Source organism: Dermacentor silvarum, chromosome 1 (genome assembly GCF_013339745.2).
Source record: "Dermacentor silvarum isolate Dsil-2018 chromosome 1, BIME_Dsil_1.4, whole genome shotgun sequence".
Lineage (NCBI taxonomy): Eukaryota > Metazoa > Arthropoda > Arachnida > Ixodida > Ixodidae > Dermacentor > Dermacentor silvarum.
Window position 1 is genome coordinate 33,011,318 of NC_051154.1, and position 60,948 is coordinate 33,072,265.

Below are 60,948 nucleotides of genomic sequence, written 5' to 3' on the forward strand. Positions count from 1 at the left end.
CACATTACGTTTTTAACCAATCATCATAGCGGCATTCTTGTTCGTTATGTACTGTCTGTGAAGTACGCGAAATCTTCATATCGAAGTGATGCCATTGGTGCCATTCAACAAGCCTTCCCTGGCATGATGCAGGGCCCCTTTAAGCTGCAGTTCTCTGCTGTTAGGGCAGTGTTCCTTCCAGGTGACATGCCACCATGGTGCATTGTCTTAATTTTTTAGTTGCTTTTGCACTTGCTCTCTACCATCACTTTTACACTAAAACCATGCAGCACTGGAAAAGCTAGAGCCTCCTGTAGTGAAACAAAAGAGAGTTTGTATCAGATTGCTGTGCGAAATTAATGTTCACATCTGTGACCAGGTCCTCTGCTGGTGATTAGAGTAAGTTCATGATGTTGATTAGCAGGAAATAATGGTATTTCAATGCTTTGAAGTTAAGCTAAAGTTGCAGTGTTAATCTAAAGACACTGCCCTTGTACAGGAAGTGCTCAACAGCGTTGCTGAATCTGAAGAAGATGTGGCCACATTTGTGGATGACATCCTTCAGTTGAGAGAGAAGTATGGAGCATTAAAGAAGGCTACTGTGGGTGAGGCCATTTGCATGGTTTTATAAACTTTGCTCAAATGTCCATCTGTATGCTCTGTTGTTAGTATTGTGCATTTGCCTGGCCAGCTTGAGGTAGCGGAGAATGTTCCTGTGCCAGTGGTTTGATCAGAAATGGATCACACACAGCCATGTCAAACTCTTGTATTGTATTTTTTTATGCATCTTACATGTTCCTTGCTTCAGACAGATTAGCAGCATTTAATTTCAAGATGTTGTGTCTAGTTGCATGAGCTGAACAAGTTACTGTTACAAGATTTTGTGACCATGACTGTTGAGGGGAATCGGCACTAAAAAATGATGCGCACACACAGGAAAAGGGGATGAACACAGGTGCGGCTTTCAACTGCTCATTAACAGGGAGGGTATGCACATGTATAATATACATCTTGCCATGCATGCAGCCAAAAATTTTGTAAAAATATCACATGATGCATGCACAGCAAAGGTGGGTGTACAAGAATTCATATTCTAAGGTGGGCAATGTAATAGGGGGCTCACTTAAGCAACAGTCTCCATTCTTTTTGATAAAACAGGTTTCCAGCGCATGTCTTGAAGTGGTGTTGCTGCTCCTGCCTAGAATAGTTGTCCCTGAGAAGCAAGCATCCATCTTTGTCTGCTTATTAGGTCATTTTGCCAATGGACACAACTTCATTGGTCAGACATTAGGAAGCGGCATTTGCATTCCTATGAACCAGCATTTGCAGTGCTTGTAGGAAGTGGCCATCTTTTGCCGGGGATTGTGGGAAATGGTGTAAAGGGCAAAAGTACAACCATGATAATGCTCAACCTGTTTTTCACATGTTTGCCACAAGTGTTTGCTTCCCATGTCGTCAGCTGCCCCATCATCAAATTGGCAGTCCAGCCAACGCTGCACCAGCAGCTGGCGACTGGGGTCAAGATTAGAGGGACACTAAAGGAAAATACCAAGTCAACGTGGACTGTTAAAATACCATTCCAGAAACCTCGCAGCATTTGTTTCGTGCTAAGGAAAGACTTAGTTTAGGAGGAAATAACATCTGAAGGGTCCGCATACCTTTAGCGCAACTCAAATCGCCCGCCCCTGAGCAGGTAGGGGTGACTTTGCATATGCCAACACCGCCCTTCACTGCCGTTGGTGAGTAACACGTCGCCGGACAGACTGCACTACGTTTTTTTGGGCAAAACGCAAACATGCGGCCATGGAGAAACCAAGCCAAGACAGGGTGTTAAATTCGCCGCTGCAGCTGCTCTTAGTCAAGTAGTGTGGATCACTCAGGCATCCCGCAACATCACATGGACGTGGCATTCTGTGCTACTTGTAGTTTGTGTTATTTTCACAAGCCAGCAAAACAAGCACAGTGCTACATGATAACAAAACTACTGAAACGCAAAAGCATAGGTGGCATGGAGTCAAGCGAAAACGAAACCTTTCGACTGTGAATGAGTTCTTTTTTCTGAAAATTGAATAGAACTGCACAAGTAGCATTTTCTTCCATCTTATAATGCGGTGCAAGGATCTGTTTATTACAAGTGGTTGAGTAATATTAACAGGCTTATAATGAGCGCTTACGTCTTTAGGCTATTACTTGAATGTCCCAGGAGAGTCTCAAACCGTGTTCTGCATTTACCTGAATTTCTCAATTACTAAAGCTCTGTTCGTGATAATATTGACACTTTAGACATTCTCGAGCATTAATCTATCACTTTAGCTTGACTTAATATTTGCCTTTAGTGTCCCTTTAAGTATGCTTGCTCTACATGGGTGAGCAATAGTAACATATTGTGATCTATACCGGTGTAATAATGCACATTTACTGTTTGCAATTGCACAATGAACAGATTCGCTGGGGGGAGAACATACTAAGCCAGTGAAGAGACCAGACATGAAAACAAAAGGAGTGACACAACACATTAAGCAAAAGGGTCATGCTGTATTATGTGCATCAGCTCCTCTGGCTGTTACGTGTTATGAACACGGACACGAAAAATGCCAAGAAGTGCGTCATGAATGCTGTTGCATTAAAGAAAAAGCAACTATTCCCAGAGCAGTTTGTTACGTTTGAGCAGTTTGTCCGAAGAACACCCAGCACTTCAGATACAGCAATATGAAAGACCGGCATTTGTTCACGGTGCACCGTGATGCAAGCAAATTCACTGCGCCAGCAGAGTAGCAGACGACACGCAGCAGGCGCCTCTGTCTTTAGCTCTCAACGTGCCTGCGCAAGCAGTTCTCCCAGTGGCCACATCAGGCGCTCAGCCGAGTGCGGCCAGGTGCTCGGATGTTCTCTCTAAGAGTGAACAGCCCTGTACGGGGTCATGTAGAGCTAAAACCTCACATACTAATGGGGCAAGAAAGGGAGACGGACGCAGTCATGCTGCTTGATGGACATGGCCAAAGTGCCCAGCAGAACATACAATTTGAATTTTATTGAGATCCATTCATTTCAAGAATTCATCAGATTTGCCCTTTGTTTAATTGTTGCATACTGTTTGGACAAACCACCATGGTGGCTCAGTGGATGTGGCATTCTACTGCTGTGCATCCAGTACAGGTTTAGTTCCCAGCCTTGATGGCCACATTATGATGGGAGTAAAATGCAAAATTGACAGTGAGTTTAGATTGAGGCATACATTAACGAAGTTTGAGTGATAAAATTATTCCACACACCTCCATTACAGCTGCAACTTTGGGAGTGTCAAACCCTGAAGTTCATTATTATTTGTGTTGTTTAGACCAAAGGCATCAGAGGTGCTTGGAGCTGTTGGGATGAAGGGGTGGGGTAACCATCACATTTATGCCACTAAGCTACCTGGCTGGATATCTGCAGTGACAGTCATCTTGAAGTTTTGAAGCGGAAAGCTTGCCTCTCATCTTCCCTTACTACCTAATTTTCAATTTGTTAAAAAAATTCCTCAAAGCTGGCAACTTTTAAAAAACTTGAAGCATAAAGTTTACATATCCATAACTCTGCACCATAGATAGATACCATAGTTCTATACAGCTGCATCTATTAGAGCATCTAAAGCGGACCAATGTGGTTTAATTATTTACAACTTATGTGAAATTGTTATAATGTTTATGAGGGTTTGCCAAAGTCCTACTCGCAACTTAGTGGTATATTTCAGAGAGACTTATAATACATCCATTTAGTCCGCTTTAAATGTGTTATTAGGTCCAGTTTATGGAATTGTGATATTCTATTTTATTGTTGACTTAGAGTTGTAAATGTGATGTTTTACGTGTTACGTTGAAGTTTAGGTCAGTTCAGTGAGAAGTGTTTAATTTAGTAATCATTTTTATTAAACCCACTGAACATTTTTTCCCACAAATGTTACTGAGTGAATGGCTTAGCATGTCTATTTCAGTGTTAAATAAATATTTTAGTATGGAGTAAAAATAAAATAATTTTGTTCTTTTCTTGAAGGGCCAAGTACCTCAGCATCTGCATCGGAGAGTGTCTCAACTACTTCAAAGTAGAAGTCTGTTTTTGGTGTACATTTACATTCAGTGGATGACTGTGGAAAACAAAAATGTGACCATAACCATCTAATAAATGTTGCTTCATTCTTTTTTTTTAATGCGCAGTTATGTGTTGTGCATGAGGTTTAACAAAGGGGCTGCCATATCAGTAGTTGACCGCTTTTTGTTATGCTGCATATATCTGTCACAGCAGATGGGGCTATTGGAGAGTATACAGCTTGATTTATTCATTGGTAAGCTAATTCACGGGATGAAGAAACATGACACATAGACAGGACAAGCATAGACTGCCAACTAAATTTATTCAACACTTCATGCCATAACACGTCATCTGAACAGTGCAGTGCACTTGCATAAACGGGCAACAAGAAATGATGATACAGCATACATACGTTACTAGCACGTGTCTGTTTCACGCTTCATGCAGTGAATTTCTTTATAAATTGTACAGCCACTAATGCAACATGACATTCTAGTTCTCTCTCAGTCTAACCTTGATTCAGCTAACTTTAATGTAATTAATTTTCTTCCTTCCCTTGGATGCTTTCATATAAGGTAATGTGTTATTTTGCTAGATTATTTTCCTAGATTTAGTGAATCAATTTTGCAGTGTAGTTTCAGCTGCAGTGACCTTTCCTGAAAGTATGGAAGACCCTATACTGCTGTGTAAAAGTAGGGGTCATATTATCGTTTGACCAGTTTCTGGGATACTTTCACTTTTGTGTGATATAACATCCAGCATGACACCTCTTTGGAGCAAAGGGTTTGCTGGCTCATGCAATGTATGCACACCGTAAGTGATATCCCTAAAAGTGATGAACCAAGAATATGGCTTAAGAATTGTGCAGGCAGCCTCACCTTTTGCATGACCGTGCTGCTGTCACAAGTGGCTACACTGCTGACGCTAAAAAGGCCCTGCACCACATTTTGAACATGGTAAATAAACTTTATCCTCTGTATCACTCTCAAGGCTGCATCAGTTACTTGTTCAGAGCAGAAATGAACGGGCCATGCGCGTGTTTCAACAGACAAGCAGTATGTGTAGTTCAAACAAAAATAAAACACTGCTATGGCTTTGTGTAATAAATGTGAACGCGTTACAACGGACATCAGGCTCAAAGCTGCAGAGAACATAGACACAAAAACAGTTCATTCACATATGTTCTTGCCATGGCACTTGGTAGCACAATCATGCAGTGATGTTCATTGCATGGACCACATAGAAATCGCCTCTCAACTGCAAATGCTTGCAGTTTTGGTTTTTAACTCACTTTTGATAGGCAGTACATACTATGTTACAAATCGGGATAACAGCTACATCAAGTCTGAAATTCTGCAGGGTATGCGTGTCACTCGCTCTTCGAGGCAGGACAAAAGTACAGACCTGAACAGGCTTGAAAACAGTGCAGTTTTGTGTCTGCGTTCCTGCTTCAGTTTTGATCGCTGTGTATTGATGGGATCAGTGTGTATGTAGCTAAAAGACTTGCGGTAAACAATCGCAGCTTCATTGTAGGTAAAAATAATGTGACTAGTAATTTTTGATACCAAATTTTTAACAAAATTGCTGAGCAGGTGAGCAAATGTGTTGTAAAATTACTTTAGTGATATCGCGCCTAAGCTGTGGATTGCGGCCAGTATAATCATCCTCCAAGTAATAAGTCAGAATTAGTATCGTATGTCTCGTCTTTTTTGTGTCTGTTTTAAGTCGCGCTTTTATTTAACTATGAACCAACTAGTCCTACAAGTGCTAGTTGTCCTCTGTCCTGGCAGCAAACTGGCTGCTCAGTGAGGCCGTCGCAATAAAATCTCTTCCATTGGGTTTAATTGTCCAGAGATTAAAAAGGTTAGGAGCATTAAAAAAAATTATCTTCACAACATATCCACACCTGGGATTAACCTTCGGCTGCTTCAAACAACTGCAAACAAAATGAAACAGACGTGGCCATCCTCGACGCTTCCTGTTCGTCGGTGGCTGAAATATGACGTACACTGCGCACTTTTTTGATTCTCGAGAACTACATATACTGTTACGATCTGAAAGGGACCGACAACTGCGCGGAACTTGTCATGGGATTTTGTGGAAATGAAAACACCATGATTTATTGTCATGGAATCGAACATGCTGTTCGCAGCTTAAGTAGTAATTGCAATTTTTAATAGGCACAGAAAGTCACAAGAGACTGTATGTCGAGACACTAGACATATTTTATAAGTGTTTGCGCTTTTTATTCTATGTGTACTACAATCAAAGGAAAGTTCACTTACAAGCAGCACTGCCTACGCGGCAACGAGTGGGACGACGGAACTGTGGCATCCGTCATTGCATTGCGGCGCACATTACGCTGTTCCGCACACTAGTTCGTATGCACAGAGTCTTGCATAAATAATAGCTCCAGGTATACGCAACTCTTCCTGTGAAACCGCTAGCTTTCTCACTCAAATTTTGCAGAGGTAGCATTTTACAGCGAGTTTAATACCACGTTTTAGGGGATTATTTTTTACCAGTTTTGTTAACTGCTAGGGCCACACGTACTTGTCCGATTCCCACCAATGCCGCCATACAATCGCTATGGCATTCACCTCTCACTGTTTGAGCATCAAAATGCATAAACATGATCGCGACTTAAGATCGAATAATTTTAATGAAGAATCTTGCACAACGTTCTCCACGCTACCATTACAGTATTGAACACTCTGACCAGTAAGCTTTGTTTATCTTAAAAAAAATCGCGCAAAAACTCCTCTGGGAGTTGTCTGAGTATGCGTAAGCATTGTGGCACTTGCTCATCTCCTAGCCCGGTGTCATGTTTTGACACTTTATCCGGCCAGTACAAACGACAGCGCTGCGGCGACACGAAATGCGTGGACGGCGGCGCAAGGTGCATTGATAACGCAAGCAAAATACTGCAGGTGGCGGCGCCAGGTGCGCTAATGACGTTCAGATCATAAGCCGTTATCGCTCTTTAGCGCCTTCTCCATCCGTGTTGAACCGTGATCAAAGGACTCCAGCGGCGGCACGGTGGCGCGGACCGTATTTTGAAAGCGATCTGCCAAGCGGACAGAGAGTGCCGACTGCTGTTAGCTCTGCGCGCGGTGTTTTCGCCGCCTCATTTGCGTTGAAGCGACAGGCAGCACGAATATGAAGTCGCTCGCCGTTGCTCTTGAAAGCGGTAGTTTTGCGCGAGGGACGGACAGACAGTTTTCTCGTTAGGTAAGCATAGAAATTCTTACGCATTAAGCAAGAAAAGAAAAAAAAAAGGGAAGGAAGTGCCATAAATTTGGTTGCCGGCCCCTTTAAAAGTCGGAGCAGTTTACGTAGCGGTAGTGAACGCGTGGTGCAGATGCACGCGGCTGACCGCAGCAGCACCGGAACTTGTCGTCTGCTACGTGAAACAAAATTGGCGGGTGAGCACCGTGCTAGGAACTAGGAACAAATTTACTTACTTACTTACTAGCTGGCGCTGCACTTCAAGTTGATTTTGAGACGGAATACATGCAAAATAGTTTGCCAGATCATTTACCTTATCTGCTGTTCCTTATTTTTACGTTGCACCAGTTACGAAACTGTCAACGGTGATTCGTTCAACTTGTTTTAGCGCGCCAAGATTGTGTTGTTGCATGTTGTGTCGTCTGTTGCAGGTATTTTGTGCCAAGTGACGACCTTCTGCTTGTGTCGTGTGTTGCTATGAGTGCCCGAAGTGGAAACGGAGCCCAAACGTGACTTATTGCAAATAATACAGTGAAATGCACCTTGTTATCCGTCATCTTCTCGGAGTGTTCAATATGTTTCGAGACGGGAAAGGCAGCGAGCAAGCCTTGCTAGGATGGAGTATGTTGGATCACGACGACAGTGTCACAGTCAATGACATCTACGATTTCGACGAGTATTCCAGCTCGTCACGGCGCTTACCCGAAGATGTGCATTCGGCTGTCGTTCATGCGCCTCAATCTGGAGATGTGCACCACTTCGGAAAGAGAAAGAGAGATTTGCAAACCTGTACGCTATCAGTGTCACGATTGTCGGAAGCAAGCGCGGAACCGACGGGCGAGCCTGCGACACCACAAAAGCTACCGAGCGACATGCGCAACTTAGTTCCAAACACCTTAGCAAGCACTTCATGGGACACTGGCGTCGAAATTAATACTTGGAGATCTTTTGTAAACGATAGGACGCAAACCAGCAGTATGTGCGGAAGATCGGCGCGCAGAAGGCGAAAGACGTGTAATTTTCAAGGTAACCAGTGCGTGATTGATGAAAGCAGCAGCGACGATTCCGTAGAAGATAGCAGTCATAACCAAGATAGGGCTACACGAGCCCGTATGGCCATCGACGAAATAACCGAAGACGAAATAAACAGCTCAGCCGACGTGAAACCAACACGACTACAACCGCTCTGGTTTCGTAACATGGGTACAGGATCGCCGATTTCAGGAAGCGCTGTTCAGTCAGTCTCCAATGTCTGTGATGCACAGTTCACTAGTATCGAAAGTCCTACGCCGAGGCAAATCGCTTCGAAAAATGGATTTGAAGAACGTCTTTTGGTCTCCAGGCAGAAGGAGAGCGCGGACTTGACGCTTTGGAAATTCTACAAGGAAAATGCTAACTTCCCAAAAACATTTTCTCGTGATGCTCCTGAAACGGTTACGGCAAGGATACTTACCTTAGAAAACGTTTATGGCATCGCCTACTGTGCCTGTGAGGTTGACAGCCTCACCCATGACATTTCAAACGTGTGCCTTACACTTCCATTGGAATTAGCCGAGCGTGAAAAGCTTGACCGTGGTGTCGTCGTACGTATTTATCCTCCATGGAGAGAGTACACGCTTTTAACTTATCCCGAAAAAATTATTTCGGGTGTGCAATGTTTCGAAGTTCTGGAAAGACATTAGCTGTACAGTATATAGATTCATGTATAACGATTTTAAGGAGACATGATTATTATTTGCGTCTTTGCAAAAGTGTCTGTAATACCAAAATCTCATTGACTTGATACATTTTGGCCCTGTTTAAGTTTGCTTCATTGTTACATAAGAGCTTTTATAGCACTGAGCCGGTCTCAATTTTAAAGTGAAGCTTTCTTTGCCTAGCCCTCCAGGGTTTGGTGTATATACACCCGACGACAACTTTCTGTGGCAGCACAGCCAAAGCTACGCGCTCGCACCTTTGGAGCTTCTGCTCTGGCGTTTACAGGACCATGGCAAACCAGACATGGACACAAGAAAGCCAAAACCAAGAACAGCAAGTAACGAAAATCCCTCAGCAAGATTGGTAATTATGAAATAAATCTTGAACAAATAAATCAAAATAATAATTTATACGACTTCTTTTATGCTATGTAGCTTCCAGTTGCTTGCATGTGTGGACTACATGCAGAAGCGTAGTAAAAAAATGTGTGCTTCGGCTCTGTAGCTTTGGCTGCGCTGCCACAGAAAGTTGTCGCCGGGTATAAGTAAAGCAAGTGCTGCCAGTGAGTGCACCCCTGTTTTGTGTCGTCAAACTTAAATCGCGAAATATAATGTATATATAGTGTTGGCTCATATGTATCTCTAAAGCGCACAGACCTACCTCTTAATGGAGTAGTGCACAATGTTAAATGGCTTATTAGACGTGCTTATATTTAGGCAACCCATTTCTTAGTCAACTAGCTTAGTGCCACTAGGTGCTCCGACCTATATAGCACAACATTTTGACTAAGTAGTTTGAGTGAGTGCCCTTGTGTTCTGTGTAATCACACAATGCATCAAGACAAAGATTATGTAATAACATTCGCTCATACATACCTCTAAAGCAGCGACGTCTCTTAATGGAATAGCACTATATTCAATAGCCTCCGATTTTCTTGCATTTGGTCTACCCCACTTTTAGGCCACTGGGCATGTGCCACTGCACCTATTCTTGGCCAATCCTCCGGAAAGGGTATGGGCCACTGTGACACAAGAGGTATAGAAGCCTTATGTGTCATACTTCTCTCTGGTACTCGCCTCTCATCAACATTTTTCCCTTCACAAGCATCAAGCATCATTTTCTTCCTTGTGACAAAGAGTGCCAATACCTACAGGCAACAAGGCCGTCCATGACCTCCACTAGTGCTACTACCTCACTAACTCAAACAAGCTTCATGTCAGCAATTTTTTCAATAGCAGTCTTAATTTGTATATGATGAATAGTTTGCTGGTCATGTACTTAAGCGTGGACCATGACCCCATTCTGCAGCACAATTAGTTTACACTGTCATGCCAATCTTACCTCATTTGCATATACAGGTAAACCTGCTTTTAACAAACCTCCATATAACGAATTCCTGGATATAACTGTTTTTCTATTCCCCGCCGTTACTCCATAGAAGCACATGTATTTGAGACTTCTACGTAACGAAGTGGCAGCGGGAGACCCCCTCGAAATAACGAATTTCCCCCGCTGACAACCTAGAGATTTCACCCCAAATTGTGTCATTTTTACACGAGCAGCAACCAGAAGCACCTTCTCCGCCGCGACGGAATGCGAAGCGGCGGTGTCGCGCTTGAATTCACGGCGACTGTGAAGCGAGAGCGAGCGTGCGCGAGGCGGGCCTGCATCCCTCGACCCGGCGATCTTGCCGCCGCGGGCGTGACCTTTCCCCTCCCTTCAAACCTGGGCATACCGAAATGCCGATGGCGATATGGTAGCGCAAATTTAGGGTCGTACTCGAATTTAACGCGCACTTTTTTCCGATAAAACGGGTCCAAAAATTGCCTGCGCGTTAGAATCGAGTACTACCCAAAATTTTCACTACCATATCGGCATTTCAATATGGCCGCCTCCTACGCACTTCGAGCATAGCTCCCATAGCTTCGACCATGTGCTGTAGTATGTGTGCTTAGGCATTAGTCTACCAATTTAGTTAAACAGGGAATGTTTACAAGTTTATACGGCCGATAAAACTACTGTCCTTACTTATACGAATTCGTATAGCTGTCTGCTAATTTGCTGTCGCAATCAATGCTTCGCCTTTTGGGCAAAACTGGGACTTTTTTGTTCATCGCAACTTCAGTGTGTTGGGAGTAAATTTTGAGCGATAGTTGTATTTCTGTATGAAAGCATGAAGTGCGCGGTACTGTAAAGGATTTTTTCCCTCTTTTGGACACGCAAAATGGGTGCGCGTTACAATCGACTAAATACGGTAAGCGTTTCTTTTTCGAATTTTCGTGCCGAACTTGCATATAACGAAATCCTCCTTATAACAAAGTTTTTTGGGAATTTGTCAATTTCGTTATATCCAGGTTTAACTATACCTATAAAGGAATTAAAAGTACTTGAAAGCCAGGGCTTTAAGGGGAAAAAAAGATTTCAGCTCACTGAGCACGAGTTGATGGGCTAGTTGGTTTGACATACTAAGGCAACAGCACCATAAAGACAAAGAACACAATAACATAAAAGTGATGCCACAAACATTGAACAACAGAGTTTTATTGCTAGTATCTATATCTGCGTAGTAAGCATGGAAAAAAAGCAGCATCACAAACAGAAATATATGTTATGATTGTCATAGTCTATTGCAGCATGTGGTCAATTTCTATAACTGCGCAGCACAGCAATGTTGGTTGGTACAGCCTTGGACTAACCTGCTGGCAATTGCCATGAAAAAGACGACATCCATGCCAGACCTTCTTGAAAGTATGGAAGCCTCGAGGCGGTGCATATACAGATAACTTGAACCTTTTCTTCTTTTCCTGAAACTTCAGTTTTGCAGCTGCCAGTTCTATTGTACACTTCAGGAAGTTGCACGCTCCACTCACTTTCTGAACGAGCAGTTCAGGGAAAAAATTGGAGGACGCTTAAGCTTCGCCTTTAAGAGTGGAACGAGACAGCTTTATCGGGCTCCGCTCGCATCACATTTTTCTTTGAGTAGGCTTCACTGCAACACACAATGTGGGAAAGCCAGCTTGCAATGACCAAGCTTACACTTAAAGTCGGCTTCACTTTTAAACACAAGTGCATTGCTGGGAAGACATATTACAGGAGCAATTTAAGCCGTCTTATATCAAAACGTGAAGGCCCTAGGACCTTTTTCCATTATATTATTGTTTGCTGTTGCCCCGAGGCGTGCGTGTCCAAAATTTAGAAACGCTCGGTTTTCAACATTCCCCTCAATGTTGCCTAGAACCAAAGTACGGCCAAACACCATCAGAATTGGAGGACGCTTAAGCTTCGCCTTTAAAAGTGGAAAACGATAGCATTCAAATATCTCTTGCTGCTTATCAGGCTTTTTCTCATATGTTCAAATTACAATCCGACGCTATCATGCCTGTAGGTTGTGGTTGTCGTACTTTACGATTTTTCTGACGAATTTTGCTATGAGAAATTAAATTTTTGTTCACTAATGCCTTGCGCCCACGCGGTGGGCCTGTGTGGTCGGGGTGGTTTGGCATGATTGTTTCCGCCAGACGCCGATGCTTAAAGCCGATGCCGGATTTTCTGCGACACTGGACCCTTAACACTCTCGTGTTAATATAAACAAAACGTACAGCTTCCTATTTCAGGGAATTTAGTCTCCCATTGCAGTGACTGTGGTTGCGTCCCAGAGTTTGAAAAGACAATGATCGTGAGTGGAAGCCAGAATAAACTTATGCGTGAAATTTTAGAAGCTGCAAAATCTTAAGGTTATTGGACACATGTGTCAGCACCCCTTCATAAGTACTTTTGGAAAAAACTTAAAAATTCCTGTGCAGTTACAAAACTGAATTGTAACAGACTACAACAGTCTGGAGATGCCATATCTTTTTTTTTCCATGCTCACCACATTGATATTCTGTACCTAGTACGTTGATTCATCAGCAATAAAACTCGGTTGTTAGTTCAGCAATTTTGGCATCAGTGTTACATTCTTGCATCCTTTGGCCTTCCTACACTGTTGTCTCAGTATTTCAGCTCGCTGAATATGTTTTCTGATTAATGACATTTTTTTATACTTCATGCAATGACATAAAAGTCCAAGCCACATTAATGCTTTATTTGTTTTGTATACAGAAACAAAGACTCAGGGTTCCACACCACGAAGGAGGAGTTGTGAAAACTACTCATAAAAGTTACCTTTTTAACCTTTAAGTTAACTTGCTATATACACAGCTTTTCTAAATGCATGCAGTAGCCTAAGTTACTATGTAATAACAACTGCCATAACACATTACGAAGACTATGTGATTATCATACGGAAGAACACTGCAGAGGTTTCGATGGCCATAGGACCCACATTGTAGATCATTTAATCATTATGAAATAATTTTAGGAAGGTACTTGCATAAAGATGTATCTACATAGCAAAAATTTTCCATTTTCAGGTTTTCACATACAGTAGCAAAAACTACATCACTTCTAATAATTAGACTTCACAATTAACTCTGTGATTTGAGCAGACACAGTGCAATATAACAGGATGTCAGAGACAGACAATGGCGCTTTGATTGTTAGTCAAGCATATGGGTTATTAGTCATCGCTGTTGTCTGTCCCTTCCTCACGCTGTGTCCATTCAAGTCGTGAACTAACCAGTCCAAATGCATACACTTCTGCAATTAATCCCGACTGTTCTGTTCTACTAGCACAGGTTGATGTCTATTGTTAAAGTTCTTTTGGTCTCAAAAGCCCTGCAATTGTGCAGCTAAACTTCAAAAGCTCTGCTGTGATGGTTAAATTTTCTAAAGGCATTTTTGCTTGTGCGTTTTAGCCTTTCATTAGTTAATAAGCTTACATACAAAAATAGATTGTTCCTACAGGAATGCTTCTGAAAGTAGTGCTGCATATTTATATGGTTAAAACATCATGCAAGTTACCCTTACAGCGAAATTTTCATGCAATCATAAGGTGCCGAGACAGACACTATTATTGAAGTGAACAGACGAGGATGAGGAACACTAGAGCCATGGCTAGGGACTGGTGGCTCGCGCTCTTGAGCTGCAACTTCCCCACATTGGCATTCAAAGGACCAAATTATGCTACGGCACACAGCTTAGATGTGTGGGGGCCTGCAGCACATGGTGTGCAGCTGATGGGACACGGAGCATTGACATGCGACGTGTACTCTGGGCCCAATCACAGGTTTGCAAGTAAGCAAGCGAGCCTATCTCAATGTCAGCAGCATTAGCAGCACATGAGAGTTTGAAGCTGAGCTATCTGCTTTTCGTTTATTATGGCAAATAGCACAGACGATGGAACTGGAGACACAAACAGCTAGTAGTGTCACCCCAGATTTCATTGATGTGGGCATGGGGTGGCAGCCAGCCAGAGTGCTGTGGGAGGCTGCTGCTCTCCACAAAGGGCATTTATGTACAGCCTCCCGCACTTTTAGCTATATTACACGAGAACACTATAATATGGTCGTACGTCGTCCTGAAGGGAACATCGCATTAGACAACTCTTGCACAGGAGAGTGCTCAGTGCACTTGAGAGTACTTCTGCCGGTCTCGTTGATTATCGTCGCTTAAAGGCGTTAAAATGACACATGATGGACGCTCGCGCGATATAGCTAAAAATGTGGGAGGCTGTACATCACATGTGCAGCCGTGTAAACCTTGGGATTGGTCTTGGCACTTTGTAATCAGTTTCTTCATACAGCGCTGACAGCTCAACTACTAATCTGTTAACCTGTCATTCCCCATGCAAGGAAGTGTGATTGCTGAAACTAACTCTGCCAAAGATGACAAATCTCATTCAGCGCCTAGGTCCTACTCGTAACAGGCAGCCTTCCGCATGAAAGGCTTGCCTACTGCAATGGCTGGCTGCTCCCCTTGTGGGCAGCTCTACCTGGCGTGAGTCACTTCTATGGGCTCTTCACAGAGCGTCGTTTCTGAGGTGTGTCCTAGCACGCTTTTTGGAAGCCAGCCTACTTGGAGCCTCGAGGAACGTGGAAGACCTTGGGCGATTTCAATGTAGCCTGCCCTGCTGCCGCCTCGTCTGGTGTACCAGCGTCTGGTGTACCACTACCTGTTGTGGCACTGTACCATTGCTAGATTTTGTCGGGGGGAAAAACAAAAAGGAGAACACAGCACAAAAAAGGCAGGGACACGAAAAAGCAGCATGCACACAGCGTTGACTTGCAACAGTTTATTTATGAAGTCATGAAGGAATAAATATATGTGGTACTACCATGCACAACATGTGAATAATCAGCAAAAACCTAGAGCATCATTTCCAATGCTGATAATGATAGCCACATGCTGACAATGCACACCGAATGTTTGCCATTCAAACCTTGTTAAGACATGCTATTTCCTGAGATGAAAGTACAATCGAAGGAGAACCGACACACGAGCTACCAAACTTCATGATGAAATCTGCCTCAATGATTTCACGTGTCAGCTGTGAACTATGTTTAGCCAGCACTTCGCTTTTTTTAAAGTAGGGCTTACACCCGTGATCACGGCATGCCGGTGCTTAAATGATCGTTTCAGGGAGCACCATAATCTGCACAACACGGTACAGGGCCATCTGGGCATTGATTGCTGTGATCACGGGTGTAAGCCCTACTTTGCAAAAAGCGAAGTGCTGGCGGAACATAATTCACAGCTAACACTTCGCTTTTTTTTTTTCAAAGTAGGGCTTACACACGTGATCACTGCAATGAATAACCAGATGGCCCGGTACCCTGCTGTACATTGAGGCAGATTTGATCATGAAGTTTGATAGCTCGTGCATCAGTTCTCCTTCGATTGCACTTTCATCTCAGGAAATAGCATATCTTAACAAGGTTTGAATGGCAAACATTCGGTGTGCATTGTCAGCATGTGGCTATCATTATCAGCATTGGAAATGATGCTCCAGGTTTTTGCTGATTATTCACATGTTGTGCATGGTAGTACCATATATATTTATTCCTTCACGTCTTCATAAATAAACTGTTGCAAGTCAGCGCTGTGTGCATGCTGCTCTTTCATGTCCCTGCCTATTTCGTGCTGTGTTCTTTTTGTCCAATGAATCACCAACACGCCCAAGCTTCCATGCCAAGTAGATTTTGTCACAGGACAATGCCACTGCCCTTTCAGAAGTGGGTGGTAATGTGGGATCCCAGCGGCAGAACAGATATTGTATAAAAATCAACAGAGGAGGACAACAAATGTACTAGCAAATGTTGTGGCCAGCTGGCTGGGGCACCAGGGCCACTCCACCACAAATGTAAAACTCCGCTTTGCACAACCACACACTGTATGGCATGTTGGTATACAGATCCAACTTGACTTTGGATGTGCCTTCGTGCAAGACAAAAAAAGAAAAAGTGCACGCACGCACACACACACACACGCTCATGTGCACGAATCATTCTTCTTCACTTTACCATAATTTTACATTTGTTTGCATTTTCAACAAAAATCTGTCATGAAATGACGCATGCCTTTATCTACCCCTACATTATTTTTGTTTTCTGGCAAGAAACGTTTACATGCTCCACCATGTTGTTATTCAGTAGTTGGCAAGCATTTCTATATACAGCCAAACATAAGTGGGCAGTTAGCTCTCTGCTTTGCTACACCCCAGGGAATGCGTCATACCTAGTGCAATAAACAATGTTGAAGAGCTGCACTACTCAGTAATTCTTGCAATTTGCCAACATGACTAGCACTTGCCCTCCCAGACCCTCTTCGATTTAACCTTTGCAGAAGAAAGGACCTGTGCCTGCACAGAGGCATGCAATTATTTGAGGTTTAATCATCTTGTACCTTAATCACACATTACAATACCAAATCACAGCACTCAACACACGAATATCTAATTTCTTGTAATATTCAGTTACGGCTGAAATGAGCTCTTACTATGATTATCAGAACTTGCCTACCTCGGATAGGAGGGAATCGTACGGTGGCTGCCTGCTAGCGATATTGTGCGCTGCTTTTTTTCCACGTGCAGGATTATCTACCACAGGGGGCATTTTGCTCTTCAACTAGAACACTTACTAAGCAAGCAGGCAGAGCAATTAAAATTGTTTTTGCATAATTACTTGCAGCAATCTAATCAATAGCCGCGTTTACATGAATGCGACAGTATCGCATCACATCGCATTTCTAGCACATCGCATTCATGTAAACAGCGGTAATGCGCTAGAAAGGTGCATCGCATTAATGCGCCAGGCGAGGGTAGATTTATGGGCACGAGTCGACTCACGCACGTGGCGCTCCCTTCTCGGGAGAGTTAATGAGCTACATGTAAACCGCGTCGCATCGCCTTTCCCAAATGCGCTTGGAAATGCGATGCTCTACTGTCGCACTCATGTAAACGCGGCTAATGATGCATCTTTTTTTGGGTTGGCACCAGATTGATCACCTTGGCTGGTGTAAGTATTCTTTTGGTATAGCTTATCATACTAGAGTCACTTGGGTATTGAACAGTTGCTATACATAGCTTCATATACTAAGATTCTTATTGTGAGAGACTGATGCTATTGTTGTTTCTGGTTTCTTTTCTTAATTATGTGATCACTTTTGAACATGCATAACCAGCCTGACGTATTGTCATGCTCCTTTCCTATAGTCAAGCAAATTGTGACATCATGCTTGACCATTCACAAGGAGCTGAATTGAATGCACTTGCAAAAAGAATTGCAAAGAATATGAATAAATCTTGGACCATTTTACCATATTTTTCTGTTTTGGAAATAGACAAAACTATTTGGGTATAAATATTTACGTCTGTACTTTTCAAACATTTGTATTTGACTCTAAAATTTTACAATGTAAAAACCTCTTGTGAAAAGTGATGGGAATACAACCAAACAATTAAACTTCCTTAGGAGGTATACCAGGCTCCGTACTGGTTAACACAGTCAATGATTGGCTGGCTTAAACATATGGATACTCCTTGTAGTGCAAAAGCTTTCAATTATTTCCCTGGCATTTTTCAGCTTATGCTTATTCAGTGCAGTTGTCTTACCAAGAAATAGTTGAATCTACAAACTCAGCATGGCCAGATGAGGTTGCAAGTTGCCATTAATAGTTTCTATGTTCTCAAAAGAACATTAAAAAGCCCTAGTCTCAGCTTCAGTTTTCCAAGTTCAAGAATGGTACTACTCTTGCCTTATTTAATTTCGTTTTTAAATCGTGTGTATTTAAAAGACTGTTTTACTGGCCATGTGCCTCGTGTGGGTGGTAATATACAAGCATGTTGTTATTGCTCTTTCCTTAACCCTTTCAGACGCCACTTTATCCTGTTCATTGAAAACTTACTTTCACCACATTTCTTGCACCTTCAGTATCATAAATGTGTACAGCTGCAGAAAAGATTAAGAATTTTCAATTCTTTAGTAGGTTTTGTCAAGTTTACAGAATGTGCACTCCATACGAAAACTCACTACAGGAACATAAAATATGCAAACATCAACTATTTCGTGTATTGAAAAGCTTGAAAAGCACTTATCCAACTGCGTGAAAATTATGTCTGGTGCATGACATTATGAAAAACAATGAAATAAGTGAACCCGCTACATACAACATACTGACACCAAGCAAAAACACCCACCCGTCTGCCTTCCCACTCATTTTACTAAAACATTTTGCACATGTTATCCACAATCTGATTATAAGGCACGCCGTACTGGGGGACTCCGGAATAATTTGGACCACCTGGGGTTCTTAAACGTGCACCTAATTCTAAGTAGACGGGTGTTTTCGAATTTCGCCCCCATTGAAATGCGGCCGCCAGGGCCAGGATTCGATCCCGTGACCTCGCGCTTAGCAGCCCAACACCATAGCCACTAAGCAAACACGGCAGGTTATCCAATTTTGCAGCTCAATTTCAATCATAAGCGTTCCGAGATATATGCAACACATTTTAGACATCATTACTTTCATCAGTGCTATTGCTGTTGATGGTGTACACAATTGTGTACACGTCTGAAGGGTTATAAAAAAGTAGTTAAATACACAAAGAAAAATTGTAGGCTAAAAGATAAGGCAAACATGCCAAGGAGGGTTGTTTTCATAGCTTATGTGTATCAACTACCTTACAAATCAAGATAGAGTATATGAAAATTATCAGGTATGCAAGCAACGTAAACAGGCTTGGACATTTCGAAACAAGCACAGTGCATAAAGCATATGGCTGTAATGATACCGGACATTCAATTAGTGTTGCATTGTCAGGAGCCTATTAAAATAGTAGAAAAAAAAAGAACACCCCAATGCTGGCACCAAGGTCGCTGACAAGAGAGTATGTTAGCTGCATTTGAGTGACACTTAAATCCTTCACATGCTTATTGGCACCAGTGTAGCCAATGAATAAATAAATAAATGAAGGCTCCTTCACCACAACAGTGCTGGCCATCGTAGAGCAACCCTGTGCCTCCCTGTAGACATGTTTCACTCCAGGAATTCATATTTCTGCTAGCATTCTGCAGACAGGGACTTAAAAGGTTAAATGCAGCTGCATGCAATTACCACATGTGCGTCTGCCTCACAATAGAAGCAGACAGTGCAGCAACGAACAAACTAGCGATGGAAGGGATTTCTGACATGCAGGGAAACTTTACACAATCACAAATACAGGAACAAATAGCCAACACAAGTAGAGGGAGAGGGCAGGCAACAAAGTGACACATGCCACACAGGGTAAGAGTATGCATCGTAGGGAGAATGCAGCAGCAAATGCACTGCTGTGTTAAATTGCTGCAAAAAACTCTGCAAAACCTTGGGAAAACATTCAATAATGGATGTTCTGAAGCCACCAGCATATAAGTTATTGTGCTAGGAGTGGTTCAAGGTACCTTTAAATGCCAGCAGAGCTGCAGGAGGTGTGCTCTGAAATAAAATAAATGTGTTGTACTGAAACTGTGCCCACAAGAAAGAGATCCATGATCAGGCACAATGTTGTGTTCATTCTCTGTGTACCAACATTGTGCATGGTGTCCTGCTGTCTTGATCTTTCTATACCAGGTGTTTCGGAAAAGACTCAATAATTATCAAACACAATGCATGGAACATCAGGATGCAATTTTTTCAGCAACACATCATTCACGACGGCACATGTTGGGATCAGTGCCAAAAGGTTGATTAATAAGCTTAGGTGCACATAGTAATTGCAACACTGAAGCCAGCCAGTGTGCAACGCATATGCATTTGCTAAAAATCTTGTTTTAGCACTTCGAGTTTACACAATATGTGTGGCAAAATGCAAGTTTCCCGCTATGAGGAGTGGTTGCCCATAAAATGCATAGATGGGCAATATACATATAGCTTTTAGAAAGCAGAAACCTCATTCAACTGCATTCATATTACTTTTCACGCTTCTTTGCAGCCACATCTCTTTTGTGTAAAGCTACTCTTCCACGCAATAATCAACCGAGTCAGCACCTATATGATACCTTTTTTTACATTCATCTCTCTCAAATTGCGGAGTCGCCATGAAACTATACTCCCTTCCACCATAACTTGGCAAACGTGGAAGGTTGCGGGCACTATAGGCCAATAGTATTGTGGTAGAACGCCATGCGACTTTATTCCAGTGTATCACTCTGCCCGCTGCCACGACGGGCCAAAGTGGGAGCGGTCATGTGCACACATTTCCAACAAACGTGTCCAAACAACATGTGCATCGCGTGTGCCTGTGTACTTGTCGACCCTTCCGCCTTTTTCGTCGGCCAAACTATTTTGTTATTAAATTGAAAAACCAGGCGGAGCCACATGTGTCAGACAAAAAAAAAAGTTGCATGCCAATGTGTAATTCATAATATGCCTGATGATGCATGATGAGAACGACAAAGAATTGTTTCAAAGACCCCAATTAAAAAAAAAAGGGGGCAAACTTTATGTCTAGAAGCATATGGCTTTTTCAGCGTGGAGTGCGGAGGTCTCGTAGCCTTCGCCGTTTGCCAAATTACAGTGAAACAGTACATTTCCTACTAAATTACCAGAGGCAACTTTGGTTCAGCTCACAGGTGAAAGAGGGGTAGTAAATTTGTCTAATTGTTGTGGCTTTGGCATCATTGCTCTTCTGGCTATATTTATTACACTTTACCTACCATTAGTAGCTTAAATTTATGATACAGTCGAACCTCAATATAACAAATTATCAGATAAATGAAGTAAATATAAAATTTGGTTGGTCACGCTCCTGCTAAAACAAAATTGAAAATGTGAGATTGAGGTTGAAACCGATACCAACATGGTATCGGTTACAGGTAAGCAAATTTTTGTTTGCACGTCTCAAAATATATACTCTGATAGCAAAAATGTCAAATACAGTCGCCTAACAATTTTTCAGACGTCAGATTTTTCGGATCTGCGCGACGATTCAGATTTACCAGCAGCATCACCACCCATACCACCAATGTATAACAGCAATAACCAAAATTTCGGATGCCGCATATGGTGTTTGGGGCATAAAATGCACGCTATGCCGCAGACATGGCAGCCATGAACAAGGTTGCCACCATGTTGACTAGAAACGAAATCGCAACTTTGCTTGCCGAGTGCTGATGAAGTGGCGCTGGTTAGGTCTAGCTGGCCCAGTGGCCAAAGCATTGCAGCCGGCGGGGTGCCTGATAAGCCATCATGGTAAGCTCACTGTCAGTATGTTTGCATTCGTAGGCCTTACTGATAATCGAGCGCAAGATGAGACATGTATGGGCCACATGCAGTCCCCCCCATGTCCAAAAGTCTGTCGGCGGCTGCGCGTGTTTATGTTCGCATTCGCAGACCTTATCGGTGATCGCGCGTTAGGTAAGACGGCCGCAGTAGCAGAGTACGAATTCACGTGTAGTCACCCGAGTGTCGGAAAAATCGGTCAGCGGTGTGCACATTTTGGCCAGCAGCTTGGCTTGGTTGGGCTGCAGTCAGCAAGCTAATGAGCCAATCCCAAATGGTAACACCAATCGCATGGTTGCGTATTGGAAGTGGTGGAGAGCAGGTGTAATTTATTGTTCTTCCCATGCCTCATATCGACACGGCAAAATGCCGATGAGTTATCAAAATCTACAGGAGACCCTTTGCTGGTTCGTCGTACGTACCGCACTTGTGTTTCTTTCGCATAGACCTAATCAGGTTTGTTTAGAGTGCAGCTCCTAGGTGGTAGTTCCTGTGGCGAGCGTTGGCGCCGTAACTGAGTGAACGAGCACAGCGAAAGATGAAAGCGAATGCAGACCACAGCGGGGGATGAAAGACACGAGGAGGAAAGCGGAGAAGACAGTGCAGCAGAACCATTAGGCAGAAAGCGGAGGAGGTCATGGTGAATACAAGAGAAGAAAAGCGTAGTGTGGCGACGCTGGCTACGAGATGGCGCCAGAGTAGTGCGCATTGTATGGGAGGTCTGTTAGCGGCAGTTGCTGTGAATTGCGGCCACGCGTCACCCACGCACTGGCTCTTGCGATCTCCACATTAGCGAGGCAGTCGCGCCACACTTCGCTCCATTTGCAACATGCCGCACGAGACACTGTCCGTGCCACCAAATATATCGCGAAATTAAAACGCATGTAGAGCTGTGCTCAAATTTCGCATTAGGGAGTACTGTAATCGCTCTTGAATTTTTTCCCGCCAATATCCGTATGTTTATAACGAATATCGAATACATCACGAAGGTATTTTGTGTCCGCTGCAACTTTGTTGTAAGGCACACACACACACACATGAAGACAATAAAGGCTCTGCACACATGCATAATCACTGCAAATTCTTTCATTTACAATACAATATTTTCTTGAATATGATCATTTTGTAAAGTCAAAGACATTTGAAGCCAAAAGGACAAAGGTTAGGCAACTCCATGTAGATCCAATCATTTCCATGCTGGCCATACAAGCAGCTCCTGCAAACACTAGTGCTACATTTTTTTCTAGTACTTTTTGTACCAAACTATGCCATGAAGAGTATCCGTTCTGTCAAGCTTGGCATACACCAATGGGAAATTTTGGACATATTCAAAGCAGCACTCCTACAAAACTGTTTTGGTTCTGCAACATGAAGCTACAGCTTTAACTTTAGATGAGCCTGTGCATCCCATTTGGACATACCAACTAAAGTGTTCCAACTTTCAGCACGAAAGCTTGTAGCTGCATTGGTGAGCCCTTTCTGTGAGCTGACAGGTTCAAGCAGAATGAACGCACTTGCCCACCAAGTATTTGAACAGAGTTTCTAAACAGCTACTTATCTACCATCACTTATTGTTAATACCTATGACAGAGTGGCACAAGAAATAACTGTTCAATGTCTTATAATGTAATAGCATTCACAAGGTGTCACACAGACATACTTAATGGCATTAAAACCTAATGCCACCTGTGACAGTGCATTCTCATAAACCATTCAGTCGTCGAATGCGCACTCTCAATCTTGGCAATTACGACTGCACACAACACACATTTCTTGAAGGAAACTAAAATTTTAGATAAAGTTTGCCTATTAAGAGTTTTTAGCGGTGCTTCTCGCACTTCTACCAGCAAATCTTTTTTTTCTCATACAGCATAGACCAAGTCACTGGAGTACAAAAGCTGCATATATGCAAAACATTCAGACGAAGCAAGCAACCGGGATCTTTGCATTCATTTAAATTTACGAAAGTTGAAAGGTTAACGTCCAAGCACCTGCAGTTCGCATGAAGAGAACAATATTAATAGTAATAAAAAGAACGACACAAAGGAAAGTAAGTTGCCGGCTAATTTTTCAGACCGCTCGGTTATTCGAAATTCCCCGCAGCACTGCCACCGAAGTTGGCCCCATTTGAGTGTTGCCCGTGCCACCCGCATGCCCTCACATTTGTTATCGAGGTGGTTCTTTAGCTTTCCAAGTGCCATACAACCACTGCGACGCATGTTCTTGATTCTGCACTAAACTACTTTGGACGAGAAGCGCTGGTTAGGCCTAGCCGGTGGAGGTGTCGGGGGGGGGGGGGGGGGGGGCATGCCGCTGCGGAACACTCGCTCTTATGTTCGTACCCGTAGACGATTACATAGAGATTGGGCACACGATCACGTGCACGGGCCGAACTGACAGCCGCGCGTGCGAAGCGAAGTTTGCCACAGCGACTACTGCAAATGCCTACCAAGTTTGTATGTGCGTGCATACTGATAGGAACGACGGAAGCTCCCAATTGCACACAAAACCTCATAAAAGCTCCAAACTAAATTTGCAGAATACCGCTTAAGCTGACAGCAGTAAAGGTCGCGAACGCGATATCGGCTATTTACGCCGACGACGGGCACAATGATACTGAAGCCACATTGCGTTCAGTCAACACTTCAGCATAAAGAAATTGGTTCAGTGAGGAGCGCGCCTCTGATAAGCGCCCAAGCAGTCTCGCCTAGGCAACAGCCGCGCAAGCCGCATTTTTTTTTCATGCTTGTTCGTTAGCTCCGAGTCCCCTCCTCCACATTGCCCTCTTTGCTCTCCCCTACCATCAGGCGGCACACCACGCTGACAATCGTGCTCGCTATCGCACTTGTCTGGGGGACTTTCCTGTGGAAGCCGCATTATAACCGGTAATATGTCTCGCACGGCTGCACTGTAAGCAGTATGCATACAAATTAGGTTCTATGGAGGAGGGGGGGGGGGGGGGTAAACAGGAGGTACGAAAGGTGGCATTATAGCCAGTTCTGCACTTTCTACGGTTAAATTAAGTGGTCTAAGCTGTATTGCAATTTGCATACTAACTGCATTCACAGCAGCTATAATTTCAATATTTAATGCTATGAAGAATGCGCATATAACAGCAACTTTAGATATAGAAAAAGGTCCTAGACGACACTACCCTCTTCAGTGTGGCATAGACATAAGCAGGGATTGCTCACACAGTTTTGTGCAGATGCCTTGAGGGAGACAGGAAATTTCAATTATGCTCTTAAAAATGCAAAAGCCCCTCTTTGTGGAATCGCTAAGCATAGAGCAACATGCTTCCACATACAGGGCTGTTGCTTCATTAAAGAACAAGCTCCACATTATGGAGCAGACTATAAAGCGCTTTCCCAACTCTCCAGCATGTGCATTGCCTTTAATAACTTTGCACAAACCTGTGGGAAAGAAATGCATCCCTGTTGAGCTTGAGAGTAAAAAAAGAAGGCAGGAGAACTTGACAGTCACTTCACAGTACTGCATCCTCTCTCTTTCCTTTTTACATCACAAAACCAGCTACATGGCTGAATCAAGAAAATGTGCACCTATAGGCTAAAAAGCTTATAACAAGCAGACACATTTGTGAACATAATTGAAAATGTATGGATCTGACAAGTCAGCCTTGAAAGCACGAAAGAAAAATCTAAATGGCATTCATGCACAATGAACTATACTCCGTTTCATACATCAGGTGCAACACTGTGGAGGCTAGGGATACTTTTTTTGTGGTGGCTGCGTTTGCACTGAGAAATAGGTCAGTGTTTTCTGACCCAATTTTTGTGAAAATGTTTTTTCATATAAGCTCAGTTCTGAATGAAAAAAGGAAAAAAGAATTTACCCTTAGAAACAAACAAACCATGTACTAACAGCTAACACATTGTTTTACTTCAATTTGCTTTTCATTGCTTTTTTTTATTTTCAGCACAGTCGCAGCAGCCTCATGTGCATGCTTGCACGAGCAAACGCCGCTGGCGTACAGCGAAGCATAGACGGAACACGCAGAGCAATAAATTTTGGTGACCATACTTGCATAACTTTCACAGCATTGCACCTCATCGAAATGGAGTATAGTATTCGACACGAAAATGCAGATAGTGAATAGAAGAACCAACATGCAATAACTGAACATTCGACTGCATGGCTGCAACTAAATAAAGCCACGATATGGAGTGAGCGAGTGAACCGTTTATTCACACACACAAGAAAAAAAAAAAAAAAAGAAATGCAGCAATTTCTGGAAAGCAGCATTGTCTACAAAAGAGAAGCAGAACGGATAACATAACTTGTAAGATGCTAGGGCCAGCAGGCAAAACAAGTGAACAGTTGCTATAGTAGGCACCAGAGTGAGTTTGAAAGCACAAAAGCAGAGGCAAGTAGATGCACGAAAAAAAAAAAAAAAAAAAACACGAGCAGGGGATATCCAACAAGGGACAGTTCAGTGCTGCCACCCACTGCTTTGACCGAGGCAGGCCACATCCTCCAGGCAACAGGTAATGGTACATGAATGAAAAGAAAATAAAACCTAGCCATAATGTACTGGACACAAGGCCAGACGTCAAGAGTGGAGACACAAGGCAGAAAACTGATCACATCAATTCCGGTGGAAACTGAAAGGTAGCCTATTATATGCTATTCAAATGGACAGTAAAGGTATCTGGTACAAAGTCCAATGTGGGTTGTTAGAGACTTGCCAACTTAGAGCAAATGATTAAAACAACATTTTGTCATGCTAAAGAAAACTAAAGCAGCGCACAAATGTGCTCTGGTCAAGTTGGTCCTAACCATTCAAGCTGCACCTGCTGATCCTTTTCATTCTTGTACCATCCTGGCTGGATTCATACTCTGGCAACTGCACACCCTCACCACGAGTTAGGGCTAACCGCGTTAAGATCGAAGTTGGTGACAGCAAAGCGCGCTGGCGGCTTTTTCTTGGGCTTCAGCCGACTACCATCCACCATGGGAACACCAACTGCCGTCAAGTCTGCTGCCACCACGCGCCGTACCAGCGACGGAGAGCTTTGTGGCGTGGCAGAGGGCGTTGTGTGGGCAGATTCACTGCCCGAACCGCTGTCGCGCCCCAGGCTCTGTAGGCTTGGTCCATGATGGCTCAGCACTTGGTGCCGCAAGGCATCCTCCGAGGCAAGTCGAGGCAGCTCACACTTGCTAACGCCACTCACCCGGATGGTTGGTGCCCCTGACAATACAAAAGTAGCTCATGTATTTTCCCATGCCACAAGACTTCCTAAACTGTGACTAATAAACAGTGCAGGGAGGGAAGAAAAGCCACCGTGCTTTGTAACGACGCATTTCAGTTTCCTCATTGATATGTTATGCACCGAGTAGTTGGTACCGGCAATAAGAGCAGGGCTGCAGCATCTTTCTAATGACAAGGAGTGAAAATAAAATTAAATGTCACTAAACACCCAGCCCCCGGACTCCATATTTCTCCCTCGAAAAATTTCAGAATGGAACATAGGTCCGCAACCTTCACAACAACCGCATGACCTGTGCAGCAATTTTTACACCTTCTGAAAAGCCACCCAGGCTTTTCACTTGCTTTGTTACAACTTGAATCATGAAAACCCAGACAGGGGAGAAAGAAAAAAAAAATCTACACTTCGCTGAGCAATAGTATTATGGGAGGTTCCCGAAATTAAATTCCCCTAATGCAAGGCCTCAGCACTAATAGTAGCAAAGCCACTACAAAGCAAAAGCTAATGTGAATGGTACAGCAGAGAGCCACAGAAGTAAGGTCTACTGATAGAAAGAAAATGTCGTGAAAGTTAAGTGAGCAAGTGCATGTTACTTTGCACGAAATTAAGCCTGTCATAGGTGGTGCGAACTTGCTTGTGTTTTCGCACTTGCTGCAAATGGGCCGTCAGACCCATCTTGCATGCGATTTTTCGATGTTCACTTGTATGTGAAAATGCACAAGTGGCAAGGACAGGAACTAATAACACGGATCGTAGACGTCACTGGCCTGCCTACTTAAGTTTTCATTGGATAAAGTAACGCACTCAAACACAAAAAACTTTCACAAAAACCGTTTTCAAGTTGTTTTGCTTTAGGTGTGTTCAATTCAGAAAAGGTGTATAGCACCATAAACGAAAAGGTGCAATGGGTGCCAGTTATGGTGTGCCAGGCTGCACCAACTCACTGCAAGGTTCAAGGGTGCACTGCATCGCAGCGGCACCTTGCCTTGCACCCCGTGGAATCGAGCATGGAGGTGCAGGGTGCACCGCTGCACCTCAGAGAATCGAAGGCCTAGGTGCACAGCACCGTTAATAGGTGCAGAGAAACTTGGCTGAATCGAATAAACCTTTTGTTTTCACCAAAGCAAACTGATGCCAAAAATAATTCAGTCCTCTGCTAGGTGCTTGCAAATGTGAAATTGGCAGCAGCCGCGCACAGTGCACGTGAAACGACAATGCGAACTTCACATTTGCGGAAAACGTAGCTGGGAGAAATGCAGTGTAAAATCGCACCATGTGAAACAGGCTTTATGCTTGCATTCAGCACCAATGAAACTATACAGGGTTTAATGGTCAATAAATGAAATATGTGATATACGGTTTACATGGCCTTCTTTTGGAATATCGCTAAAAGAACATAAGGTCAATTTGGCAAGTGGCAATCAGGTTTGCTGCAACAATAGAAAACCCTTGTGAAATCAAGCCTTAGTATTAGCCTCGCATTTAGGCGCCTGACTAAAACGAGCTTTTTATTTCAGCTTTTGTTTGAATAGTTTACTTCCCAAACAGGTTAATATTAAAGTCCATGCAGTCTACACACCAGCTGGAGTCTGTGAAGCGGGCAGAGTAGTTAAGCGGGAAAGTGGCATGTCACGAAGAAAGCCCGACTCGGTCTCAGGAGGAGAGCTGCACATGTCGTCCAGATTAGCCACCGTGTTGAGTCTGTCCATGTGGCTTTTCATCCAACCGGGCATCAGGGCCCTGCGGCCCGGAATCTGCTGGCCAGCCTCGGTGCTCATGTTTACCGTGCCGTTAAAGCTGCATCCAAAATGAACACCACGCGAACACGTTAAAAGACGGAAACAAGCGTCAAGAGATAACATTAGTTTTCATGCCAAGCGCGCACGGTTCGACACGCTCAACATATGGCGAAAATCGATCAAATCCACAGGCGCAAGCGGAATGACAGACGCTAAACAGTGCAAACAGAATGATGCGCAATATGCATATCACTAGTGTCACATCCGTCAACATGCCCTTGAGCAAGGTTAAGACACCAGCAAAACAAACAGCCTCGCAACCATTCTTGTAAGTTCTTCGTACATTATAAGGCAGCCCCCAACGCAAAAAAAAAAAAAACGAAAAATAGAGCAAGAGATACTGGCTTCTTAATAGAGGAATGGATTCCCTTTGACGCTGGTCGGATGCAGCACACATTGCAAGAGAACACTAGAACACAGTAGGCGCTGTCAAACAGCCACCGCGACGACGCTAAACGACGCACTCCGACAACCACAGCGAAGGTCAAATCTACTAAACGACGTAATCGAAGCACAATAGAGCACTGTCAAGATTGCACTGGTTAATTTTGCATGGAAGTTAAAGACACCTTGGCAACAGCCGTAACCATGTCAGCAATTCAGCCATATATACTGTACCTGTGCATGGCTAGAATTACAACTCCATGGCTAAAATTACAAATCCCACGAGTGTCAGTCAGGAATGTTCGTGCACCCGCTGAAAGAATACCCCTACTTCCCTACACAACGCCATGCAATGCAAATGATAAGAAACAATAAACCCAGAAAGCCCAATTTTCTTTTTACATCAATGGATGAAGATAACCAAGATTAGGGTTACGAAACTCGAACGTTCATCTATCCTGACCAGCCGCGCGACTGCACAAATATAGTAGCATACATGTACTCACCGAGGATTAAATGAAGTAATGCATGCTCAACTACCGATAAGGTTTCATAATTTGACGAGGACTTCTAATTAATTTTATGAAGAGCATAGCCAGGAAGTTCACGGAGAGATTTAGATGTCGATGCGCCTCCAAGGAACCCAGGTGCGCATGTGCGCCAGTCATTTACCAGATTCCGTGCTGCCAATAAAAGGCATGCAAAAATAAAACAACTTGCTTTAAATAATTTTATAAAATATTATTAGCAAGTAAGTGTAAATATCTTTTTGAACGCAGTGAAAATTAGCTGGAGAAGCGAGCCGTGCGTGCGCTCGATTGGCTCGATGCTAGCGGCATCTTTGGGTTCCTCCAAGAGCTTCTGAACAAGCACAGCGTGTGATTGCTCGCTGTAGGAGGTTAGGAGTGATTGCGCGCGAGCTCTTATCATGAGCAGTTTATTCAAACTTGCGAACACAAGTGTCCCGCGGAAATCTTTTCTCATTGGAAGCTGCGTTATTGTGGGTGTGGCGACGTGCTTAACTTTGCGCTACTACTGGAAACGAAGATCTCGAAAGTATTACAGCAGCGTGGAAGAAACGGTAAGGAAACGACGTGTAGATTAGAAACTGCAGTAATGAATGAGATGTATTACGAAAAGGTTAACCTGTGGTGCCTACAGGAGGGTGACTGAAAAGTTTTATGAATGGCTGGTGTTGTTCATTATGGCTGCACGTTAGCTTTTAAGTATTTTTCGCAGTGTTCAAAGCATGTGCCATGCTCGTCTTCCCACATCTCGTGGTAGAAAAAAAAACATAAACAAAAAGTTCGCCAACATTTCTGAGCAGTTGTTTTAATTATTTTCCTTGAATGTGTATACATAAACACTGTTGAGCGACATTGCGATTACAGGTCCTAAAGTACAAAAGCGAAACCGCTGTTGCCTCACTCGTGCAGCCGTTGAATATAGCCGAAATTCTTTATTATTAACTTCCCGCTACACTTTTATCTGAAACAACTTCAGTATTGTCGTAAACTGTCAGTGTCAGCTTGCCTAATTTCCCGTTACGATGGCTCAGTAGATGTCTAGGTCGCCGGTTCTTTTCCTAGACGCGGCGACCGCATTTCAATGGAGACGTGGTGTGCAAAAATGCTCGTGTACTTACTTTGAACTGCAAGGCGTGTCTCGTAGTCCAGATGTTGTCGCGACCCTGCACAGGAACCCTAAGATCAGGATCCTTCCAAGATTGAGTATAAGCAGTGTCGTCCTCGTCGTCTTCGCGCTGCTTAGTTATACCCAAGATGAACCAACTCGCCCAAATCAAGTTGTTACTAGAGCCCTCTAAGATGTTACTTTGAGATGTTAAAAATCCCGCCATTTACCTTAACAGGTGAAAATTTTCAGTGTGCAGATGGAGGAAAAAGAATCCTTGTCTTGGGACTAGACGATGCTGGCAAAAGTAGCCTCTTGTTGCACTTGTCAAGACCAGATGCGACGTCGACACACCCGCCGCCAACGGAAGGCTTTAACGTGGTTTGCATCAACTCTGAGAACGGTTCATCCCTGAACTTTTGGGAATGTAAGTTTCGAATCTTCCTGCCTGTTGTTCATAGTTTCTATAGCTTCTTAACTAATAATCAAGGGCTTGTGGGGGTCCACGCTAAAATACTTCAGGCTACTGAAATGCATAGCCTACTATGGCATCCTGTTAAACAAATGGCATTGCTTTTAGGTGTAAAACCTACTCTGTTGCAAAAGCACTTTCAATCTGCATTGAACAAGATTGTGAACGTGATTGCAACGAGCAAGATTTCAAGCATGCTTGAAAATGACCATGTGGCAGCAGTGCTCAACATGGCCATTTGACAGGGTGTTGCATGTATTGCTCATACTCGTTTGGGACTTGTGAAGTTGTTTGTTTATGAAATAGGTCTTGTGTAAGTAAAAGCTCTTTAATTGCCACGCAGTAGCATTGGTTGATAATAACACAAAAAGGCCGACCTATTTTTTTCTCTTCTCAGTGGGTGGTTCTGAAACGGTGCGACCTTACTGGCCAAACTTTCTTCATGATACCAGTGTTCTTGTGTACATGGTCAACTCTGCCGATACCCAGCGGCTGCGTTCATCTGCTCACGAGTTCCGCAGAATCTTGCAAGATGAACGTCTACAAAATGTGCCGATTCTTGTGCTTGCCAATAAACAGGTTTGTATAATGCACCCCATGTATGCCTCGCTTCTATGTGAGTAGTGCTGTAGTATTTAACTAGCCCTTTTGCATAAGACAGAAAAGCAATCACGCAAAAATACAGTGCATGCAGAATTTTAAAAGTTGTTTAGTGCCGAGGCATTATTTGGAAAACACTCTCATTGCATGCACAGTACATCGCTTTTGATAGCTTATTACAGTGGTTGTGAAATGCTAGCAGTCGCAGACCGCTTCACCTGCTCATAGGCTATTCAGGAACCCCATAAATATTGAATTTATTAAGGAAAAACATTAAAAAAAGAGGTCATCTTGATGTTATGTGAACTATATGCACATTATATCCAGGCTTCCAACTTTCCAGGGTTTCATAATTATTATAATAACGAAGGCAGAAAGCATTCACTAGTTAGAGAATCATCAGATTGGCTAAATTCTAAAAAAAGCATGGTTTCTTGGGTTCTCAACAGGTGTGATGAAATGCTATCATTGCAGCCACCATGGATATCAGTTCCCAAAAGTGCAGCCGTGATGTGCATCATTTACTTAGTACTACCTTGAAATCTGCAAAATACAGACATAGCTGAAAGAATATTACACAAATGCTGCTTCTTGCCACCCCAAGCAGAGGTCCATCCCTATCCCCTGCTATTAATAGGACCACTACGCCAGTTTACTGCAGCACCCAGATGCAGCAGGTTAATTGAAACACAATCTGCGAGAGGTCTAAGATTTCACTTTGTTCTTACATTGAACTAGCAGGAAACAGAAACCTGTTTTCATAAGGACAAGGGCAGCTCAACAATTCATTTGTTAAATTGTACAAACAGTGAGTGAAGCTCATGACAATTGTTGTTTTGCAGTTCAGAACATTATTATTGCTTATCTGTGGCCCTGGGCATGCTGAAATATACATTAGGTGTGAGAAAGTCTGTAGACAGCATTTGAAAATTTTTTTGCTGTTGGCTGCGCGGATTTAAGAAGAAAAAGAAATAGTATTCCTCATTTAGAATCTTGAAAAATGTTTTCAAGTTCCTCACAGGTAGCAGATCAGTAATGAAATCAGTTAACAGTACATTATCACTTGTTTTTCCCAAATGGGATATTGTGGCTCGTCTTTCCTGCAGCCCATAGGCCTAATTAGACAGGCAATGGAAGTTGCCCTAGGTATCACGAGGATTCGCTAACTTGGCTGTACTCATACAGCTTTACTTCCTTGGCCACACATGGATCATAGTATGTTGTATCATAGGGTCGTCATGGCAGAGCTAGAAACATTAACTGTCAGGGGGTTAATGTCTCTTCATGAGAGCAGCATTCCGGGCAAGTTGGTAGTCCATTACTAAAGTATTATTGCGCAAAAAAAGGACATGGACGGCAGAGAAGAACACACACACCAAGTGCAAGGTGTGTGTGTTCTTCTCTGCCGTCCAAGTCCTTTTGTTGCATAATAATACTTTAGTAATGTCTCTTCACTTTATATTGTGCCATGGTTTTTAACTTTGTCGACTGATTTAAAAATGGCTGACAATTTTCTTAACACGCAGATCAGCATGCATGACAAATAGCAAGGGCTTAACATATAAATTGAGAAATAACATAGCTGCTAGTCAGGCTTCTGCCCTGGTTAAAAGAGGACATACAAGCTCACCTCAATGTCTTTTAATTAGGCGGGCTGTTATTTTTCACTTTTCATTACCCCCCCCCCCTTTTTTTTTTACATCTTTAGGCTAGAAGGAACTGATGTTTTAAAAACAAAAACACTCGCCAATTTATTTCTTAATATAAAGACTCAAAATAAAGAGACTGGAAGCCTAAGAGCTTTATACGTAACTCGTAGTGTATCATCTATGAGGAAAGTCGTGTTGCATGTCAGGAGTGAGCATGCCGATCTCGGGTTGTATTAAAAATAGTCTAAGTCTCCAGTGTGAATTGTCGTCAACCCTATTTCTGTTTTTCAATTTGACCTTATTTCATGTGTAGAACATGGCTTTTAAGTGATAGTTCACAAGTACCTCACTACACCTTTAGCCACATCTGGCCCTTGCACCACAAAACACTGCCACATCATCATCACAAGTACCTCACTAGATGCCTCACTTGCTCGTCTGTTAGATGATGCACATCAGTGGCAAGCCTTTATAGCAGTCCTGGTGAACACCCCCTTGAAATCTCTTGATAATGCCTTTTTGTCTGTAGACCATGGTTTGAGGAGGGTTGGCTTGTTGAATTTCATTTATAGCTAGAAAAGTACTTCTAGAAGGCATGAAGCTAACTGTGGTGTGTTGTGCATTTTTCAGGATCTGCCGGGAGCTAAAAGTGTGGAAGACATATCAACCATACTTGGGTTGGATGAACTGAAGCAACTCAACTTCAATGTTCACATTCTGCCTCTGCAGATGCCATCAGACTCGAGTTGCCAGAGCAGTGTAGCTGAAGCAAAGCGCAAAATTCTTCACTTGTCACGAGGGTGGAGTCCTATCTTGTCACTGTGAAGCATAGCACGTGGTATCCAACCTAGCATAACTTATTCCCGCTTATTGGTGGCAGAGTGCACAACACGGCTAGGCCTGACCAGATTGGAGTCAGCTCTGCTTAGTTCCATCTGCTCAGTGTGAGAAGGCAATGCACAGCAGAATTGGGCTACTGGCCAGAATGTGATGCTTTACTAGAGTACAAATGGTGCAGGTTGCTTCAGATGATTGAGTAGTGTACTGGTTACACACGTGTTACTAGCCAAGTACTGCGCAGCTTAGAACATATGTTGGCCTAGCGATTACAAATGCACATTAGCACCAGCCATGTAGTCCAGATTATTTTTCTACCATTCCACTTGCATACAGGAAATTTTTGTTTTAACTTGTATTTACAAACACTACAGAGTAATTGAAGGTGTTTTATCCCACTTTCTGTATATTTGGTCCAAGCTTACTTAAGTAACTGTGATGAGTACTTTGCTTGTAATAAATATCTTGGGTCTGGAGCATGCCCAATGATATGTGTCCATGATTGGGTTCGTGGGTTATGCAACTTCCATTACTAGTCAAGGCCATGTGAATGGCCATACTATGTGGACAATGTCGCTGCACCTTTATTTGCCCAGAGGTTATCAGCTATGTGAAGAATGAAGGCATTATAATTAGCAATCTTCGTTTTAAAAAATTGACATAAAGGAGTATGCTGTAGACATGTACAGTTGCTATCCGTTTATTTCAGCTTTATTGCTGCTGTTACTGCTGCAGCAGCACAAATTTTATGGCCCTTAAATTGCTGCAGGTATTCAGGTTAAATGAAATTAGCTGACTTCTGAGAGGTCTTGAGCCTTGGTGCTGATGAAGGTATGGTGTCTGCACAGTTGGCTTAAAGGGGTAGCACAGACATTTTATCTTGGATAGCTGTCAACTCTAACCATGGTGTATGGCCTCAGTTCGATATGCGCGGACCAAATTGCATCTTTAAATGTGTCCAGTTCAAAATGCGCAAAGTGGAGCGTGGCTTTGTTGCACAGGGTGTGTTGGGTAGGACTCTGTTGGAGGTTGTGGTCATGTGGTATTCCATATCGCTGATCAGCCAGCCTGGTACAGTGGTCACAATCAACATGACCTTGTCACAAAATATGGCTGTGTGCTGCATCATCCATTCTTTCTACCTTCACTCTGCTTTTCTCACATTCAACACAGGGTAAGCATCATCCTCTGCTGTTGCTTCTCTCAGTGTGGAGCACTTTTCTCACCCTCTCCCATATTACCGCATCGAGTGCCTAACGAGTTCAGCTTTCGGCGGGACAATCACAGTGTGGCCTGGGACCACTGCACTGGGCCGTCAAACCTGTGCGTCAGCGGTTTGTAATACCATGCACTCACCACTTCCAATTTTTGTTGTGTGTAAGAGTCCTGCTCAACATGCCAAAAGCTGTGCTCCACTTGGTGCCCAATTTTGAATTCGTTGTTGTGAAGCATGGTATAATTAACCATTTATTGCACGTTAAAAGAACCAAGGCCTAGCTCATACCATGATTATAGTCTGCTGGTACAAAAAAAGAAAAAAGACAACAACTTGTGATTTCTTTAAACATTCTTGAGGATAGCAACATTAATTCCATTAGATCCAGAAATGTGCACCAATTGGCCCAGCTAGTATAGTCATTAAAAATTTGCATTTCCTCTGTGCATATAAAATGGTACGTTGACTTTCATGAAATCTGGCCTTATTCTGATAGCCCCTTTGATTAGCTGCCAAACTTTTCAACCGAGTTTAGTTTGTAGTTTAAGTGTTTCAATTCATGTAGCAATAATGTACACGAGTACTTAAGGCGTATTTAAAGGTTTCGTTCACCTTTGAACTTGTTTCTTAATACTGACGTTACACAGTAGTAGTATTAGACTGCATGTGTTTTTAAGAATTGACCTTCCTGCCACATTTGAATATAGATTTCACTAGCACTCCTAGTTGGTTATGCTAGCGTCATGTGCAATCTCAATATCTCTTAATTGCTCTTAGGACAAGCAAACTCTCCATTCAGCTGTGGGGTCTTTTTACCTGCACAGAGGAGCTCAAGTTTCCAAGAGCATGCGGCCACGAGGGCGCACTGCCAACACGTTTAATGCTGTGCAGGCAGGGCATCCGCGTAAATTCATAGCTGCAAGCAGCCATTTCTATCTCTGCAGGATTCTCTTGCCTGAATTCAATGGCAGCAGCTTTGAATGCCCATTCAGAGTGAAAGTATGACACTGATGTTAGTGTAAGGGATGAGGGTTTCAGCACAATGGCAGACAATGACAATTTAAGTTCACAGGTTTATTTTCCAGCCATGGTGAGAGGGCAGAATGCAAAAATGCTTTAGTATTTTTTTTTTTTTTTAGATTTCAGTGCACATTTAAGCCCTCATAAATGAATTTTCGAATAAGTACTGGCATGGCATTTATTTCAGCTTTTTTTTTTCTCCAAACGAACTATGAACCAGTTTCAGTACCTAGGAGGCCGATGCGCCATGATACATTAGCTCGCTTAGTTTCTGTGATCACTGTGGCTGGCACACGCAAGCACAGCCAAAAGGAATGAATGTTATCATATTTAGCCATGTTGCAGCACAATGTCAGCAAACTTTGCTCTATGTCGCATTGTCACGATAGTGTTGATGACGCCAGGTACAACATTTTAAGACTAACTTTAGTATCAAATTGCAATATTTTACAGGTGTTTTTGTACCTTAATACTTGCTAATAGTCATCTTTTTATGTGCAAGGAGCATGTGGTGGTCTCTCTACAACTTGAAAAATGTGTGTCAGTACTTGTTTAAAACTTCAATATCGCCAAATGTTGAGATGAGCATTGTAGTGGTTGCACATGCAAGTGCAGCCTTCAATAACTCCAGCCATTTAACACATTTAACACTCCAGCTCCAACACATTTAAATGGCACGTTGTGTGGTACACACGGGCTTGAGCACATTCATGTGTAGGCAAGAGGGCTTCATCTATTCGCTCCTACAGGCATGGCATACTAGGCACATGATGCCACGCAGTTTATTGCAATGAAAAGCACTTCATGAAGACTTTTGATGTGTACTGTACATAGTCTCTTGCGCAAAAGTACTACACTCCTAGATGCGACACTGGTTCAATAAAGCGTGAAAAACATTGAACCAGAACACAGTGGTGGCATTGTGCCCCTTCATTTACATCCACTGGTTATGGCACCACTACTGTCAACCTTGTCACAGGGTTGAAGTCTTGATTGAATTAAACAATCCTAGTTGTCTTCTGAAAAGTATACCGTACACCGCAATACGAATGGCCTTACAACAATACATTGAAGGCAACACACATTAGGCACAAGACTAAAGTTGGGCAAAACCAGCTTGTCAGATTGCTAAGAAGCTAATCTTCTAGCAAATGTGCTTCCCTTTTCCTCCACAGACTTCTCTACACTACGTAGACTTTTATTATGGCTCCAACACTGTTTAGCCGACTACTGCCTCATCGAGATGTGCATGATTAGTTCATATTAATATTAGAAAGGTCAATTTTGCACCGAGTTACTCATTTAATTGAAATACCTTGTGATGGTAGTTTGTACTTGCATGTTGAAGGGGCCACTGTGCAGACAACAGCACAAGAGCACCAATATACACACAGAAAAACGTGGCCTGCATTGCCTCGTATGTGAAAATAAATGGAGGTCTGTCATGCTACCACTACACCAGCTTAGACTGCCACAATCATGCAGATGCTACCAGTGGTTCTAAATTGGTTAATGTGCACGCCAGCTCCTGTCACCACTGCCAGCTTGCATATCTTTCTGCCTGTGCATGCAGTTTCTGTTCATGGTTTCACTTCACACACTTGTATGGGATGTTCTTGCAGCTCCACATCCTGAATCCCTTTCCATTGTGCTGCAATGTATTTCTCCGTGGTTTACTCATGTTGCTTCATTTCATGCACATGACAGGTGGCACATTTGTATTGTTAGTATGATGGTTAGTGCTCATACTTGTCACTGAGTGTCTACTTCGAACACAGTTACCTGAAATAATTGGCTTTTTCTTCCAAAAAGATCAGGCAAGTTCTATGCTTTTTGAACACAACTTAGCCAACAGGACAAATAAGTGAATGTAAACATAAGTCAACTGCATGTGCTAAAGAACATGTATCCATGCACAATGAAATTTTGGGAGAAGGAGGCAAATGCCATATCTCATTTTATTTTCCATTCATTCTGCCATTCATGGCTGGCTCGGAGCTGTGCCACTGTTATCACCGGCATTTGTCATTCAGTGTCATGGATAAGAAAAGAATGGAAAACAAAATGGATTGCTTCAAAATATAACAATTTCGTGAATAGCATAAACGTCCAAAGAAGACTGCCTACAGCAGTTCCATTTCCACTTCTTTACGAAGTTATACAAGCTTGCCCACTTTTCTAAACATTTATTCTAATCAGCCAGTGTGCCGCAGCTGAAAGGCTACACTTATCTGCAACATTACAGCCCATGCAAGTGTTCCACCCATGTACTCTTTTAAAGCTTATGCTACAAGTACCACTATGCTTAGCCACATTCTTGGTAGCACTGCAACTGTTTTGAGACCACTGTAAAGTGCCATTAAGATTTTGGCTGCAACATCCAAAACTGCTGCATTACACTATATTTGTCACAGTGTTGCCATGCAGTTGAAATAGCATATAACTAGAAAGTGTAGCATGTCTTAGTGCTATTTTGTTTGTACCAAATTAAGGTGGGTGCAAAATGATTCTATTTTTATGGTAGGCACCTTTTTTTCTTGCTAAGAATGGCACAAGTAGCCAACTTGCCGGCAAAATGATACGAGATGCATTTATCCGATTTAGTGAAAAACGACACTGCAGGTTGTTGGCCAGCCAACTATGCAGTTGCTGTACAAATAACACACACATGCAAATAAGTGGGCAAGCTGAAAGAAACTGTCAGACCTGCTGAGCATAAATCTTGCACATGCACGTGCACACACACATACAAAGCTTCCTTTGGGGCCACAATAGACGTATGTTCTTGCATGTTTGCTCTCCTTTTTCAAGTTAACCCTTCAATTCCCATATTCTTGCCAAAAATATGTAAAGCTTCCCAATTTTTCCCACAAAAATGTCACACATGACATTTAAATTTAAATCAAGCTCGTTTGTACTGAACATGGATGTCTATTATCCAAGTAAAAAAAAAAAAACCTCTTGAAGATCCCGTGTAAAAATATAGCATTTCCTGAACATAATAATTCTACAGCTGCCAGTCTGATGTCTCGCACTATTTTATAATCCCCATGGAATTCAATATGTCCATGCTCGACTGTTCCACAAAATCTGCAAAAAGCTTCCTCTGAAAATTGAGCTTCCCCGTTTTAAAGTCTTCAGGACACGTGACGATATATTCTATCTCACAAGTTACTTGCAGCACTGCCGAAGGTATGAGGTGAATACACACTATCTTTGCACAGCAGAAAATAGTTCAGAACTTAACTGTCTGATTACTGGCAGGATTAGAGAATTTTATTTTTGCTTGACAAATACGTTACAGCAATACGCAAGATGTTAGGCCCTTTGCGCATGCATGTCATATACCGTGAATTACTGTGGCAGTTACCACCAATAACATTTAATAGCCACCCTAACCGTGATTACGTAGCAACATGGCAGGGGCACCCAGACCACCCGCTTCGATCCCAATTCGAGCTCGTTTCTGGCTCTCCGCCCTGACAGCAACAAATAAATGGTAAAATCCATCATCACTTAGTCTCGTCTCACGCTGAGCACAAAGCATTAGGCATGTTTTGTCATTATTGAGATCAGATGTTTGTTTGCACGCTGCTAGGACTACAGAGGCAGCGCCGAGCAGTAAAAGTGGTTTGATTTCCATTTAGCAGACGTCGCCACAGCATTAGAGCTAGTGATGCGTTGGCGATGTGGAATGCTACGAAAGCCTAATTGTTCACTGCATCATTAATTTACTACTCCGCTCTAGTGTGATACGTGATGACGGTGGCGAGCAAACGCCAAGCGGACAGTGCGACGCGTGTGAACATTTATCAGGGCATTCACTCACTAAAACTGGCTAAGGAGGCTGCATTGAACTGCTCAGAAAGCCTATCGATGAAGTGAAGCCCCGCTGTGGCATTCACGGAAACGCAGCCTATAGTTACAACACAAAAACATCTGTAGCGTCACTCCACCAACAGTGGAGGTTGTCAAAAGCTGAGCCGACACAGCGTGGCTGAACACATTTTGAGGGCATTCAGCCTTCCTATTGGCTAAGGAGCCCTACAGCTTCCTCAGTGCTGCAAGGAACTACTGAGATAGAGTATGGGAAACGTGAGCTACAAAGAATGAGCATGTATTGGCCGTGACATCGAGCATAGTCGCCGCCTGGCAAACACTGACTGAACCGTGGATTTTGTGGATCACCTCGCATCGTACTTTAACCACTTCATGTTTACATATGCACATACAGTGCGCATATGCTCTAAACATTTGTTTGTTATGTGGTAGTAGCATCGTACCACCTCGGTGCGATGTAGCCATAGCTATGGGCCTTGTAAGCCAATCAGGGCAACACACAGCCAGATGATAACCTTCAGCAACGTGACGATCCACTATCGTGTTTGTTGTCTGCTGGATGACAAAGGATCAACTGCTTCATTTGCTTATTATTGTTCTTTACGGATGTCATTTTTGGCACACTTTAAGCTGTTGTGCATTGGCCATGACAAGAACACTTCTCGGAGGCAAATGCCCCAGCAGTTTTTCCACCAACCACTTTGTGTAGCGTTGCGTGCCCATCTCCCCCATCTCCTCTTTTACTCGCATTGGACGTGTGTTACTACTAAGTGCCTGCTTTTGCTGGTAGTATTAAGGTGCAAATTCTAAAGGCATCTGGTGAACTTGAACCAAATCTTTCATTGCTTGCTGTAATGTTGCCGCTCAAGAAGTAATGTGCAACTCCAAAGATGATCTAAGTCAAAATTGTTTAACGTCGTGTTGGTCATGCAGATCATGCCTTTTGTGGACTGGTATCCGGGGCGACTTCACCTTGCCTACACACTTGACCGGCTTCATCCACTTGCAGAATATTCACTTTCTGACACACGTGAGAGCTGAAGCCTTGTTGTAGATGACATCAATGCTGAGAATATCTCTTAAGATCATTCTTCACACCAGAGACCATACTCATATCATTGTCTGCTTGGCTGAACTGAGCTCGGAAACAACACAACCCTCTGAATGCCATGACAAGTAAAGTCTGTCCCATTTTTTCTTTTTAATGCAAAAGCATTATATGCCCCATTTCGCGAAAGTATGGCGGCAGCATGACCAAGACATGGTACTAAAAATGGGTAACGGCGCAAAGAGTAAAAAAACGTCAAGCAATGCTCGGACTGATGTCAAATTTCTCAGTGTCTTACACAACCCGGTATCGCGTCTTCCCTATATGCAAAAGCTCGCACAACACTTTTGATAGAGTGCGGGTCACCATTGTCATCTATCACCCGCTAATGATCCTTCAATACACAGTGCGGTGGGCTCTGCGTATCCATTTCTTGGCCGATCCCCCATAGTGGGTACGAGCCACATATGTGATAGGAAATGACAACACGCTCGACACCAAATCATGTGTATAAAATGAGGTGTACCACCGCCATCATGTGTCGGAAGGAACGCTGTGCAAGTTTACAACATGCATGACAAGCAGATGAATACCTGAGCAAAAACATTTCACCAAAGCGACTACAATGCTTCCTCATTCCCACATGTGAGCAGTCTAAAGTGTGTCTGCCGAATGTTTCTAGGTGGTGTGTGTGATGCGATATCAGCTTGATGTTCCATGAAGACTTTCATAGCTTTGTTGCAAAATATTTTAACCCACATGTCAAATTAAATGAATCGATTACATTCGTAGGGGACTATATTCTTGACCTAAAGAAGACATTTCCATTAGGGGTGGGCGAATATTAGAAGTTTCAAATACGAATAGAATATTACACACTAACTATGTGTAGTTGAATATGAACTATTTGGTATTTTCGAATATCGAAACTAACCAAATAGTTCACAACAAGGCTGTTAGTCAGATCTTGGTATGCTAAACAAAGTATCGTAATTACCACAAGTAAGATGACAAAAGTTTTTGAAACAATACAGAAACAAACTGGGTAATGCAAGCTTCGTTTTCGGTTTCACGATGGAAGCCTAGCTGCATGACAACCTGCGATTTCTTGCTTGTCGTCAGTCATTTAGTGTTTCTTGCAGTCAAGTCATGAAGTTTTTGTTTTCCTCGCAACAGGCCCTTTTTCAGGTATCTGCAGCCCACAAGTCCTTCAAAAGCTTTTTCTTTTCTTTTTTTCACAACTTTTATTTCGAGTTTTTGGAAAGCTAGTCATACAGCAGCCACTCATTCTTGGAAAGCTTATTTGCAACCAAGCTCTAACGATGCTGAGAGGCACTTTGTGCAGTTTGCTTAATGACAATTACTAGCCTTGTGTTTAAAACTGATCCTAATTGTCCTTGGTAGCTGTCTTTTTTTTTTTTCTCACTAGTAAGTACAAGTGTGGCACCTGATCATACCGAAATAAATATTACTGCTGTAAACATGTGTGTCTGGGTTTGACAATTCAATATACGATATTTGCTGTTCGTATTTGAAAAAGTTGATATTCGCCCATCATTTGCATTCATATAGTAAGTTTCAAAGCACTTCTTTAGGATCTAGCAAAACACCCACACATCTCTGGTCAGTTTAGTTATGCTAAAGCAAATATGTGCCATAGGCACTGTCCAATGATGGAACTACATATTATTGTGCACCTCCGGCTGCCATGGCACACCCTGTAGCTTCTACTCCACTGCAGAGTCTGTGAGACTGAGTGTAGTTGGCGTTCGGCGATGAACGTGTTCTGCAAACTTGGTTGCACGAGAGCACGCGCCTTTTGCATTGGGCAGAGAAAGTCCAGCTGCCAACCATTAAATTGGGCAAAAGAGCCAACGAAAGCTATTTGCTTTTTAAAAGGAATCTTAACGACTCGTATCACACTGCAGGACACACTTGATCTTAGGTGTATAATTGCATGCCTGTCACTTAGTTGTTATGTGAGGAGCCTTATCTGTGCCTGAAGTGTCCTTTTATGTGGTTCTGATCTCACTGAGGAGGAATCTTTTTACATCACAAGTGGATTGTGCCACATCAGTACTTTCTCTGCTACAAAGGAAATCAAATACAGTTAAACCTGGAAATAACGAAATTGACAAATTCCCGAAAAACTTCATTATAAAGAGGATTTCGTTATATGCAGGTTCGGCACGAAAATTCGAAAAAGAAACGCTTACCGTATTTACTAGATTCTAACGCGCCCTCGATTGTAACGCGCGCCTGTTTTCCGTGACCGAAAGAGAGGGGAACAAATCCTTTACTTTTCTTCATAGAAGCACTCATCCCTAAAGCACTCATTCCTAAAAGCACCAAAATTCTTCGTTGGAAGCACTCATCCTTGGAATGTCACACCAGGTAATGGATGCGTGGACGCGTGTCGTTTCACACAAGCGCGAGGTGTCAGAAACGAAAAGCAAGCGACACGATGGCGTCGTAGCGTCGTCTAGATACTTGCGCAGTAACCAAAGAGTGACACTGCCAGCGCTTTGAAAAAAAAAAAAAAAAAAAAACTTTTTTTTTTCCTTCGGCAACATCAACTGGAAAAGGAGAGTGCAGCTTGGCGGGTTAGGCCAGCTGCAGCAAGATCACCGGGTCGAAGGATGCAGGCCCGCCTCGTGCACATTCGCACGCACATGTGCGCTCGCGCTCGCCTCGCAGTCGCTGTGAATTCGAGCGCGCCGCCGCTTCGCATTCAGTCGCGGCGGAGAAGGTGCTTCCGGTTGCTGCTCGCGCAAAAATGAAAAATATTTGGGGCGAAATCTCTAGGTTATCGGCGAGGAAAATTCGTTATTTCGAGGGGGTCTCCCTGCTGCCACTTCGTTACGTAGAGGTCTCAAATACTTGTGCTTCTATGGAGCAACGGCGGGGAATAGAAAAACTTTGTTATATTCAGGAATTCGTTATGTGGAGGTTCGTTATAAGCAGGTTTAACTGTATAGAGTATTACATGAAGATCGTGTGTGACATGGCAGTTGCTAGACGCATCACGTAACACCAAGTTGCCAGCTGTTATTATAATTTGCTCTCTAGTGTGGCATTGATACCTTGACAGAGGTAGCGGCCATGATTTCAGCCCATAATTATGGCACATAATTTGAGCCCATAAACTAATTTGAACTTTTTTGCATCACTGTGCTGCATGTAACCGTGCAAAGACTGCTCTGTGTTCAAATGCTATACTTTTACTATCACTGCAGTAAAAATAACTGCATGTGAAGCAACATGGCAATCATGCTAACGTGTCAGCATGCTGGCAGCTTGTTTAATTGAAATTAGGAATTGATTTGCATTTCACTAAACTAAAAATGAAAAAAAAAAAGGATATTTATGCATACAAGCGGTGAAGTATAGTGCACAATTTGCTACTTTAACTTCATTGTACAGAACTACAGACTTCTTTTATAACCAATGCAGGATTAGCAGAAAATGCTGCATTAGTCGAGTTGTGCCACAGCAATTCCAACATTGCAGGCAGAACTTAAGCCGAACACACGCAGAAAGTACCAAGGGAATACCAAAACATACTATGTGGCTGGGTGCTAGTCTTCCATTACATTTAAAGGAGCGTAAACTGCCATTCAATAAGAAAGCTATGCATATTTTCTGCCAAATTGTTGCACTGGAGGGCAATATATCATTTCAATACAGTCATCACTTTTCATTAACAGGCAAACGGCCCAAACTATTCACAGCAATGCGCTGCTGTGTACATTTCGATGCATGCTATAGACAGTCTATCCACACTAACGAGGTGACGGTGCTGCCACATAGAGCTCGACCTCACAGCCAATACAATTGCACGCACTGAAATCAGCTGAACAGGGGCCGTATTCTGAAACGTTCCACTTCGGCAATAGTTCACCAAGGTGCATAGTCACGTTCAGTAAATCAACCAGCTGCTTACCCGTGACATCAGCATGCACTACCAACGCGCGCACTTGAATGCTTTGGAACACACGAGAGAGCGCACCGTGCGAGTGCAGGCGGCTCGGGTGTGTTGTTCTCGAATGTATCGGCCGCAGTGCGACACAGGCATGTTCGTTTATTCAATGTATGTTGGGAGCACCCAATGACACCGCGACTTCAAAATGACGTGCACTGGAACTAAAATGGCGCGATTCATTTTCCGGTTTTGCTCAACCTGCCAATCAGCGCTGCGCCTTAAGGGGGAAAGGCGAACTATCGCCAAAGTGGAACGTTTCAGAATACGACCCCAGGCTGTTTCATTTCCAGCAATCAGAAGAACTACGACCTTGAAACGGGGGCTCATCTTTGGCATCACTTGTAGAAACTGCTAAGACAAGTACACAGTTCAGGCGTGAGTTAACAAGTTAACAGATAACCCTGTACACACTCCTTGCAACGGGGGTGATGGCTGTGTTAATCTCCGGTCAGATCAGACACAACCTTTGAACTGCATATCTATGAACAGCTTAAAACAGCTTGGTATCGTTGAGACTGACAAAAAATCGAGCCCCTTGGATCCCCTGATTTTTCTCATATTGAAAGATGCAGCAAACTTGTTTTTCAGACGTGTTGAATAGTAGCTATTACTCATGTGCAGAATCATTGGCCCAGCAAAACACGTTACCACAGCTTAGTCAGCTAGTCTGCAAACGCAGAAAATTTTTTTTTTTTTTCACACTAATGGTAGTCCTTTCTCATGTGCACAATCATTGGCCCAGCAAAATATGCTGCCACAGCTGCGTCAGCTAATCTGCAAATGCAGAACAATTGTCTTCAGGCGAGACAATGAGATCCCCTCACACATGACGGCTAGTGGAGATTGCATCGCTGGACACATCACACACGGCTTTGCACGCCTCAGGGTCACATCAGCCACTTTGCAGCTCAAACGAAAGTCTTGCAATGACATGCACACTGAAAGCTTCCAACACTGGGCTAATCAAAGCCTTGCCAGTCGCTCTGGTCCGACTCTTCCTCCATTTCGATGCCAATGCAGTGGATTCCAGTTTTGAGAAATGGTGTGCCTTTTCCTTTCCCTAGGCAGCAGGAAGGATAAAATGGAAGAAGCACATTAAACAGCACAACTGAAAAATGTTAATGCAACAGTCATCGTTACATAGCCACGTGAGTTCTATATTGGCAAGATTTTGAGTTACTGCTGCATAATGCAAAGTTGACTAGATTGACGAATGGCACAGCAGTTTAGGAACACAAAAGGCATTTACTTTCTCTTAAGAGGTATCGTCACTATCACCGCAACACAAGTTAGGCATGCGAGTCACCAAATAGACCTATCTTTTGGGCCTTGTGGCCATTTTGTTGTTATAGGCAAAGCATTTCCAGTGAACTTTGCAGCAGGCATACGTTTTTCTTTCAATTCTTTTTCTTAAAAAAAATTTTTTTTGAGTGAGCAGTGCCTTGTGACTATCATTTTTACAAAGTTTCAAATAGCATATGAAATGCTCCTAGTACTTATAAAAAGCGTAATCTAGAAGGCTGTCATGTGCTCCGTAGAGCATGAAAGTGCATGACGGAAAAATGAGGTGCACATCCATGACAGTTTTAGAGAACAGTGCATAATCTATTTAAAAGTATTCAAAAACCTGTAGTAGTTATTCTGTGCACTTTTAGTACATGAAAAGTTGCAGCCTCAATTCTCTTTACACAATTACAGTAGTTCAAAGTATCTGTGACATTGTCCTATATTTAAAGCAATGAGCAGATGCAACAACTGCCTACACCCATGAACCCCTTTTCTCTCTCTCCTTTTTCTTTCTGTTAAAAAACCTTGGCATTACATCAACAAGCATGATTCGAGTGTGCTTATGGTATGTCTCAACTATGCCTCATCTGCAGCTACCAGTTTCTTGCCTTCTAGGTTAGACAGACATGACCATGGAGTGAAAAAAACTAGCTCAGGGGATGGGTACTCTTCTTTCCAGCTAAACCATGAACGCAAGTTTGTAGTCTTGTTACCTAAACTATTACTCCGCGAGCAAAACCAAGGTTGTTAGAGCCAACTCAGTTTCACACCTCCGTCACCTTCAACATGGTAGTGTGCCCCAACTCCCAAGTGATGATCATAAGCACTAGCAGTGCTGTAGTCAACTCTTACATTATTACGGTAGCTGTGTTGTCTGCTGCACTGTGAGAGGACAGCATGGGGTAGAGACTCACTTGATTTGCTGTTGTCGAACAAGAAACCGATAGATACTAAGCCACAGCATTAATTTCACTATAACTGAATTTTACAAAATGTGTATGTGCAGTACTTGCTAAAGCTGAAGATTGGGCGAGTTGGTATCGCATATTAGCTAGTGGAAAGTGCATCGAATTCCATTCTGTACTGTGCATTCCACTAGCAATGCACAGTACGTGCTGGCAGTCACCTCTCAGGTACCATGACTGCTCAATGGTGTGCATCTTGTATGTAATGAAAAGAGACTGGTTACTTCCTATCCTACACGAACGGTCAGGATACAGTCAGTGTGTGGAATTGCTGTAGAAAAACAGTACTATACTTAAAGCATCCTGCAATAGTTGTGCACACTGTAAAGAGATTTTGCATGTTCAGTTTTTCAAGACACTTATTTCTTTTTTTCCTATCGTGTAATCTTTCAGTATAGCTTTTAAGTAACCAGGACAGGTCGTCTGGTCAGCATAAAACAGTTCTCGTGGCATTTTCTATAACCACATGTGTTCAGAGCGCTCTCCCTTTCATAGAGCTTTTACGATCTTGCGCTTAGCGCTTTCTCGTTTCCACCCAAATTCCACAACAATAATGCATTTTTTGGTCCACATGGATCAATAAAGCACTTATCATTGTTGTTCACCTGGCCTATCCAGACTTACAGTTGCCAGGGCCAGGCTAGCGGGATGGAACAGAGCGTGGTTGAGGCTAACCGGGTCATTAGGAGTCCGAGCCGACCAGTTGGGTACGGCATAATGGAGGTCAACCGGGACGTGTACGAGCCTCGCTCCCACCCTTTTGCACAGGATGGCATTCACTACAGTGGTGCCACGGGCAGGAGGGTAGGTAGTAGGATAGGCCGCCAAGCAACGGCTTTTTTGGGGGGACTCAGAGCCCTGAGGCCATCAGTGTAGACAAAGATAGACCCAGAGAGGCCCCAAGATTCAAGAAACGTAGAATCGGTAGGAGAAGAAATAGGCGTAAGCAGCAGGGGCAAGGTTATTCTGACATAGGGTATATTAACATGCAAGGTGGCAGGAATATGCTGAAGTGGGAGGAGATAGACGAGCAACTAAGGCAGGAAAAGCTGATGGTATACGGGTTTGTGGAGACATGTTAGGGACATGGAGCAACCACCCTGTAATCCTGACTATGCATGGGAATATTGCAATAGAACAGAGAGCAGCAGAAAAGGGGGTGGAATGGGGGCACTCATTCATAAAAGTATGAATTGGCAAAGGGTCAAACAGAAATGCAAGGCGCATTTATGGCTAAAAGGGAAAGTGGCAGGAGAGCAGACACTCCTTGGCTTTGTATACCTGTGGACAGGAGCAAATGCCAACGAGGAAAACAAAAAAATGCTGGAATGCATATCAAGTGACATTAATGAGCTAGGAGGAGGGTGCGAGATTATTATACTAGGAGACATGAACGCACACATAAAAGACATGGACGGGTACACAGACTCAACAGGCAACATGATACTCGATATGTGTCAAATGCATGACTTAGTTGTATGCAACAGCACTGAGAAGTGTGAAGGGAACATGGGAGGTAGGGAGCCTGCAGTCGACGATAGATTATCCACTAATGTCACATAGGATGCATGATAGGCTAAAGGTAATAAACATAGATGAATATGGCTCCAGAAGTCTAGGTAGTGATCACAAACATATTAAGGCGAGGTTTAGAAGAGAAATGAAAGTAGGTAGGAGGCAAGATGAACAACCAGGTGGGATATTTTACTCGAAAAAGCAGCTTGAAATAGCAACCCAACAAATTGAGGAAGTAATTTCTGAGGATACAAAAACAGAATGGACATATGCAAATTTAACAGGGCTATTTGAGCTAGAGCTTGCTAAGGTATGAGTCAGGCCAAAAGGGAACAGAAGACGTAAACCCAAGAGCTGGTGGGATGAGGAGGTTAAGAAGGCCATAGAGAAACGTCAGGAAGCATCCAGGGAACACAGATATTCAAAGCGGAGGGGTGAACCAGAAGCTGATGTAAACAGAAAATGGAATAACTTCTTAAACTGTAGAAGGGAAGCATCCCATTTTATCAATGAGAAGATTAGAAGAAAGGGGACCCAATGGCTGTCAGAAGTAAACAAAAAGGATAGAAAAGCAGCGAAGAAATTTTCGAAACATCTCAACTCCTTGAGTAATAAGACTAGCCTAGAGCAGAGGTTTATAGTTACAGCTCAAGGTGTTCAGCTAGAAGGAGATGAGGCAATGGAACATATAAGAACAATGATGACAGAAAAATTTAAAGAACGAAACGTAGCATGTGCTCAATCAGGTGAGGATAGACTAGTTAGTGCAGTGGCTCCACTTGCACAAAGAGAGTGGGAAAGGGCAGAGAAGAGGGTTCCTAGTAGCACGTCGACAGGTTCTGATGGCATCCCAATTATGTTAATAAAGACATTGGGCCCAAAATCTAAGAAAGCATTAAGAGAGGCAGTGAGCAAAATGATAATGGACGGTAACGCCCCCGACGAGTGGAGACTGAGCAGGATGAGCATGATATATAAGGGAAAGGGGGACAAAGCCGACATAAACAACTACCGTCCCATAACAGTGACGTCAGTGGTTTACAGGGTGGTGATGCAGATTATAAAGGACAGACTGCAGGCATGGGCGGAGAGCGAGGAGGTGCTGGGGGAACTACAAAATGGGTTCCGGAAACAAAGAAGGTTAGAAGATAATCTGTTCTCATTGACGCAGTGTATTGAAATAGCAGAAAAGGAACACAGGCCCCTATGGCTCGCATTTCTGGATATCAAGGGAGCCTATGTCAGTGTAACCCAAAAGGATTTGTGGGACATACTGGGCACTCTAGATGTGGAAGATGGAGTAAGTAATCTTTTAAAAAATATCTATAACAGTAACAAGGTGCTTATAAAATGGGAAAACAAGGTATCTGGGCCTATAGAGATACAGTAGGGGCTTAGGCAGGGGTGCCCTCTGTCACCTCTGTTGTTCATGCTGTATTTACAAGGATTAGAGAAAAAATTTGAGAGGAGCGGACTTGGCTTCAACCTTTCCTATTTCAAGCAAGGAGAATGGATTAAACAGTATTTACCAGGACTGATGTATGCGGATGACATTGTACTTATGGCTGACAGCAAGGAAGACTTGCAGAGATTAATGGACATCTGTGGTAAAGAGGGAGATAGCTTAGGTTTGAAGTTTAGTAAAGAAAAATCGGCAGTCATGATTTTTAATGATAATCAGGGCAGCGAGCATAAGACGCAGGAGATTACGCTGGAGGTGGTGGATAAGTACAAATATCTTGGAGTGTGGATAAACAATGGGGCTGAGTACCTAACGGAACATGAAAAATATGTAACGGCTAAAGGTAGCAGAAATGCAGCTGTGATGAAAAATAGGGCACTGTGGAATTACAATAGGTACGAAGTTGGGAGAGGGATTTGGAAAGGGGTGATGGTCCCTAGTTTGACTTTCGGCAATGCGGTCCTGTGCATGAGATCAGAGGTTCGAGCAAGGTTTGAAGTTAAGCAGCAAGGGGTAGGTAGACTTGCTCTAGGAGCACACGGAAATATACCAAATCAGGGGGTACAGGGTGACATAGGATGGACGTCATTTGAGGGCAGGGAAGCCAGCAGCAAGATAGAAATTGAGGAGCGATTGAGAGAAATGGCAGAAAAGCGGTGGGCAAGGAGAGTTTTCAGTTATTTGTATATGAGGAATGTTGACACAAAATGGAGGAAGCTGACCAGAAAATTGTCAATGAAATATTTGGACTGCAGGAGGGGTGCAAGCCAGGAAACAGCGGTTAAGAAAAAGGTTAAAGAAACAGAGAGGGGTCGGTGGAAAACAGGGATGCAGACGAAATCGGCACTGGGAACATACAGAACTTTCAAGCAAGAAATTGCCAAAGAAAATATCTATGATAATTCTAGGGGAAGCTCTTTATTGTTTGAAGCCAGGACGGGAGTATTGCGGGACGGGAGTATTGCAGGACAGGAGTATTCCATTCCTTCATGTACTGAGTCAAGTACCAAGGTATAGACACGTTGTGCGGTGCGTGTGGAGAAGAGGAAACGGCTGAACACCTCATACTTTTCTGTAGGGCTTAACCCTACAGTGCAAAGCAACGGGGCTGATTTTTTCAAAGCATTGGGGTTTAGAGACAGTGAAGGCAAAATAGACTTTAAGCGGGTAGAAATAACCAAACGGAGGTTATCTGATTGGTGGCTAAAATCAACGCAGGGGTGAAATTTCACCCACCACAAAGTACAAAATATGTTAATAGTCATGGCTAGGTGGTAGCGCATGCCACTGCCCGATTTAAAGGGTTCAGCCTCATCCATCCATCCATCCATCCATCCATCCATCTACCCATCGTGTCGCTCGCTCTTCGTTTCCGACGCCTCGCGCTTGTGCGAAATGACACGCGTCCATGCATCCAGTACTTGGTGTGACATTCCAAGGATGAGTGCTTCAATATTGACCTTGTCTGCAGTTCGCTTTGAAGATAAGCCCCCGCAGGCGCACACTTTTTCCAGATCTCAGATCGCTTTCAAGATACGGCGGCCGTAGAAGTAAATGCCTCCTTTTCTCGCCTCCCCCGCCGTACCAAGCGCAGAAGCACGATCCCCCCCCCCTCCCCCTTCTCCCTCGCGTGCGCGAGATTGAGACGGCACAAATGCGCTTCGCAATAAAATGTGCTTCTGCGCGGTTACTACTCCGACGGTGACAGCGAATTCACACCCCCTACCGGCAGCTTCTCCGCGTTACTGGGAACTTATTTCGAAGGCCATGCTTTTGTGCGCGGCAATCGGCAACAGCTGTACGAGCAGGAAGTACGTCATAGTGGCCATGTTATAAGTTTACTATCAGACGTAGCAACTCGAGCATCGAACGTCTGCGCACATAATATTTTGCCGATTTTGTGCCTGTGCATGTAGAAGAAGAAAAAAATAGTTTCACACTAACAGTTTGGTGGGCGATGAGCGACTACGGCTGAAGCGGTCAGCCAATAATGGGGTGCAATATGGGGCTGGGTGGGGGAATCAAACCGCAATTACGCATTAAGCGGGCACGTATTAACGAGATTTGACTGTACTATCCTTACTTCGTATAGCCATCTGCTAATTTGCTGTCGCAATCGATGCTTCGCCTTTCGGGCGAAACTGGGACTTTGTTGGTTCATCGCAACTTTAGTGTATTGGGAATAAATCTTGAGCGATAGTACATACGGTAAGCGTTTCTTTTTCGAATTTTCGTGCCGAACCTGCATATAACGAAATCCTCTTTATAACGAAGTTTTTCGGGAATTTGTCAATTTCGTTATATCCAGGTTTAACTGTATTATAAAACCAAATCGCATCATCAGGGGAAAAAAAAGAAACGTATTATCCCGAAAAACGTATTATGCAGAATCGTATCAACGAGGTTCCACTGTATCTCCTGTTTTGACACCTCAAGTACATTTATAAGCAGATGCTTCTGAACAAAAATACTATGTGTTTACACTTGTGAGCAACAATGAGTGTTGCACGATATCATAGGCTTGCCCCGCTCCGTATCACAATCGCAAAATGCTGTTAAGCTGGACACGAATTTGCAAACCCCTTAAATGCACATGTGCAGCACTTTATGATAGCAGTGGCTAGGATTTAGACTACAAGCCACGCACTGAAGTGCTGCCATTTAATTCCAAAATTTGGCATGACAGTACAGGACACTCAATGTCTCAATAAAGGTGCAGCTTCTTGCATGCGAGTAGAGTTGCTGCCAGCTTGTGGGAGTTTTGAACTGCCACATCAGGCAAGTTGCTAGCAATGTCACATGCCTACAGATTTTGGTATAATCAACACAATATGACCATTATCTTCATTATGAACTAAAAATGGTTTGTTATATTGATTTAGAGGATATTTTGGCTCTGTGAAAGGGGGACACGGTGCAAAAAATCGTACTTTGATTTAAAGGATATTTTGGCTTTGTGAAAGAGGGACACGGTGTAAAAAATCGTACTTTTCTACCAAAAAATTATGCAGGAACTCCACTGGAGTTGTCTAGTCTAAGTATACAGAGGTATTGTGCCACTTGCTCATCTCCACAGTAGCCCAGCGTCATTATCAATCTGATCAAACTTGATCCGGCCAGTATAAACTCTTACTGGTTGTTATCAACCTTGTTGAAATTGATCCAATCCTTATGAACCCTTATCTGTCCTCATCAATTTTATTAGAATTGCTCCGACCATTATATGCCCTTTTTGCTCTTTAGCACCTTATCCATCCGCGTCGAACCATTATCAACCGTGATGAGACCCACATAAGCCCTCATCACTCCTTATCAACTCATTATTGCTTATCTGTCTGTGTTACACAACGTGAAGTGCATAGTCCCTCAAAGATCGGTGGCATTTCGATCGGCGAAGGAACGCCCCAACAGAAGGTGGATCCCACGACCACCGAAATGCATTGGGGATGTGGCATGTTTGGAATTAAATTTTGGCAAAACCGGAATTTTTCCTATGTCTACAAGGCTCTAAGTAGGCTCCACATATGGTCCTAGAGATGGCTTTTATTCCATTCCTTCATCACCAAATCTTTCAACAAAGCCTTCACAGAAACTGTTCACCTTTGACATTTATTTTGTACTGCCAGTACAACACATTCACATGGTTCAGATATATTCACCTTCTACAAGCGTGGGTATTTAGCCCACTGGGTAAGACTTGGCTTCTGAGAGTGGGGTCGTAGGTTTAATACTCACCACCACCGACCTTTTTCCTTTCGAATTTATTCTTTTTTTTCTTTATGGAGCACATTGTGTTACGCGTAACAAATGGACAGATTTCCTGGGTGAGTCACCTAAGAATGCTTACGCATTAAAAAATGCATTTAGAGCTTCGGGCTCCTCAACTGGTGGCACCTCAGATAAAGGGCCCTTGACCACTGTTTTGGAAGTGCTCTCATGTAACGAGGCAAAGGCTTAGCATGAAATAGCTAGTATCACTGTTAAAGTCAAACATTGGCATCAAGGGTGTGATCGCATGTGTACAAAGGCTGATGTATGAAGTTAAAAAGCAACAAATTTTGGGCAGCAAAATTAACTGCAAAGGAAGCAAAACACATGGCATTACTGGCACAGACGGTGTCACTTGGACTGCAATTTACTGCCACATGAGGCTTTGTGCAGTCACCCCAATTTCCTGGAACATGCAGCTTCATGAATTCGAAACATTTTTCCATCACAGCTGTTTGGTGCATCTTGTGCTCTACGATTCTTTTGCCATTTCTAGTGTGCACACTTGCATTTGTAAAATGGCACATGCCACAGCTTTGGAAAACGACATTGTTTCACAAAGCCAAGTGGTACAGCCTGCAGTGAATGAGCGACCACGTGCAAAAGTGGCTTTGGGCTTTCCACATTACCACAAGAGATCAACGCAGTTTGCTTCCCCCCGACGCTGAACGCATCTGTGCATCTGTTCGGCAAGCTCTGGTGTTTCACGTGACCACAGCCCTGGCAGTCATAATATTAAATGCTGGACAAAAGGTATTCACAGAATGCTTGAGAAATTGAGCACCGTTTGTAGCACACAAACGGCGTACCATTTGAAAGAGAATGTGCATCCAGGGCGGCAGTGAATGCAGTAGTGTGTGTAAATGTGGCCAAAGTGAAGAAGATCGAAACCATTCTCACAAGGTGGCACAACACAAGAAGGCCCCACATTTGTACCATTTAGGGGCAACATTTGAAGTAGCCCCTAAACATTCTACATTACAGACTTTGTTTTAGACAGTTTTTCCAAGATAAATTTGTTGCAGAATGCTACTGTAGGCTCAGATCATAAGATCTGCCATCCTTCATAACCCTTTGCGGTGCAAAACTTTTGCCCACTTTCCAACTGTCCTGGTCCGAAACTATTTTGCCAGTTCGTGGGGCCGCGAAGAAAACCACAAACTCTGGAAGAAAAACTCGCAGGACATTTATTTTTTCTCTTACATTCTGCAGGCAACTCCTCTACCGATATTTGAGCAGCGTGTGATACCGCTCGAAGCATTCTCCTGGGTGCAGGCCAGGGTTGTTACTGCAGGTTTTGCAGAAAAACACAGTTTCCCTCCTGCCTCCGTTTGTTTTTCGATCGCTACAAACAGCACAGTCCTTGCTGCTTCGACCTGGGAGCTTGTAGATGAAATGGCTCTTCCCATCTAGCCTTTCCTCGCACTCCTTCTGCGCAGACGGGCCCCGCGTTTTGGCTCTAGCGTCATGAGAACGCAAGTGGTTCGTGGTTCCGCGCGCATGTGAGAATGCTGTGGTATCCAGAAGCCGTGCTGAACTTGTGCTGCACTCTAGTGCGAAAAGAAGTAAACTTCAACAAACAAAGTTTATTTATCCCTCAAGAGATGGCGCATCATGTATACAAAGAATGCGCACGAATCGCAGTGAAAAAAACTGCGAAATTTAACCCCGAACACCCTTGTCGAGCGGTGCCCGACAGCGGACCGCTACGGCCGTGTTGCGTTGTCGGGCAGGGCCCGACAACGGACCGCAAAGGGTGAATGAAAAAATTAAAATTTTAAATGCAAGGTGGAAGTGTAATTGTAGTGGTGCCAATGTATGTTTTTTTCTATGAAAGCTACTTAAATATGAGAAGTGGATCCAAAGTAGCATAGATTGGGCTTTCCTAATATTATATAGGACACAAAAGTGCTGAACGTTCTTTTCATTTAGGAACAATAGCTGTGACTAACCATAGTCATTTGAACTTTTAATTTGCACATTTCTCAGGATGAGAAACACAGCATGTGCCGCCCAAGAGACACAAATGAATGCCACGCTCAGGTTGCCCATCAGTGTTCACTCTGCATTAAATACATTCATGTTTCAGAGCTCACTAACAGTCAAAGGAAGTATTGTTTCAGTAATTAAAGTTTTACTATTCGACTGCAGATGACAGTGGCCTCGTGGGAAAAGCGTGTCTGTGCAGACCCCACTCCTTGCTACCCTCACATTGTGGCAGATGACTCGCCAGATGTGAAGCAAGACAACTACACTGCCACTAATTCTCATAACCTACTATTCGAGTCAGGTATTCTGATACATGAAACAGGTGGTTCTAGCAATCTTGGACAGAACAAATACTCGGGCACAGAATGAAGCTCGCCACCAATTTTCTTTGATTTTAGTGTCCTTTTATCCTTAAATTTTCCTTAGTTCTTGGAATAGTATTGAAGTGTTTCTTTTGCATGTCTCGAAACATTGGTCTTGTAGTTTCCAAGTGTGGTGTGGCCTGTTTCTGATCAATTCTCTGTCAGCTCTCACACTATCAGCCACTGTGTACAATTTGTCTCTAATTTGATTCGGTGGTTCCATGGGCAAGACTACTTACCAAGGACCCTGGCATTGAGCATGAGTGTCAGTGTGAGCAGTGGGTTGTTGCAGGACTGTAGCATGAAGCTGTTCTCGAAGTAGTTTCTCTTTATAGGCAAGCAATTCCAGAACGACTTCATACCTGGGCCCTGCATAGAAAGTGTGGCACAGAGAAAGAACGCTGCAGCACTGGTGCCCCAGTAGGCTAACGCATAATGCATTAAAAAAAAACTGGGTTTCATACTATAGTCAATCCTGAAGCTCTACAGGTGTAAAAATTAATCTAGGGCAATGCGCCTGTAAAATATAATGTAACATAAAGATGACTGAAGCTATTTTAATTGTAATCAAGACCCTCCCATGCTACAGTTTTTGTTTTCCTCACAAGCCTCCTGTATATTTACGATATCACTTTTAACATATGAACGTCAAGTACACATGAACACAAAGTTTTCAGGGCCATGCAGCCAATAAATAGTGAAATTAATTCAACTTTCCATTTCAATTCCACAGAGCTAGGAATTGTAAACTGCTGGTCCCACAAAGTAGTACAGAGAGCACTTCTGATCAGTTCTAAGGCAAACACACTTGCTGCAAGGATTTTCATTTTTGTTCACAGTTCCTGTGCTTCAATAACCTGCTACAGATGTAGCACATTCTGCACACACAACAGCAGCTCATCCAAACACTTTCTGCAATTACTGCACCAGTGGTGCAGAATTTGCTTCACTTTGCTTTTCTTTGCATTATCACCTTATAAATGGTGAATGACTGGCAAAATAGCAAGATTGTACTGCACAAGAGAGACTACAGAACCCTGAAAGACCTTGACCCTACAATACAAATGAGAGCTTTATTGGTGCATGATGTGTTATACACAAGCTTTCCTGTATGGGCTATATTTTGTCAACAAGGCAACAATGAATTACTTTTATTCAGCTGCCTTTCAGGTGCCACAAAGTTGTGTGATTTTAATAGTGATTTGTCTGGGCAAGCAGAAAGGTTCTGTTTACCTTCCATGCTCCCATAAATGTTTTTAAATATTTCAAAACATTTTGATCAATTGCTGCTTGAATTTTAAAAGACACGCAAATTCAATGCACATCTAGGAATCTACGTGAAGTGAAGCTTTCGTGAAGGAGTCAAGCGCTATAAATTTGCCCATTGCATTCCTGCATCCTTGGTGTAAAAGAAACTGGTGCGTACGCATGTGCTCTCGTGCACCTGTGCCACACAATGTGACACAAATAGCAATTATCTCAAAGAGCTAGTTGGCATTAGCACAACAGAAGTATACGTGCTATTGTGGCCTAATGGTTAGAGCATCAAGCTGCTGTGCTGGAGGACCAAGGCTCAATCCCACCATAGAGAATGTAAAGAATGTAATTCAATTTCTTTTTAAGCGTGAGCTATTCGGCAAAACAGCAGCAGCACCCAGTAGCCACAGAAAGCTTTGCTTTAAATAATTCATCATAGGAGATGGTTTATACCAGAGTACAAAAATCAAGTGAATCTTGCAATCTCTTAGCAGGCTATAGTGACTAACAGAAGCATCAAATGTGTTGAAAGATTGCAACATGCGTGTTCAGAGAAGGCATACCGGCAATTGTGCTACGGTTTGTAGAAACTGCTCCACAATCTCGGTAAGCATTTTAATAACGATCTAAGCAAATGCACAAAAATCAGAGGCAGTCCACAGACATGTGTAAAAAGACATGAATGAAAGCAAGCTCACCTGAAGAGATCACTGGCTTCAGTTCCAGCACCCTAAGGTTGAGGTTCGGGGGGTCCTGTGTCCTTACTGAAAGACTACCTAGATGTGGGGGGCTGTCAAACTGGAAGCGCACTTCATACCTATGGTTCACCTGAAAAATTTAAGCATACCACTGTGGCTGGTCCTTCGAGGTGCCAAACTAACCAAACCACAGAAAACTATCACCTTGCAACAAACAGGCATGGTCTGTGAATGCAGCACTTAACACAGCAAAATGTGAATGCAACATTAACAATAAAACTTCCACACTGAAAATAAAGGACCACAAAGAAGTTTGGTGGTGCAACTATTTGAAACATTGGAATAATGAATCTAATATCCTGCTATTTGTTTCAGTCCTTGAATAATAGATATTCACAATTGCAAATATTTTTGTCCTATAGTGTCACATGGTTCACACTAATGCACATACTACTGAAAAGCAAATCTGACGCAGAGGTGCACTGAATCGCAAAAGGGTGGAAGAAACACTTGCCCAGTTGGCCAAGTTTTTAAGTCACATACTTAAATTATGGGGTTTTAGGTGCCAAAACCACAATCTGATTATGAGACACGCCTTAGTGGGGGACTCCGGAATAATGTGGACCACCTGGGGTTCTTTAACGTGCACCTTCTTAAGTACACGGGTGTTTTCACATTTCACCCCCATTAAAATACGCAGACATACACAAGAACAATCATTTTTGATGATTCCTCTGAGATGAACGTTACATATGAGCAGCTGAAGCTGAGTATGCCTTTTGCTATTCTCAATTGCTCACCAGAGAAAAATATGAATTAGGAAATTGCACTGTAAAGCATTGTAAAGCCAAGAACAAAAAAGGCAAATTGTCAAAGCAAACAGCGGTAAACAAAAGATGTTAAAAGCTAGCACCTGTAGAAAATAAGTACCTTAATTTTGCAGCTACATTGCAACTAATCAAGTTGCAGGCCGAACTGCTTGTGACTACTACCCGTTCGCCTGCATCCGTTGCTAATAAACCTCCTAGCACATGTTTATTTCAACTACACTCTTCTCAACAAAACATAAGGCCAGCCATCAAGATTCATCACAAGTTCAGAAAAGCTTGGTTAGTATTCCAAAACTATTCTAAAGATATATCATTCATACTTGCTTATGATTTGTCACCATGATTATATTCACAGTCATAAGTTCGTCAGCTTCTACACTAAAAAGCAAAAGCTGATCCACATCACAGCTACATTAAAATCGCGAACACCCTTCCAGCAAAGTTCAACAAATTCACACACAACTTCGATGAATCGCAACAGCTGCTCTTACTTGAATAAAGCCGAGGTGAACGTTGATGTGAACATCGTTAAGTGGCTGTACCAGTATGCTGGAGTCGTGCCCGAACGCATCCAAGGACTCCGGAAAGTGCACCTTGTGAACTGGAACATGCATCAACATTTCTGGGAGCTTGCATGCACACACGTAGTGCGGCTTCTAAGAGTTAAACAGTTGCAAAAGCGCGCCTCCGGAATACGGCATCAACGTCTCTGGGTGCGTGCACGCATGCAGTGTGGCTTCTTACGAGTTAAACAGTTGCTTGCAAAAGCGTGCCTACGACCAGTTACGTTTGTCAGCTCACGAGTCTCATTGGCGATCTAAATTGAGAAGTGCAAATTTTACCAAGCGAGTATCCTAAATTCTGAACAACAGTGGTTGAGAGGCGTAATCTTTAGCAGACTGAATTGTCTTACCTGTAGTGGTGCCATCGATTTCCATCGCGGTTTCCTGAAACGAGGAGAAATACAGCATAAGGTGATCAAGGTAGGGAGTTATTACGACGGCGCGAGTTATCTGCGAGTGCTGGACGCGGAGGCAGCGAAGTGTAATTACGTTATTGCGAGATTGCTCCAGCTGCGCCGCCTAAACAGCGCTTTTTTTTTTCCTGTTTGTACACGAGCCTAATTACACGCAGATTTGCTGCTTCAAGCACCGTTCATTTGTAACGGCTATCAGAAAACAAAACATAAAGAAGGCTACAATATCTATGTAGAAGACAGCTGCGTTAAATGTGAAATGTTAACGGTGTTTACAGCTGAAGCTTGGGCTACGTGCGTAGAGGCGTATTGCCCAAACACTGCTGTACTCACTTGGTTGGGCAGCTGCTCACAGCAATAAACAGCTGGCGGTGGATATTTGTCTACTAGTCATCTTTAACTAGGGCCTTACACATTATACCACAGCCGTTACTGTGGCAAACGTAAGAGACCCCGTCTAGCCCCGTGCCAGATAACCGCGCGCGCCTGCTGCTAGTGCTGCAGACCGTTTTCTTCTTATTTTCAG

General features: G+C 43.1%; 4 protein-coding genes across 5 annotated transcripts in view; 2 read left to right on the forward strand and 2 right to left on the reverse strand.

The window, feature by feature from the left end:
* Window positions 1–4,160, forward strand: part of LOC119455735 (uncharacterized) — a 13,158-nt gene extending 8,998 nt beyond the window's left edge. The window contains exons 4-5 of the mRNA XM_037717556.2: window positions 479–584; window positions 4,009–4,160. Coding sequence (XP_037573484.1) covers window positions 479–584; window positions 4,009–4,061 — 159 coding nt within the window. The 3' untranslated portion in view covers window positions 4,062–4,160. The remainder of the gene's footprint in view (window positions 1–478; window positions 585–4,008) is intronic.
* Window positions 4,161–22,676: 18,516 nt separating this feature from the next.
* On the reverse strand, window positions 22,677–29,682 carry LOC119459365 (uncharacterized). 2 transcript variants are annotated; one of them, XM_037721169.2, is made up of 3 exons: window positions 29,524–29,682; window positions 28,414–28,631; window positions 22,677–26,815 (listed from the first exon to the last, which is right to left on the reverse strand). In XM_037721169.2, exons 2-3 carry the CDS (start codon window positions 28,610–28,612, stop codon window positions 26,481–26,483), a joined length of 534 nt encoding a protein of 177 aa, XP_037577097.1. In that variant the 5' UTR covers window positions 28,613–28,631; window positions 29,524–29,682; the 3' UTR covers window positions 22,677–26,480. The 2 variants fall into 2 exon arrangements, with proteins under 2 accessions (XP_037577097.1, XP_049522199.1); XM_049666242.1 differs by lacking the exon at window positions 29,524–29,682 and adding an exon at window positions 29,252–29,274.
* Window positions 29,683–29,863: 181 nt separating this feature from the next.
* LOC119459357 (uncharacterized) lies at window positions 29,864–34,693 on the forward strand. The gene is made up of 4 exons (XM_037721162.2): window positions 29,864–30,098; window positions 30,902–31,076; window positions 31,519–31,700; window positions 34,001–34,693. The coding sequence occupies exons 1-4, from the start codon at window positions 29,946–29,948 to the stop codon at window positions 34,193–34,195; spliced, it is 705 nt and encodes a 234-aa protein (XP_037577090.1). The 5' UTR covers window positions 29,864–29,945; the 3' UTR covers window positions 34,196–34,693.
* Window positions 34,694–42,738: 8,045 nt separating this feature from the next.
* LOC119459383 (UPF0687 protein C20orf27 homolog) lies at window positions 42,739–60,726 on the reverse strand. The gene is given in 7 exon segments (XM_049666249.1): window positions 42,739–46,373; window positions 56,901–56,964; window positions 56,966–57,030; window positions 58,617–58,746; window positions 59,938–60,047; window positions 60,360–60,393; window positions 60,499–60,726. Coding segments are annotated over 6 exon segments (495 nt in total). The 5' UTR covers window positions 60,385–60,393; window positions 60,499–60,726; the 3' UTR covers window positions 42,739–46,272.
* Between the last annotated feature and the right edge of the window lie 222 nt (window positions 60,727–60,948).

What these genes read in the sequence shown, in the direction of transcription:
- LOC119459365 (XM_049666242.1), bottom strand. An exon ending in CGCTTCACAGACTCCAGCTG is followed by an intron (nt 26,816 to 28,413) that starts GTGTGTAGACTG and finishes TTGTATTGTCAG; the next exon opens with GGGCACCAACCATCCGGGTG.
- LOC119459357 (XM_037721162.2), top strand. Translation starts at nt 29,946, where the DNA reads ATGAGCAGTTTATTCAAACTTGCGAACACAAGTGTCCCGCGGAAATCT. An exon ending in ACAGCAGCGTGGAAGAAACG is followed by an intron (nt 30,099 to 30,901) that starts GTAAGGAAACGA and finishes GAAAATTTTCAG; the next exon opens with TGTGCAGATGGAGGAAAAAG. An exon ending in TTGTGCTTGCCAATAAACAG is followed by an intron (nt 31,701 to 34,000) that starts GTTTGTATAATG and finishes TGCATTTTTCAG; the next exon opens with GATCTGCCGGGAGCTAAAAG.